This window comes from Numenius arquata, chromosome W (assembly GCF_964106895.1).
Source record: "Numenius arquata chromosome W, bNumArq3.hap1.1, whole genome shotgun sequence".
Lineage (NCBI taxonomy): Eukaryota > Metazoa > Chordata > Aves > Charadriiformes > Scolopacidae > Numenius > Numenius arquata.
In genome coordinates, this window is record NC_133615.1 from 10,864,892 (window position 1) to 10,936,980 (window position 72,089).

Sequence of the window (72,089 nt, forward strand, 5' to 3'; positions counted from 1 at the left end):
ACCAAAATGAATCTTGATGTCAGTGAGCATGGTATTGTACAAAGTTATTTAAAAGAAGATAGGCAGTTGCTTGGAGTTTTGAGGGTGATGTGGTTTCTGAATAAGCATAAGCTTTATTTTTATCTTACTTAAGCTAGTATGGAAGCAATGGAGAATTATTGCCTTCAACAATATTGCTTTTTACTTGCACCAGTGGAAAAAGAGGGCTGAGATGCCCTTGAAGTTTTAACTGGCCATATAATTTTTTTGGAAAAAACATTTTCCGTTCAAACACACGCAAGGCTAAGCATTGTCCCCAGTTTTTATCCATACATCTTCACTGGCATCTGCAGAGTTGGACAACTGTTAAGTAGCCTGAGTATTTAAAAGATACAAGTAGTCCCATTCAGAAGAGATTTTAATCAAATTCAGAAAAAAAATGCAATTTGAAGGTTATCACAGGAAAAGATTGAATACAGTGATGATTGTAGCATCTAGCATTCCTAATAAAAATGAAAAATGCTTTACGTGATGGAAATTTCTACTATATGAATACAAATTGTCATTTCTACTATAGTTTCTTTTAATCAAGGAACAACAAATTCGAGTGTTTTGAGGCCTTTTAAGCAGGTAAAATTTTGAGTACTAATCTGTTCCTATGTCATTTTTAGTTTGGGCAAGTCTTTAGTCTTATAAATGTCCACAACATTTAGTATTTCTCTGGTATAGAGATGCAATTTTAATTTGGTAATTCAGAGATTATTGAGAAATGTTATCCCAATTCAATTTACCTATAAGTATGAGTTCCCTGCTAAAAAAATTCACCAGAAAAAGTCACAGCATTCCTTTGAAGGCAGTAAAACCATACTACTTACTGGAAAAGCCTTTGACACCATTTCCCACAGCATTCTCCCAGAGAAACTAGCTGCTCATGGCTTGGATGGGCATACACTTCACTGGGTAAAAAAACTGGCTGGATGGCCAGGCCCAGAGAGGGGTGGTGAATGGAGTTAAATCCAGTTGGCAGCCAGTCACAAGTGGTGTTCCCCAGGGCTCAGTATTAGGGCCAGTTCTGTTTAATATCTTATCAGTCATCTGGACGAGTGGATTGAGTGGACCTTCAGTAAGTTTGCAGGTGACACCAAGTTAGGTGGGAGTACCGATTTGCTTGAGGGTAGGAAGACTCTACAGAGGGATCTGGACAGGTTGGATCAATGGGCCAAGGCCAATGGGATGAGGTTCAACAAGGCCAAGTGCCAGGTCCTGCACTTGGGTCACAACAACCCCCTGCAGCGCTACAGGCTTGGGGCAGAGTGGCTGGAGAGCTGCCTGGCAGAAAAGGACCTAGGGGTGTTGGTCGACTGTCGGCTGAACATGAGCCAGCAGTGTGCCCAGGTGGCCAAGAAGGCCAACGGCATCCTGGCCTGTATCAGAAATAGTGTGGCCAACAGGACTAGGGAAGTGGTTGTCCCCCTGTACTTGGCACTGGTGAGGCTGCACCTAGAGTACTGCGTTCAGTTTTGTGCCCCTCGCTACAAGAAAGACATTGAGGGGCTGGAGCAGGTCCAGAGAAGGGCAATGAAGCTGGTGAGGGGTCTAGAGAACAAGTCTTATGAGGAGAGGCTGAGGGAACTGGGAATGTTTAGCCTAGAGGAAAGGAGGCTGAGGGGAGACCTCATTGCCCTCTACAACTGCCTGCAAGGAGGTTGTAGAGAGTTTGGTGTCAGTCTCTTCTCCCAAGTAACAAGCAATAGGACAAGAGGAAATGGACCCAAGTTGCACCAGGGGAGGTTTAGATTGGATATTAGGAAAAATGTCTTCACCAAAAGGGTTGTCAAGCATTGGAACAGGCTGCACAGGGAAGTGGTGGAATCACCATCCCTGGAGGTATTTAAAAGACAGGTAGCCGTGGTGCTTAGGGACATGGTTTAGTGGTGGACTTGGCAATGTTAGGTTAACGGTTGGACTTGATCGTGAAGGTCCCTTCCAACCTAGTGCAATTGTATAAAAGTCTTCTATTTAAACTACTTCTTGAGAGTTTCACTTCTTTTAATAGGTTTTGTAATGTATTTTGTGTATATAGCAATGCACTTAAGCACATACTTAGTTCAGAACACTTGCTTGTCTTGCTTACTTGAGGAAAGCTGAGGCATTGCCTAAATAATGAATGAAAAGTCAGTAAGATTAAACAATTCTAAAGTTAGTCATGGACGTGTGAATATCTAAGCTGTTTTTTATTTGAGGTTTTTTGCCGTTATTGGTGGGTTGTTTTTTGGGGGGGGGGGGGGGGATTTTTTTGTTTGTGTTTTGTTTTTGTTGTTTTGCAAAGCTCTGTCCCTTCCCTCCCCTCTTCCTCTTAGGGCTGCTGCTCAAAGTAAGCTCGACAACTACAGTGAAGCAATAAAGGATTGTGAGAGCGCCATAGCAATAGATCCAAATTACAGCAAAGCATATGGGAGAATGGGGTAAGCTAATACAAATCTGAGTAAACGCTGAAGACCCAAGTTTAAATCACCATAGATGTTCTGAAATAAGTGGAACTATGTTGTTTTCCTTAGCTGATATTCTTGTTCTCAAAGTGTAGCAGTTTTCTGAAGGTGACCCTATCAGGCTGTCAGCTTTAAGTTTTATATACATAGTTGATATCAGCACTTTGATATCAGATTTTGTCAGTTAGCTTTTTTTTTTTTTCTTTCATTTTATCTGCAAGAACAAAGCTTTAACTTTGCAAATTTAGTTTAGGAAGTCATGCTGTGTTTTTCCACCTCCTACCTAGTTATGAGTAATAAAAATTCTGCAATTGGAACAGTGAATCTGTTAATGATGCTGTTAGTGAACAGGATCCTAAAAGCATTGAGGCTTCATGCTAGCAGGAATAGAGGCTTAATTTTTTTTGTTCAATAACTCTCGGGAAGCAGATATGTTAGCAGGACTAAGCTATGTCCCTTTTTTCAGTCATGTGTGAGAGATTAACAGTATCGCCCCTTTAGGTGGTGGGTCTGATTAAGTGCTCTCTGAAAAAAAATAAATGTCAGGAATGTTCTCCCGAATGAGAGATCTACTCGAGTGAAGGGCTATTCTTCTGAGATGTGTAGCTTTGCATTTTCAATAGTCAAATATATTGTGGGTGTGGGCTGAATGCTGCTTAAGACTTCTGAGATTATATCTATACTAGTAAATTAAAAAATACTTGGGATTGTTCTTTGGGATCAGCTGGCACAAAATCGCCCATGTCCATATTATTAAAATCTAGTTTGCAGTATGGAGTGACCACATCCAAACTCCCTATTGCTAAATTGCCTTGGCCTGTGTTTAAATTCTGAATCATGCCCCAAAATTGTATGGGATAATGCTTTGCCTGGGACAAAGCCATGCTAGGGGGCATTTATTTAAGATCAAAGATGATGGAATTCCATCACTTGAAAACTTTCTCTGATACAGTTTATTTTACTAGTACAAATGTAGCCTGACTGGCTTTTGAGATAGTTAATTCACTTTGAAATTTTAGGGACTGTTGAATTGGTTTTGTCTGATTTAACTCCCTTTAGATTGTTTCTTCATATAGCACAACCTGAGATCCCTTGACTTCAGTGAGATGGAGGGAAGCTACAGGCTGATTTAATTGAAAATTGGAGGTTATTTTAGAGTTTTCAGTGTAAGACCAGTGTGCCTTTTGATACACGTTGTAAGCGTGTATCATTCTTGGGCAATCACAAAACTGACCAAAAGAACAAACAACAAAAAAAACCACCAAAAAACCAAACCAAACCAAAAAACCCCAACACAATTGCATCAGAGAAATACCTGATTGCATTTCTCGTCTGATCAGAAACTATTTTGGCAAATTCATGGCCCAATAGAGAGAATTGTTTACGGGAGTAACTGTATTAAGGGAGACAACATTAATATTGTATGAGTTCCTCCAGGAGTGTTACTGGAATCTCCTGGAGTTTCATACTGTTATTGAGTTCATTGTCACTGAGAGTAATGACTGTGACTGATGTATCTAACACACTGAGCTCTCTTGCTCGATATAAATGATTAAGATCTGTTAGTGGGCATCAGCACAGGCTTATCAACCCAGTCTCTGTAGCTCGGCACATACTAAAGGGAGACTGGAGTACTAAATAGCTGAATGTGAGTTATACAGATCTTTCACAAAATGTGGAAAAAATCAGTTTAGTGTTGTGGTCAGCATAAATTGAAAATATAGTAGAAGATAGAATTGAAACTGCAACCAGATGGACTTCTGGAGTAGCTCAAAGATAGATGATGTTTTAAATGTAGTAGCTAATAAAATTTGGAAACAAATATTGTTTCAAACGTAGTAGGTAATCTGTCCTGTGCTCTCCTGAGCTGCTGGAGAAGAACCTTTTCAAAACATTAGGCAGGCTTCCCTGATACAAGGGTTTCTTCTAGAGTCTTACAGATATTGCTACTATCCTGTATAACCCATTTGTCAAGCTGTTGAAGTAGAAGATCCAAGAGGAGAATCTTGCACTGATCGTAAGACAAAAATGTGTTACGCTGAAACTTGTGGATCCGGTATTTGGTTTCTTGAAGCTGCGGTATCTTCACCCTACATACCCATGTACCCTTGTGAATAATCTATTGGATCAAAAGGACTGGAGGACACATTTAGAGGAATTCCTGAGCTTATGCAAAAAGTCATGGATGCTGAATCCAGCTTGTGCTCTCAAATACAGACCAAATCACTTGATGATGCACAAGAGTTTTTAATGAAGCTTGCATATATATGGAACAGACAGTGCAAGATGAGTTCTTGAGGGTTCATCTGTTCTGCAAAAGTAAGGTCTTACACTAAGCAGTAGTAGCACAATAGCAAAACTTGCTTTAACTTAGTGCTCAAGCTAAAAATTAGTTGTGAGATACTGTTTTACTTAAAAAATGTATCATTATCTTTTGATGGTCATTTATGTTCCACCCGGGATTTCTTTATTTCACATTAGGTTGGCTCTGACCTCAGTGAATAAATATGAAGCAGCAGTTACAAGTTACCAAAAAGCACTGGATCTTGATCCAGAAAATGACTCTTATAAGTCAAATTTGAAAATAGCAGAAGAGAAACTAAGAGACGTGTCCAGTCCTGTAAGTTTGCTCTGCATCGATTTATTTACAATACTTTTAACTGGGATTTTGTAGGTAAACTTATCTTCAATTGTAATTTTTTTTGTAGACTGGAAGCGGACTGAGTTTTGACATGGCAAGCTTGATAAACAATCCTGCCTTCATTAGTATGGTGAGTATATTTCAAGCTTTACACTATATTTCTTTTTTAAGACTGAAGGTTTAAGAACAACTCTTGTTAAATAACACAAGTGATTTTAATGCTGCTTATAATGGCAATGGTTTCATTATACTGAATTTCAACTTTTCTCAGTCATTTTACGCTCAAACCAAGAAGTGAAGCATAAATCTCCTATAATGCCTGTCTTATTTCCAAATGATTTTATTCTACTTATGAACAACAACATGTGTAGATTAGCTATGCTGTTTTTATAGACGGCATGAATAGCAAAACACTTGTCAGCAGCATGGTGAAAATCTTTTCTATTCTCTGCATAGCAGTTAACAATGAATACAAAGAAAATGCCTCTTAAGTGAATAGTAAATACACACTACTTTCTTTTACTTCCAGTACAATGGCAAACTGTGGTTTTGTCCCTCAGTAGTTTTTCTCCATGCATGGTTTTCTTAGCCAAATTGTATGAATTAACTTTGAAGAATAGAAATTGGAGAAAAAAAATGCAAAAAATACTTATTTCCTTTGAGAACTTGGTTAAAACTTTACTACCCCTCTGGTAGCTTCATTAGGACAGGACATTTTAACCAGTGCTTCAGTGTGGAAATGCACTGCATGCAAGAGAGATCAATACATCTGATCTGATACTGTGGTCCAAATAATAGAGATGGTAGGCAAGGAAGAAGTGAACAAGTTCTCCAATGGCATTAGTGGTTAAATAGCACTAGAACTCCATGTACCACTTCAATGGCCATGTGACTGTTATGGTTTGAGGAACCTATATCAATTTATTGTCATTTAGACAATTATTCTCTCATCCAATGATCCCTCCCCACCCGGGAAGGGGAATTGGGGGGTGGGGGATAAAGAAACTTGAGGGTTGAAATATAAACAGATTTAACAGAATAAGACTAGATAATTAACATTAATAACACTAAAGAACCAATATTGATACCAATAGAAATATAAAATATACAAGGATTATACTCAGCCAATTCTATCAGTAGGAAGCTGTGCACTCCCAGCAGGGACAGCAAATGTCAGACACTGTGAGCGCTACGGCTTTGGGAGGAAGGGGAAGGCCTCAGGGGTCTGGCACCGGGGCAAGGAGTTCTCTGGATCGCAGCCATCAAGGGAGAGAAAGAACTTCTCAGCAAACTTTCTAATTTATATTGACTGAAATAATCCTGTTGGCCAGCCTGGGTCAAATGGCCAGGCCTTGCTCCTCCTCATCCCTGCACCTGGCAAGGCTCGAAAACACCAAGGCCTTGAAACCCCACATACTATAGCTGGCTATGAAGTAAATATTTTCACAAGTTCAGACACTAGAGTCTTCCAAAAGTACAGTTTTCCCCAACATTAGGAGAGACTTTACTGAAAAGTAAAAATACTGAAAGAGAAATTAATCCTGTGTCACTCGAACCAGGACAGTGACTTATTCAGACAGTCTGTGTCTGTTTAGAGACAAAGATGTACTCTTCAATATGGAGCTAACTATAGTGAAAGGATTTTTGCATCATTTCCAGAAGACGCGTGGTCAAGTGGATAGAACACAGGACATTCAGCCAGGAATGAATGAATGATTTTCTTGTGGTGTGTTGTTTTTTTCCCCTTGTTTTGTTTTTTAAGGAAAAAAAAAATGGCTTGCTGTCTGACCTCGAGAAAGTTATTTCTCCATTTTGGGCCCCTAACCTAGATCAGACTTGTTACTGATGGAAAAGAGGAAAAATATATCCTATACTTCCCATAGAATTGACCCAAATTTGGCATTTTGTATCCAACTGTAGAATAGAAAAAACCAGTTGATTTACTTTTGAGAGATTGTATGGAAATATATCAATTCATAAAATTAATACTGTATATGTCTGGGTTTTGTAGTGCCTTTAATACGATAGTGAATGAGCAGATACTGCAATGTGCCTATTGGTCTTGTATTCATACAGACACTGATTTCTGTAGGAATTACGTTACTAACTTTAAACCATCGCTTGGTTTATTTGATAGTTTCTGTCCATATATATCCTTACATTATGGTAAACATGATATAAATTTTGAGATATCTTATGAATGAGAAATTTAAATAACCTTATGCTTACTACGAAGTAAGAAGATATGCAAGTTACCACAGAATGTATAAGTTACCACAAAACCATGGTACAAAGTAAGTCCACACTGGTTTACTCTGCAATATTTTGTGGCTGTAATTTTAACAGTTTATACCCGCTAGTAATAATAGTCACAAAACTGATTTATCCAGGCTGGGAATCAACAAAATAGAAAACCTTTGTCCTTGGAAGTCTTAAGGTGGTTTTTGGTTGTGGTTTTTTTGGTTTTTGGTTGTGGGTTTTTTGGGTTTTTTTTGGTTTTGTTTTTTTGGGTTTTTTTTAAGCTTTCTGGTACTGGGTTTTTATGTTTAATATCTTGTTGCCATATTTTTCATGTCTGAATCTGTAACCAGTATTTGTTATCTAACATGTAACAAGTTGTCTCGGCTTCATATCCTCGAAATACTTTCCTGTAATGATTCTTTTTGCTGGGGACCACACATCTCTGTGCACATAAACTTAGCTTAATTTTGTAATAAAACATAGAATACACCTCGTGGGTTTTTCTTTTTTCACATTTTACTCAGTGATACCTAAGTAGTAAATGTGTTATAATTTCAGCTATATATTGTCTATTCTAGGCAGCAAGCTTAATGCAGAATCCTCAAGTTCAACAATTGTAAGTATTAAAATGGAGTACCATTGAAACAAATGTCTTTAGGAGGTTGAATTAATAAGAAAAAAAGTGGATAGTACCGTATTCCTGAAAATGTAATTTTATTTTTGCTTACTGGAAGTAGAACTACTGCAGTTTCTTCCTCTTGCAGCTTATTTCCTCCCAGCAGTTCAACAAAGAACTACAGTTTATTGCTTACTGTAAAGGTCCTTGCATACCTCAATGCCAAGACTGTGCTAACTGTTTCAGGATGTCAGGAATGATGTCAAACGCCATTGGTGGCCCTGCTGCGGGTGTTGGTGGCCTGTCGGATCTGTCCAGCCTGATCCATGCGTAAGTGTTATGAATTGCATAGTTTTAACTGTTACATTTGTAGAAGCATCATTGTGCACCATCTGTTTAAAAGGGATATTGTCAAGCCAATTATACTGTGGCCTGTCCCCATTGTATACCTGATTATTATTAAAACTGAGAACTTGAAAATTTATTTTCCACTATCTTGTTTGTTTGCTTTCTACATTTCCATCAATTGGAAAGACTGAACTGTGTGCTCGGTTTCACTTTCTGGTTTTCATACACTGTTTACTTTCTAAATGCCAGTTATTAAAAATGTTCCTTTAAACCTTTAAAATGTTCCTTTTTAAACCTTTAGGTACTCCTGCGAGTGCTTTCAAATTGTGTTGATCAATATATTACTGGATATCCCAGACACTAGTTAGAAAAGCTACAGATTGATTTAGCACAGGTTTCAACAAGTTCTAAAGTTGACTCCCGACTGACCATGCTCTGGCATCCCTCCATTTGGACTAGGAAGGCTTCAGGGAACTTGGTATAATAAGGAGAAGAGTGGCTTTTACAAAAACCAGGACCCAAGTCTTTTATAATATAATAATGATAATCCATCTGGAAGAGTCTGCACAAAAACATGCAATTTGCTAATATAGCAAGACCTCTTAACAGGCATACAATTTTACTTTATATTAGCATTCTAGTCTGTTTCAAACAGGGCAAAAGTAATTTATAATTCACATCAGACAGGAATGTGCCCCACAAAATCAAGTGCTGTTTTTTCTCAAAAATCATGTGCTATGTCACCATAAAAATGGTGACTTTCCTTCAATATGCACTGTGGTTTAAAGGAGTCTTGATGATTTGCTAATTGGGCAAAATGCAGAAGTTACAGAGAATGCCATGCCAGGCTATTCATGAAGTAATATGTTTTACTTGCTTTTTCTATTAAACCGGGGTTATGTTTATCTTCTACGTGGAATTAATCTCACCTATTAATTTTACTCTTAAGCTGCAACAGTTATGGAGATGGATCTGTCATTACTTCAGTCATACAGGTGCAATTGTATGCTTGCTTTCCACTAATGACATCTTGTTGGCTGTAAAGTTGGCAGCTGCGTACTGTATTTAAACTAGAACTTCAACTATAAGAGTAGTTACCTAAACAACTAGAATGGATCCTTTCAAAAATAAGGGAGCAAATCACTGGAGCAGATTTGTTGCTAAATTTTAGTTTTAGCAAGTAAGATAATACTTTTTCCTCCATGCTATTAAGTAGAAGTAATAGTCCTAAAGAATGAAAATGAAGACCTGATGATAATCCTGTTTGGAGAGACTTTAACTAGATAAAGTGGTAATACTACAGCTATCCTGCTGTGTAGTCTTAATCAAGATATCTGCAGTCTTAACTTTCATATAATGCAGCTTTCAGTTATATTAGGATATCCTGTTTTCTTAAAAATGCTGCTTGTCGGTTGGTTTGGGTATTTTTTTTTTTCACTTGTTGATTTTACTTAAACCTGTTCAACACAGGGGGCAACAGTTTGCACAACAAATACAGCAGCAAAATCCAGAGCTCATAGAGCAACTGAGAAATCATGTCCGGAGCAGATCTTTCAGTGGCAGCACTGAAGAGCATTCCTGACTTAAAGGAGGCATGCGAATTGGAATGGTATATAACCCCAAAATGTATACCATAGTTAGTAGCAAAAGTACTGCTGTAACTTCTGCTTGAATAGAAGACAAAATTCTTTGTGCGTGTTTGCAAACAAGAATAAATCTATTAAACAGATCTGTTGCACATAACTTGGAACATATCATTTATGTATAGTTACTCCTCTGAAAATGAATACACTAAATATATCTGGAGATAGTTGAAGCCTGCCTGGATGTGTTTCTGTCCAGTCTGCTCTAGGTGAACCTGCTTTGGCATGGGGGGTTAGACTAGATGATCTCCAAAGGTCCCTTCTAACCCATACAATTCTGTGATTCTGTGAAATAGATTAAGTGGTTTGTTAAAATCCCTACCTAAAGGTCATTTTCAGTATGTGCGTTAGATAGATCTCCAGGGCTATTGAGTAGGGAAGAGTTTTGTAGTAGGCTGATCTTGCATAACAGCTTAATTCTAAAATCCTAGTGTAAAAGGCACATTATTCTTATGGTGAAAATTGTTATGGCTGTACTCCCTGTCAAATATGCTATTGAAACAATAGGCCCATCTGATGTGCCCTTATATAATGAGCATAAATCAGTGTTGGAGTATAGAATGTACTTAAAACTAATGCTTGAAAAGTCTGTTTCTTTAAGCCTGTGGAGGGACTGTTATTAGTAACTTGAAATACTTTTCAACTTCATTTGGAAGGAGAGAGGGAGATGATTGCATGTGAAGGAGTACCACAAATTGTAGAGAAAGAGAAGACACTAATCCTGAGTAAGAATTCACAGAAACCAAAATAGAGCTTGACTTGGGAAAGGAAGTATTATTAAGAAGTTTTAGGCTTTCCTACTGCCATGTCTACCCTCAAATCATGATGGTAGCCTTGGAGGTCAGCATTATGGCACTATTTTCCTAGGCATGGCAAACTGTATTACATTCTACGTGTATGCAGTATTTAATATAAGCTTAAAATTCTTAACTGTAATAAGCTAAAACTGATCCTATGATTATACAAATAATTAGTACTGAAAATTTATCAAAAAAAAAACTGCCTTAGAAGGATTCTCTTTCTATTCTTGTGTGGTAAATCACTGCCTTAAGCAATTAAGGATTTATTTTTATTTTTTTTTTAAGTTTAACAGCTTCTGACTTGACATCTGATGACAAGAAAATCCCTAACACGATCTTATTTCAGAGGTTGTTCCCATTCTGAATCTAATCACCAAACTAGGTGGGAGTGTTGATCTGCTTGAGGGTCAGAAGGCTCTACAGAGGGACCTGGACAGGTTGGATCAATGGGCCGAGGCCAATGGGATGAGGTTTAATAAGGCCAAGTGCCGGGTCCTGCATTTCGGTCACAACAACCCCATGCAGCGCTACAGGCTTGGGGCAGAGTGGCTGGAAAGCTGCCCAGCAGAAAAGGACCTGGGGGTGTTGGTGGACAGCCGGCTGAACATGAGCCAGCAGTGTGCCCAGGTGGCCAAGAAGGCCAACGGCATCCTGGCCTGTATCAGGAATAGCGTGGCCAGCAGGAGTAGGGCAGTGGTTGTCCCCCTGTACTCGGCCCTGGTGAGGCCTCACCTCGAGTGCTGTGTTCAGTTCTGGGCCCCTCACTACAGGAAGGACATTGAGCTGCTGGAGTGTGTCCAGAGGAGAGCCACCAAGCTGGTGAGGGGTCTAGAGAACAAGTCATATGAGGAGAGGCTGAGGGAACTGGGCATGTTCAGTTTGGAGAAGAGGAGGCTGAGGGGAGACCTCATTGCCCTCTACAACTACCTGAAAGGAGGGTGTAGAGAGGTGGGTGTTGGCCTCTTCTCCCAAGGGAATAATGGCAGGACCAGAGGAAATGGTCTGAAGTTGCGGCAGGGGAGGTTTAGATTGGATATTAGGAAGAATTACTTTACTGAGAGAGTGGTCAGGCACTGGAACAGCCTGCCCAGGGAGGTGGTGGAGTCACCATCCCTGGAGGTATTTAAGAAACGTGTAGACATGGCACTTCAGGGCATGCTCTAGTGCCTGAGATTGTTGGGTTGTGTCTGTTTGTGGGTGGGGTGGTGTGTGGTTGTGGGTGTTTGTTTTGGTTTGGTTTTGGTGTTCTGGGATTTTTTTGGGTTTTTTGTTTGGTTTTGGTGTTTTTTTCTTTTTTTTGTTTTTTTTTTGTTGGTTGGACTCGATGATCTCAAAGGTCCCATCCAACCAAAAATATTCTGTGATTCTGTAATCCATTCAAGAAAACTACTACTTTAATAGAACAGGATACCTTTTAAAAGAAAGATCAATGGAGGCTGTAGGTGGGCTACAACTACTGTACAAACATTGCTTGGAGTAGTGTGTTGTGGCAGGAGAGAATTATTGCTCCTAGTGTATCTCCTATTAAAGTTCATATTTATCCTTAGTTCTCTTTCATATTTTCAACTGCTCACTTCTAAATTTGATAAGGGGAACTAATAGATCCAGAATGGACTGGACAGCACTGCAACATCTCTCAGCACTCAATTTACCCTTACTGTGTGACAGTGTAGTGGGTTGACCTTGGCTGGACACCAGGTGCCCACTAAGCCCCTCTAGCACTCCCCCTCCTCACGACAGGGGGGAGAAAATAACATGAAAAGAACTTGTGGGTCAAGATAAAGGCAGTTTAATAAACCAAAAGCCACATGGAAGCGAAGGAAAACAAAAGATTTATTCTCTACTTCGTATCAGCAAGTGATTTCTAGCGACTTCCTGGGAAGCAGGGGCTTCAGTATGCATAGCGGTTGCTCCAGAAGACAAACACCTTAATCACAGATGCCCCCCTTCTCTTGGCTTTTATTGCTGAGCAGATGTCATATGGTATGGAATATCCCTTTAGTTAGTTTGGGTCAGCTGTCTTTGCTGTGTCCCCTCCCAAGATCTTGCCCAACCCTAGCCAACTGGCCTTATGAGGGGTGAGTATTGGAGAGACAGCCTTGATGCTGTGGGAGCACTGCCCAGCAGTAGCCACTTTTCTAGCTACCAATACAAATCACAGCACTATGAGGGCTGCTATGGGGAAAGTTACCTCCATCCCAGCCAGACCCAATACAGTGTGTTGACTAAATTTCTGAAGAGAGCAACACTTTAATGGAGAGGGAGAGGATTAGTTTTTGGCCTGACAGAGAGCCCAATCAGAAAGTATTAGCTCTGCAAATGAAATCACTTATTAAAACCTATCTAATTCTTGTTACTGAAATCCCTTCTTACCAACACAACTTCTACTACATACTTAAACCATCTTTATACCCAACATACAGATTTATACATTCTCATTAATTACCATCCCCTGTCCTTTAACAGGTAGGTAATATTCTCCCATTTCATGGGCTTCCTACACTTCTCCCAATGTTCCTAAGAACAGGCTATGACTTGGGCAGGACAGGAGAAGCAGGATGTTTGATTGTTGGGCACCAACACCATCTTGGTTTGGGTCATTGTTGCACTCGCCCAGTTCCTTGCAAAGCTCACCCTTTGTTGGTTCAGGTTCTTCCTGCTACATTACTTCCTACAACATACAACTCGCATCACAGATTATTTTTCCCCCAAGGTTAAATCTCATTGAGGCACACACTGGGTCTCCCTATCCTTCTGCATTAGCCACCAAGTACACCCAGGTCCCTGAGTGAAGACAATCCCGTGAATGGGTTGGCCTTTTACCAAAGGAGGAGCATTCCACACCACTGTCCCTAGCCACTTCCCTATGTGCACTACAGGGACCTTATCTCCTCCCACAGTATGTAGGCAGTTTGTTTAAGCAGGATGAGGATGGTTAGCAAATCTTCTGGTGTTAATGAGCCAAGTGGCTTCTGCTAAAATTGTATTCCACTGCTTCCATGCCCCATTGCCCAACACTCAACAGAGTCTTTAACAGTCCATTATATCTCTCAATCTTTCCAGAGGCTTGTGGGTGATAGGGGATGTGATACACGCACTGTTGTGGTTTGGGCAAGACTGACCACTGAGACGAATGACAGATGCTCTCCCCTACCTCTCTCTCCGAGGAGAGAGAGAGATAAAGAGATTTATGAGTTTAGAAAAAAACTAAGCTACTTTAATGAAAATATTAATAAAATAATGAAATATATACAAAACCGTATCAAGCTCCCAGGACGACGATCACATCACCGGCAGGCACGGGGAAAGTCCCAGATTGGACTCAGCGACGGATGGGAGCTGGATTCTGGATCTGTTTTTTTCAGGAATGCACAGATCAGTATCAAAGGCAGATGAACAGACAGAGCCCTCCTTGGATGCTGGCCATTGAGAAAGAGGGCTGACCCTTTGATCCCTCAGCTTCTATACTGAGCATGAGGCAGGTGGGATGGAATACCCTCTTGGTCAGTTTTGGGTCACCTCTCCTGTCCGCTCTATGCTTTTCCACTTCTGACCCTCTAATGGGGCAAATAAGAAAGTGAGCTGCCCTTGGTTGTTATAGCAATAAGTATAAGCAAGAGCCTCTCTGCACACCATTCCTTGGCATAAATCACAAATAATCAGGTCCTATCATTCTGAGACTGAACAGTTTCTGAACAATATACTGTTAATTTCAGAGTTCAGTTAGAAGAGGCTTAGCTACAAAGTAAAATTACTGAACAGAAAATGAGTTCTGTTTTACCTCAAACCAGGATACCCACTCAATGCTGTGTTTCTTGGCCCAGGAGTTTATGAGGTTATTTTGGAAATGAGTCCCGTTGTCTGACTCAATGCTTTCTGGGGTACCATGTTTCACTGAATTTTTTCACTGAATTTCACTGAATTTTTAGAGTTGGAAGGGACCATAAAGATCATCTAGTCCAACTCTCCTGCTGAAGCAGGATTGCCCAGAGCATTAGAGCATGTTGCCACAAAACTTGCCTTTCAAGGCCTAAGATGTTTTTTCCAGCAGTGGCATGGTTTACAGGGTATGTTTCTAGCCAACCAGTAGTTGTTTCCACCATGGTGAGTATATAGTGCTTGCCTTGGTGTGTTTGTGGCAGTGGTCCAATATAGTCAATTTGCTAAGCCTCGTCATATTGAAAACCCAGCCTCCTTCCTCTATTCCAGGGAGATTTTACTTGTATGGCTCGCTCGGTTGCAGCACGTTTCACATTCATGGGTGATCTGTGTGATGGCCTCTATGGTCAGGTCCACCCCCTGATCATGAGCCCATGTGTGTGTTACATCTCTCCCTAGATATCCCAATGTTTCGTGGGCCCACTGAGCTACAAATAGTCCACCTGAGCTACTTCAATTTTGACAGCCTTGTCTACCTGTTCATTGTTTCAATGCTTTTCAGTGGCATGGCTTTGGGGCATGTGAGCGTCTACATGACGTACCTTTAGAATGATGTTTTCTACCCGGGCAGCAATGTCCTGCCATAATGCAGGAGCTCAGATGGGTTTACTCCTGTGCTGTCAATTGGTCGTCTTCCACTGCTGTAGCCACCCCCTTTAGGGTATTAGCCACCATCCAGGAGTCAGTATAGAGAGAGAGTACTGGCCACTTTTCTCATTCAGCAATCTCTAGGGCTAGTTGGATGGTTTTCGCTTCTGCAGACTGACTTGACTCACATTCTCCTTCAGCGGCTTCAATGACTTGTTGTGTGGAACTCCACACAGTAGCTTTCCACTTCTGATGGTTTCCTACCGCACGACAGGATCCATCAGTAAACAAAGCATAACACCTTTCATCTTCTGATAACTCGTTATATGGTGGTGCCTCTTAGGCACGAGCCACCTCCTCAGGCAATGCTCCAAAATCTCTGCCTTTTGGCCGGTCCATGATCTCTTCCAGGATTCCTGGGCAGTTGAGTTTCCCCAGTAGAGCTCATTGTGTGATCAACACTACCCTCTTACTCCATGTAGTGCTGTTTACATGATGTGTAGTGGGGATGTTTCCTTTGAACATCCAGCGTAGCATGGACAATCGCTGTGCAAGAGGAGATATACTTCTGTACCAACAACTTCTGAAGCGGCTTGAACCCCCTCATATGCTGCTAGTCTTTCTTTTTCAGTCGGGGTGTAGAGGGCTTCTGATCCTCAGTGTCCCCTGGCTCCAAAGCCCTAATGGTTGACCTCGGGTTTCTCCTGCTGTTTTCTGCCAGAGGCTCTGGGTGAGACCATGCTGCCCAGCTGCAGTGTAGAGTACGTTTTGCACAGCTGGTCCTGTCTGGACAGGCCCAAGAACTACTGCACGAGCTATGTCCTGTGTGATCTGCTCAAAGGCTTGTTGTTGCTCAAGTCTCCGCTCAAAATAGTTCTTTCGTGTTACTCAATAGAGAGGGCTCACAAGCTGACTATAACCTGGAACATGCATTCTCCAGAACCCCACAAGGCCTAGGAAAGCTTGTGTTTCCTTCTTGTTAGCTGGTGGAGACAGTTGCTATCTTGTTGACCACATCCATAGGGACATGGCAGCGTCCATCCTGCCATTTTATTCCCAAGAACTGCATCTCCTGTGCAGGTCCCTTGACCTTGCTTCTTTTTATGGCAAAAGCAGGTTTCAGAAGAATCTGAATCACTCTTTTTCCCTTCTCAAACACTTCTGCCTTGTTGCCCCACACAATGATGTCAGCGATGTACTGTAGATGTTCAGGGGCATCACCCTTTTCCAGTGCAGTTTGGATTAATCCCTGACAAATGGTAGGGCTGTGCTTCCACCCCTGGGGCAGTCGATTCCAGGTGTGTTGGACACCTCTCCACATGAAAGCAAACTGTGGCCTGCATTCTGCTGCCAAAGGAATTGAACAAAATGCATTGGCAATGTCAATTGTAGCATACCACTTGGCTGCCTTTGACTCCAGTTTGTATTGGAGCTCTAGCATAGAATCATAGAATTGTCTAGGTTGGACAGGACCTTTAAGATCATCTAGTCCAATCATCAACCTAACTCTGACAAAAACCATCACTAAACTGTGTGAGTAAGCACTGTGTCTACCCATCTTTTAAATACCTCCAGGGATGGTGCCTCAACCACTTCCCTGGGCAGCGCATTCCAATGTGCAATAAGCCTTTCAGGGTAAAATTTTTTCTTAATATCCAATCTGAACCTCTCCTGGTGCAACTGGAGGCCCTTTCCTCTTGTCCTATCACCTGTGACTTGGGAGACGAGACCAACCCCCGCCTCTCTACAGCCTCCTTTCAAGTAGTTGTAGAGAGCGAGAAGGTCTCCCCTCAGCCTCCTTTTCTCTAGGCTAAACACCCCCAGCTCCCTCAGCCCCTCCTCATAAGACTTGTGCTCCAGACCCCTCACCAGCTCCGTTGCCCTTCTCTGGACCCGCTCCAGCACCTCAATGTTTTTTTGTGGTAAGGGGCCCAAAACTGGACACAGCCCTCGAGGTGGGGCCTCACCAGTGTTGAGTACAGGGGGACGATCACCTCCCGAGTCCTACTCACCACACTGTTCCTGATACAGGCCAGGATGCTGTTGGCCTTCTTGGCCACCTGGGCACACTGCTGGCTCATGTTCAGCCGACAGTCGACCAACACCCCCAGGTCCTTTTCTGCCAGGCAGCTCTCCAGCCACTCTGCCCCAAGCTTGTATCGCTGCATGGGGTTGTTGTGACCCAAGTGCAGGACCCGGCACTTGGCCTTGTTGAACCTCATCCCATTGGTCTCAGCCCATCGATCCAACCTGTCCAGATCCCTCTGCAAAGCCTTTCTACCCAGCATGTCTGGTACAGCAGCACTCAGTGGTGCTGTCACTTTGTTCAGGCCATGATAGTCTATTGTTAACCTCCACCCTCCGTCAGACTTTTGCACTGGCCTATTAAAAGGTGAATGAGTCTTGCTGATCACTCTCCTTGGCTCACCAGTTGAAGAATCAGCTCATGGATGGAAGCTAGGGAGTCTCGGTTTATGCGATATTGCTGCCGGTGAACTGTCCTGGTAGCAATTGGCACCTGCTGTTCTTCAGCTCACAGCAATCTCACAATGAAGGGATCTTCCAAGAGGCCAGGCAGAGTAGATGATAGCTGTTTGATCTTGTCTGTGTTCACAGTGGCTACACCAAAAGCCCATCACTACCCCTTTGGGTCCTTGAAGTACCCTCTCCTGAGGTAGTTTATGCCAAGGATACAAGGGACCTCTCGGCCGGTCACAATGTGGTGCTTTTCCCACTTGTCCCCTGTTAAGCTCACCTCAGCCTCTAATACAGACAATTGTTGGCATCCCCCTGTCACTCCAGAGATCCAGATGGGTTCTGTGCCCCTGTACCCTGATGGCACCAGCATACACTGTGCACCAGTGTCTACCAAAGCCTTATACTTTTGTGGGTCTGATGTGCCAGGCCATTGAATCCACACAGTCCAGTATATCCCTTTCCTCTTCCTGGATGAAGGCAGGGACCCTCTATTCCTGTTCCTGGTGGGAGTATTCACTGTCTGAGCCTTGCAGGGCCAAACCAGAAGTCCTCTCACCGGGATCAAAGGAGGTGATCTCAGTCCTTCTATGTCTGAGAGATCGCCGATTGCCTTCTTGTGTCTCTATAGCAATTACGCTGACAGCCTTGGGTGGCCTCTTCTTAACAGCTGACTTCCCTCTCAGTTCATTTACATGGGCTTCCAGCTTAAAGGTGGGTTCACCATCCTACTCCCTCATGTCCTCCCCCTGGTCACACAGGATGAACCAGAGTGCGCCATGCAGCATGTGCCTGGGGCTACCTTTCCTTCTGATCGGGGCAGGAGGGGACTGACTCTGTGGGGTGCCCCTGACAGCCAAGGTGCTGGCCCATAGGGATGAGGAGGGACAGAGATTTTCTTCAAAGTTTTGGAACCAAGAAGACACTCTCTCCACAGTTGGTGTATCCATATCTGGGCAATACATTGTTGCCAAGCTGTTATATGACACTGGGGCACTCTAGAATCACCTTCCTCCATGTGGCATTTTGGACCACCCTTCCTCCACACGGCCTGTATTCACAGGACACAATCTGGATCTCTGGAGACCTCAACGTTGTCTAGATCACTGTAGATGACTTCCAGTACCGCTGATTCTCTCAGGTACTGGATGCCTTCGTTCGCGGTAGTCCAGTTTCCTGGGGAGTTCACAAGATCTTCCTTGAATGGATACCTTGCCCTCACACTTGAGAGGAGCCATCTCCAGAGACTGCAAATTGCTGCCTCTTTTCCAGTTCCTCTGTCAGTTCCCTGATTTCTAATCTTTCTGCATGTCTTGAAGTTCTGACGAGGTCAGGGACTGGATAGTTTCCACTTCCTGTCTGAATTCTCTTACTCCTTCCTCCAATTTCTTTGGCAAACATGCTGGTTTTGATTGGGATAGAGTTAATTTTCTCCATAGTGGCTAGTATGAGGCTATATTTTGGATTTGTGCTGAAAACAGTGTTGATAACACAGGGCTGTTTAAGTTATTGCTGAGCAGTGCTTACACAGAGTCAAGGCCTTTTCTGCTTCTCACACCACCCCACCAGCGAGTAGGCTGAGGTGCATAAGAAGTTGGGAGGGGACACAGCTGGGACAGCTGACCCCAACTGACCAAAGGGATATTCCATACCATATGATGTCATGCTCAGCAATAAAAAGCTGGGGGAAGAAGGAGGAAGGGGGGGACATTTGGAGTTACAATGTTTTTCTTCCCAAGTAACCGTTACGTGTGATGGAGCCCTGCTTTCTTGGAGATGGCTGAACACCTGCCTGCCGATGGGAAGTAGTGAAGTAGAACTGGAATGCTGCAGTGGATGGCTATGAACTCTTCAGAAGGGACAGGCAAGGAGGTAGAGGAGGTGGGGTGGCCCTGTATGGTAGGGAGTGTTATGAATGTCTAGAACTTAATGATGGTGACAATAGGGTTGAGTGTTTATGGGTAAGAATCAGGGGGAAGGCCAACAAGGCAGATATCATGGTGGGAGTCTGTTATAGACCGCCCAACCAGGATGAAGAGGTAGATGAAATATTCTACAAGCAGCTGGGAGAAGTCTCACAATTGCTAGCCCTTGTCCTCGTGGGGGACTTCACCCTACCAGATGTCTGCTGGGAATACAATACAGCAGAGAGGAAACAGTCTAGGAGGTTCCTGGAGTGTGCTGAGGATAATTTCCTGACACAGATGGTGAGGGAACCAACTAGGGAAGGTACCCTGCTGGACCTGTTGTTTGTGAACAGAGAAGGACTTGTGGGGGATGTGACAGTTGGAGGCCATCTTGGGCATAGTGATCACAAAATGATAGAGTTTTTGATTCTTGGAGAAGCATGGCGGGGGGGGAAGCATGGTGTGTCAGCAGAACTGCCAGCTTGGACTTCTGGAGGGCAGACTTTGATCTTTTCAGGAGCTTGCTTGACAGAGTCCCTTGGGAGGAAAACCTGAAGGGCAAAGGAGTCCAGGAAGGCTGGACGTTCTTCAAGAAGGAAATCTTAAAGGCGCAGGAGCAGGCTGTCCCCATGTGCTGAAAAACAAGCCATTGGGGAAAAAGATGGGCCTGGCTGAACAGGGAGCTATGGTCACAACTCAGGGAAAAAAAAAGAGAGTTTATGGTCTTTGGAAGATAGGGCAGGCTACTCATGAGGACTACAAAGATGTTGTGAGGCTATATAAGGAGAAAATCAGAAGGGCCAAATCCCAACTAGAACTTAATCTGGCTTCTATTGTTAAGGACAATAAAAAATGTTTCTATAAATACATTAGCAATAACAGGAGGACTAATGATAATCTCCATCCTTTATTAGACAGGGGCGGAAACATTGTGGCAAAGGTTGAGGAAAAGGCTAAGGTACTTAATGCCTTCTTCGTCTCAGTCTTTAGTAGTAGGACCAGTTGCTCCCCGAGTACCTAACCCCTTGAGCTAGTAGACAGGGATGGGGAGCAGAATGAAGCCCCCATAATCCAAGGGGAAATGGTGAGTGATCTGCTACAGCACTTAGACACACACAAGTCTATGAGGCTGGATGGGATCCACCCAAGGGTACTGAGGGGGCTGGCGGAAGTGCTCACCAAGCCACTTTCCATCATTTATCAGCAGTCCTGGCTAACCAGGGAGGTCCCAGTTGACTGGAGGTTAGCAAATGTGACGCCCATCTACAAGAAGGGCCAGAAGGAGGATCTGGGGAACTACAAGCCTGTCAGTCTGACCTCGGTGCCTGGGAAGGTTATGGAACAGATCATCTTGAGTGCCATTATGCGGCACATGCAGGACAACCAGGTGATCAGGCCCAGTCAGCATGGATTCATGAAAGGCAGGTCCTGCTTGACTAACCTAATCTCCTTCTGTGATAAGGTGACCCGCTTAGTGGATGAGGGAAAGGCTGTGGATGTTGTTTATCTGGACATTAGTAAAGCCTTTGATGTGGTTTCCCACAGCATTCTCCTGGAGAAACTGGCAGCTCATGGCTTGGATGGGCATACACTTCACTGGGTAAAAAACTGGCTGGATGGCCAGGCCCAGAGAGTAGCAGTGAATGGAGTTAAATCCAGTTGGTAGCCAGTCACAAGTGGTGTCCCACAGGACTCAGTACTGGGGCTGGTTCTGTTTAATACCTTTATCAATGATAGGGGATTGAGTGTACCCTCAGTAAGTATGCAGACCAAGTTGGGTGGAAGTGTTGGTCTGCTTGAGGGTAGAAAGGGTCTACAAAGGGATCTGGACAAGTTGGATCAATGGGCCAAGGCCAATGGGATGAGGTTTAACAGGGCCATGTGCTGGGTCCTGCACTTGGGTCACAACAACCCCCTGCAGCGCTACAGGCTTGGGGCAGAGTGGCTGGAGCTGCCTGGCAGAAAAGGACCTGGGGGTGTTGGTCGGCTGAACATGAGCCAGCAGTGTGCCCAGGTGGCCAAGAAGGCCAACGGCATCCTGGCCTGTATCAGAAATAGTGTGGCCAGCAGGACTAGGGAAGTGGTTGTCCCCCTGTACTCGGCACTGGTGAGGCTGCACCTGGAATACCGTGCTCACTTTTGGGCCCCTCACTACAGGAAAGACATTGAGGTGCTGGAGCGTGTCCTGAGAAGGGAACCAAAGCTGGTGAAGGGTCTAGAGAACAGGTCTTATAAGGAGCGGCTGAGGGAGCTGGGGTTGTTTAGCCTGGAGAAAAGGAGGCTGAGGTGAGACCTTCTCGCTCTCTACAACTCCCTGAAAGGAGGTTGTAGTGAGGTGGGGGTTGGTCTCTTCTCCCAAGTAACAAGCCATAGGACAAGAGGAAATGGCCTTAAGTTATGCAAGGGGAGGTTTAGGATGAACATTAGGAAAAATTTCTTCACCAAAAGGGTTATCAAGCATTGGAACAGGCTCCCCAGGGAAGTGATTGAATCACCATCCCTGGAATTATTTAAAAGATGGGTAGACATGGTGCTTAGGGACATGGTTTAGTTGTGGTTTTGTCAGACTTAGGTTGATGCTTGGACTTGATGATCTTAAATCTCCCTTCCAACCTAGATGATTCTATGATTCTGTGATTCTATGAATTGCTTATTTTGCTTGGCTTGCATGAACAGCTATTGCTTTCCCTATTAAACTGTCTTTATCTCAACCTACGAGTTTTCTCACTTCTACCCTTCCGATTTTCTCCCCCATCCTGTTGTGAGGGAGTGAACAAGCGGCTGTGTGGTGCTTAGTTGCCAGCTGAGGTTAAACCACAACACCAAAGGACCAGCTTCTTGATCAAACCCTTCCTTTTCTTCATCCTCCCTTACTAATCGATGATATGGACCCCTTGACCTCCTTGTCTTGTTTCTTTTTCACTACTGGAGCAATCACTATAGTTGTTGTTGTTTGGGTCGCTACCTCAACCATAGTGTCCTCAGATGCAGTTTGGGCCCCTATCTCTACTATCATGTCCTCAGATGTAGTTGGCACCCCAGACTCAGTCAAGGCATTGTCAGAGGTGGTTTGGGTCCCTGCCTCAACCACGGTCCTCTGACAGTACTGAACTGTAGTGCTCGGTAGGCACAGGCCAAGCCCCAGTACAGTGCTAGAAGCTGCTGGTTTTCATTGGGGTAGGCGAGGCACCCTTTTATCAGGTGGTATGTCAGTTTGCCAGGCTTGCTTGCCAGTTCAGGTGTAAAATCCCAGGCTATGGGAGGTGATAACCACCCTAGGCACCTGCCCAAATCCTTCCACACACCCTGCCACCCGGGGACCGGCCGCCTCAGGGCACATTTCAGTATTGCCTCACCCAAAAGTTGTCTTCTCTTACACCAGATTCCACAAACCCCACAGTATGCCAACAATGTTAATTAGTAGTATTAAACAGCTCACATAAGGGAGGGTGAACAAGGACCTCGGGAGCCTGCATAATAGAACTACCCACATAAATCCCAGGTAGGAAGAGGGAGATGTATTCCCTCATCCTCTCCACAAGATAGCTCCTCCAGCACAGTAAGGCCATCAATGCCAGGGCAAAGCAGCACATAGCCATTGTTTGAATTAACATGCTCCCAAGCTCAGCAAAATAAAGAGATAAGAAGTATATCCAGCAAACTCCATGACCTGCACAGAAGCTTGCCACTTAATAACTGCTATAGCTATAGCATGCTTAATACAAAACTGCCGTTGTCTCGTGCTCCATGTTGGGTGCCAAAAAGGACTGTGGTGGGTTGACTGTGGCTGGACGCCAGGTGCCCGCCAAGCTGCTCTTATCACTCCCCTCCTTAGCGGGATTGGGGGGGGGAGAAAAGATAAAAAAGAACTCCTGGGTCAAGATAAAGGCAGTTTAATAAAGCAAAAGCAGAGGCCGTGCACAGATACAAAGGAAAACAAAAGATTGTTTCTCTCTACTTCCCATCAGCAGGTGATGTCCAGCCACTTCCCGGGAAGTAGGGCTTCAGTACATGTAGCTGTTGCTCCAGATGACAAATGCCTAAATAATGAATGCCCCCCCCCCCCTCCTTTCTCTCAGCTTTTATTGCTGAGCAGACATCATATGGTATGGAATATCCCTTTGGTCAGTTTGTGTGAGCTGTCCTGGCCATATCCCCTCCCAAGATCTTGCCCACTCCCAGCCTACTGGCCTTTGGGGGTGAGGAGGGGGGGAAATGTTGGAGAGACAGCCTTGATGCTGTGGGAGCACTGCTCAGCAGTAGCCAAAACACTGGTGTGTGTTATCAACACCTTTCTAGCTACCAATACAAAGCACAGCACTATGAGGGCTGCTATGGGGAAAGCTAACTCCATTCCAGCTAGACCCAATGCAGGCAGCAATCTTCATACAGTCATTACCTTTCACCTTCAAAAAAGAAAGAGTGTCAAGAATCTCCCGAGAGTTCCTTAAGAACTGCAAAATATGATAATATTCAAAGACTGGCTACAGAAGTTGTACTGTCAAGTACAAGCCCTATAGCTTACTGGATTTATGGGAGAACTATCCCCAAGGTTAAATGGAATGAAGCATTGATTAGTTATCTGAAAATTACTCTTTAAATAACTTTTATAGAGCAGTAACTTTCATTTTGCATACTACGCTATTGTCATGTTTAGATTTTACTCCAGTACAGATCACATGTAGTCAGAATATTTATTAAAATGTTGATGGCATTAGCTAACCCTTTAGGAATTTGCTACAACTGGCACAATACTTAACTTGTAAACATTCTGTTTCTTGTATATTAAAAGAAAGGGCTTTATAGTGTCAATAAAAAATGAAGCCAATAACTGGAGCTATCATTACATGCTTTTCCACTGAAGCCAGGAACAGAGAGATCATTTATACTAAAATCTATTTTGCCATAAATAGGCTAGATTGTTTTACAGCATCATGCAATATGTATTAATCACAGGGTAAGGAAGGAATCTTTTCCTGTGTAATAACTGCACTAAAATTTTTCATCCTGCTAGATCAAGTGGTTAACAACAATACCAGTAAATACTGCTTTAACTTAAGGTCAGTTGCAGTTTATCATTCAATTGAACAAATATGCATTTAACAACTAATTGGGTTTGTATCATTACTGTTCCATCAGCATGTGTGATAATTGTTACAGAAGAAAATGTTTTGCGCTCAAATTGTAAACTCCTGTAACCTGCTTGTATGGAAATATATTCTTCTAACTATGCCTGATCAGAAAAACAGCTAATGAAGACATTGTTTCAGTTGCACTTCTAGTTTTGTAACAAGTACAAATTAAAATCACTCGTTCATACTGAGAAAGAACTGTCTGCAACTTCAAAAGAATTCTTCATACACTGAAGGCTACTGGCAAAATGCAACTTGACTACCATTTTTGTATCTCTCCTACCTGAAGATGGTTACATCTCCTTCAACTTGTGTCAGTTTAACTTGAAAATAGGATTTAAATAAAGTTATTTACTTTTTTGTGTGGATAGTTGTGTTTTTACTGTTTTGGTTTGTTGATATATCTAGAGTGATAGGTAAATGGTATTCTTTTTTTTAAAATTGCATTGGGTTTGTGGGGGCAGTTACAGAGGTGGCTTCTGTGAGAAGCTGACAGAAGCTTCCCCTATGTCTGACAGAGCCAATGCCAGACGGCTCCAAGACAGATCTGCTGCTGGCCAAGGCCGAGCCAAGCAGTGATGGTGGAAGCACCTCTGTTATATTTAAGAAGGGGAAAAAAAACTGCTGCGAAACAGCAGCTGGAAGAGAGGAGTGAGAATATGTGAGAGACTCAATCCTGCAGATACCAAGGTCAGTGAAGAAGGAGGGGGAGGAGGTGCTCCAGGTGAGATTCCCTTGCAGCCCATGGTGAAGACCATGGTGAGGCCAGGCTGTCCCCCTGCACCCCATGGAGGTCCACAGTGGAGCAGATATACACCCTCCAGCCTGTGGAGGACCACATGCCGGAGCAGGTGGATGCGCCCGAAGGAGGCTGTGACCCCATGGAGAGCCCATGCCAGAGCAGGCTCCTGGCAGGACCTGTGACCCTGTGGAGAGAGGAGCCCAAGCTGGAGCAGGTTTTCTGGCAGGACTTCTGATCCTATGAGGGACTCATGCTGGAGTAGTCCATTCCTGAAGAGGTGCAGCCCATGGCAAGGACCCACATTGGAGAAGTTCGTGGAGGATTGTCTCCCATGGGAGGGACTCCACGCCAGAGCAGGGGAAGAGTGAGAGGAGAAAGGAGCGGCAGAGACAATGTGTGATGAACTGACCCCAACTCCCATTCCCCATCCCCCTGTGCCACTCGGGGGGAGGAGGGAGAGACATCGGGAGTGAAGGTGAGCCCAGGCAGAAGGGAGGAGTGGGGTTGAAGGTGTTTTAAGGTTTGGTTCTATGGCTCATTATCCTACTCTGATTTGATTTGCAATAAATTCAATTAATTTCCCTGAGTCGAGCCTATTTTGCCTGTGATGGTAATTGGTGAGTGATTGCTGCCTGTCCTTATCTCAACCCACGAGCCTTTTGTCATATTTTTCTCCCCCTGTCCAGTTGAGGAGGGGAGTGATAGAGCGGCTTGGTGGGCACCTGGCATCCAAGCCAAGGTCAACCCACCACATAAATGCCTGTTTATGTTGGTTGCTATGCATTTTATTAGATGTGCATGCTATAGTTTTATTATTTTTTTCTCCTGTATGAAGTCATCACCTTAATTTAATAAACTGATCATAAATTTATCCATCATTTAAAATTTTATACATAGGAAAGACTTACATAAATACTGTCAAAACTAACTAAGGTTGCCAATACGGTAGCTGAGAAATATGACAAACCACTGAGTAGAGTCTTTAACACTAGTTAACTAGGAAAGCCAGTCACCATTTTCTGTATTAAATGGCTACCTTTAGGTGACAGATATTTAAGCCAAAAATATTTCCATTTTTTGTCAAAAAAAAGTTAGGGAAAAGTACATTTCAGTGCTTAACCAAGTTCTGAATTCCTTCCTGCATATGCTTTGGAGAACTTTATCTAGGGCAGCCATGCATAGTTTTTCTCATTTTCCTAAAAATCTACCTAAATGCTTCTAGCATGGGAGGAATAATTTGCACCACCTCAGTTTAACAATAAAAAAAAATGCTCAAGTTCTGCTATTTTAGTTTTCAGTTCTCTACTAATTCAGAAGTAACATACCCATTCACAGCATGCCCTGTATTGCAGGGATGCACATTCTGCACAAGACTGCAGCTAATTGGGACAGATTTGACATATTACTCTTTCACAATGACTAAGCCACAGCCAGCACATTCTTTGGCTGATACTCTACTTTCTAGTTACTAGCATCTTGACAGTGCCAGTTGTACTCACTCTCTCATCTCATGCCTTTATCAGGCTCTAGTTCTTATGGCTATGCGTGTAACCATGCAAATACACTGCCACTCCGGGTACCCAGAAATATTTCTTTTAGGTATTTGGATTCCAGGAACTTGGTTCGTAAAAGGCCAGTTCCTTCAAACTGAAGCAGTTTTGTCAGAAACAGAGTTTAAAAACTGTTAAAATATTTTAAAAATAATTAAAATAACAAAAAAAGTGCTACTATTTCATATTAATCTTCTCCCCCCCCAAGGTGATGTTAATGCAATATAATTTGCTAGAGCTACACTTTTTTCAAAGGCTTTATTTTCAGTAGATAAAATGCATACACATCTTTTTAAAAGATTTTGAAACATTCAAAAAATGCTCAGAGAAATTAAATAAGTATCGTTATGTTTACAGATATATGGGGGTTTGGTTTTGTTTGTATACATTTTAGTATGATTCAGCTGCAAAAGTATTGAAAGTTCATCCAAAAAAAGAAAGCCCAACAGAAATACAGAATTTTTTCATCAGCTTTCTTGTTTGACTTCTGAAGAAACTACACAGACCTGTACAATATCATCATACTCATACGTTCTCTTCAAAAATGTGCCTGTAAGTCTTAAGCCAGAGACACTCTAGAAAGGGAAAAGATTTATAAGTGTTATTAGAAAGAATTACAAAGCTTATAAAACAGCAATTTTATAAGAAAACTATGCTATAAAGAATTACTTGCAATCCCTGCACTGAAGACAATAATGTAAGTGCAAGATGGAGGGATGAACTTGGGTGCAGGTTTCCAAGTTGCCTTCCTGAAACTCCACACCAGTGGAGGGTATTCGTATTGCACATTTCTAAAACCGGATCCATAGTCCTTTCACTGCTAGAGGAAATTGGAAAGCAAGAATAAACCTGTGGGCTTTTTTTAAGCATTCAAGGACTGCAGACATGTAACAGCTTGTTTACTTTATTGTTCAGGTTATTATTAATCAAGCATTTATAATTAATTTATATAATTATAAAAAGGCAAGCAGGATTTACTGTGATGTGCAATAATTCAAGTGCATATAGCTTTGTCCGACACAAGCATTCTGTCATGAGTTTAACTATACTGTCTAGCATAATATTGCTCGCATTTTGGATAGACTACAAGATTTTCGTGAGAAGTAACTGCAGACCGGATACATGCTTTAGTCCCTGGCTTCAACTTCTATTTAGAATTACTTTATTTAAATATCACTCTTGCAACCCTTTTATAAAGGACTACCATGGATCATAGTGTAAACACAAATCAAGTCAAAACATGGATAACTATGTACAAAACACTACGTCAACAATGTTTAGCAGGCATTCTAGGAGTGGTGCAGAACTAGCAGTAAAATCAGACTGGATACAAATGGCATCATGTATTCTCATAAAATTACTTGTAGTTTAAAAAAAAAATTCTATATAAGCACTAATTTTGTTTAAGAACTAAGATGATTTGTAATTTAAGTATGGGGTGCAATCTTAAATGATACTGCAGCCAGTTCCATGGAATTCCACTACAGATTTTTGGCAATTTCCTAGTTCAAATAGTATAAACAGATCATTATAGAAGGTTTTTTTGTTTGTTTGTTTTTTAAACCATTGTAATCCAAAAGATGTGTTTCAAGTAACAGACCAGTAGTTTCATGTTGCTACAATTCATAGTAAAGACTAGATTTGAGTTGTTTCAGGAGAAAGTATTGAAAAATGAAACCAACAGCCACAACTTACACACTCAGGAAAAAGCACAAGAATCACATGACATCATTACCTGCAATTTGTTATTTTACATGTAATGTCAAAAGATTCTTCCAAATTTACAGTGTCTGGTATTGTCTCCAGAGAAAGTCTTATGTCACCATAACTAGGAGCCTGAGAAGGTACAAGAATGCACATTTCTCAGATGCTGGATAGCAAAGTTGAAATTTTTACTACTTAAGTTTTCATTTACTGCAACAAGCTTAAAATAAGAGCAATTTGAAGAAAGAAGATTGACTCTTCATGCTTTTGATTTGTACCCAAATCACAGCAGTGCTCCATCCACTACTGAGTACCAACTTCTTGATAGGTTTAACAATCCATTAGACAAGGATGATCTGTGCAGTTTATTTATAGGAAACAATACATACTTTATTGCTAAGTTTTTCAGATAGTTCATGTCCTTAAAGTTTGAATACCCATATATGGTTCCTGAGAAGATCAGCTTTGTTCTAAGACCTCTCTATTAGATAACAGATATACTATGGACAACATAAGTATAGTTTTCCTGCATAAGCCCACCACTATTCTACATCCTTAGAAAAAGCATAGTTCCTAAGAAATTGAGATTGTTCATTCTCCTTGCCATTTCAGTCTTCCAAGCCTCTGCCAAAATAATTAATTGTCACCAGTTAGAAAGGCACATGATATGAACACTTGTCAACTATCCAATTCTGTCAAGAGCTGAACACATTTCATATGGTCTACTAACAAACCTATGATAAATACCCTAGTTACTATCAACCAGGGCTGATTCAAGACAGTAACCTGCAGATAAAAAGCTTTGGATTTTCAATCCCCACAAATGATAGATTGTAAGGAAAAAAAACCAAGGGAAAAACTTGTCCTCCCTGACAAGACTTAGTCGTGACTTAGTTGTGACAAGACTTAGTTGGGGCCAGTCTTGTTTAATATCGTTATTGATGATCTGGATGAGGGGATTGAGTGCACCCTCAGTAAGTTTACAGATGACACCAAACTAGGTGGGAGTGTTGATCTGCTTGAGGGTCGGCAGGCTCTACAGAGGGACCTGGACAGGTTGGATCAATGGGCCGAGGCCAATGGGATGAGGTTTAATAAGGCCAAGTGCCCGGTTCTGCATTTCGGTCACAACAACTCCAGGCAACGCTACAGGCTTGGGGAAGAGTGGCTGGAAAGCTGCCCAGCAGAAAAGGACCTGGGGGCGTTGGTGGACAGCCGGCTGAACATGAGCCAGCAGTGTGCCCAGGTGGCCAAGAAGGCCAACGGCATCCTGGCCTGTATCAGGAACAGTGTGGCCAGCAGTAGGGCAGTGATGGTGCCTCTGTACTGGGCACTGGTGAGGCCTCACCTCGAGTGCTGTGTTCAGTTCTGGGCCCCTCACTACAGGAAGGATCATTGAGCTGCTGGAGCGTGTCCAGAGGAGAGCCACCAAGCTGGTGAGGGGTCTAGAGAACAAGTCATATGAGGAGAGGCTGAGGGAACTGGGCATGTTCAGTTTGGAGAAGAGGAGGCTGAGGGGAGACCTCATTGCCCTCTACAACTACCTGAAAGGAGGGTGTAGAGAGGTGGGTGTTGGCCTCTTCTCCCAAGGGAATAATGACAGGACCAGAGGAAATGGTCTGAAGCTGCAGCAGAATTACTTTCCTGAGAAAGTGGTCAGGCACTGGAACAGCCTGCCCAGGGAGGTGGTGGAGTCGCCATCCCTGGAGGTATTTAAGAAACGTGTAGACATGGCACTTCAGGGCATGCTCTAGTGCCTGAGATTGTTGGGTTGTGTCTGTTTGTGGGTGGGGTGGTGTGTGGTTGTGGGTGTTTGTTTTGTTTTAGTTTTGGTGTTTGGTGTTCTGGGGGTTTTGGGGTTTTTTTTGTTTGTTTGTTTTTGGTGTTTTTTCTTTTTTTTTTTTTTTGTTGTTGTTGGTTGGACTTGATGATCTCAAAGGTCCCATCCAACCAAAAATATTCTGTGATTCTGTGATTCTGTGACACATGTTCCAGTTCTGCTGATAGAATGATGCTGTAGTAAAAGTTACATTTACAACTCAATTAAAAGATATTCCTAAAGAGATCCAGAAATCCAGTGACTGACAGGTTGGGAACAGGTTTTAGTCATATACAGTTCATTACAGACTGGACAGATGATATTTTAGAAAGCATATTAAATTGGACATTAGAGTGAGCAAAGGGATGTCAAACTGATGGAGAATTCAGACCAGTAGAGCAATCTAAGTTTGGAACCTTTCAAGAAAGAGAACTAATTATCCACCACTGGAAAAGGGCACACATTTTCAGCTGTATTAGGTGACAGGAAGGAATCTACTGTAAAATTATACCCAATTCCCTAAAAAACAGGTAATTTGCCATAACATTAGACTCCTCTATTAAGATATATATATATTAAAAAAAAACAATAAAAGCACTATTTTATGGAATAAACTTTGCAACAGTTGACAAAATCAAGACAGGATCAGAGTAGATGAGAATCATAGAATCATAGAATCATCTAGGTTGGAAGGGACCTTCAAGATCATCTAGTCCAACCATCAACCTAACTCTGACAAAAAAAAAAACATCACTAAGCCATGTCCCCCAGCACCATGTCAACCCGTCTTTTGAACACCTCCAGGGATGGTGCCTCAACCACTTCCCTGGGCAGCCCATTCCAAGACTTAATAACACTTTCAGGGTAAAAATTCTTCCTAATATCCAACCTGAACCTCCCCTGGCGCAACTTGAGGCTGTTTCCTCTAGTCCTGTCGCCTGTGACTTGGGAGAAGAGACCAACCCCCGCCTCTCTACAGCCTCCTTTCAGGGAGTTGTAGAGCGAGAAGGTCCCCCCTCAGCCTCCTTTTCTCCAGGCTGAACACCCCCAGCTCCCTCAGCCTCTCCTCACAAGACTTGTTCTCCAGACTCCTCACCAGCTCCGTTGCCCTTCTCTGGACCTGCTACAGCACCTCAATGTCCTTCTTGTAGTGAGGGGCCCAAAACTGGACACAGTACTCAAAGTGGGGCCTCACCAGTGCTGAGTACAGGGGGACGATCACCTCCCGAGTCCTACTCACCACACTGTTCCTGATACAGGCCAGGATGCTGTTGGCCTTCTTGGCCACCTGGGCACACTGCTGGCTCGTGTTCAGCCGACAGTCGACCAACACCCCCAGGTCCTTTTCTGCCAGGCAGCTCCAGCCACTCTGCCCCAAGCCTGTAGCGCTGCAGGGGGTTGTTGTGACCCAAGTGCAGGACCCGGCACTTGGCCTTGTTGAACCTCATCCCGTTGGTCTCAGCCCATCGATCCAACCTGTCCAGATCCCTCTGCAAAGCCTTTCTACCCTCCAGCAGGTCGACACTCCCACCCAACTTGGTGCCGTCTGCAAACTTACTGAGGGTGCACTCCATCCCCTCGTCTAGATCACTGATAAAGATGTTGAAGAGAACTGGCCCCAGTACCGAGCCCTGGGGGACACCACTCGTGACCAGCTGCCAACTGGATTTAAATCCATTCACCACCACTCTCTGGGCCCGGCCCTCCAGCCAGTTTTTAACCCAGCGGAGAGTACTCCCATTCAAGCCAGTTTCTCCAAGGAGGATACTGACAAGCAGCCAGTTTCTCCAGGAGGATACTGTGGGAGACTGTATTAAAGGCCTTACTAAAGTCCAGGTAAACAACATCCACAGCCTTTCCCTCATCCACCAAGCGGGTCACTTTGTCATAGAAGGAGATCAGGTTTGTCAAGCAGGACCTGCCCCTAAAGAGGGGCCTAAAACAGCACATACCTGTTGGCCTTAACAAGATAACTGCAAGATTTGATGGCTAGAGGCAAAGGCCTTACAATAACACCAAAAGGAGGATTGTAGTCTTCATTTGCAAATGAGAGAATTGCTCAGAGTATGGAAATCAACTAGACAATTTCTTGGTTGTACTGCTCAAGAATAACGTTCTTCAAAGCTACACAGAGAGCTAATCAGAAGGAAGCCCACCACCCAGGAAAAGGTGGTCTCTGTATTATGGGCGGGTACAAAGCCAACTGTTTTAGGAGAAGCAGCTAGGAGGATAAAAACACTCCTACATCCATGTTTAGCAAAAAAAATGTTTTAAGGCAAGCATGGCAAAGTCAAGGAGACTTTTACAAAATGGAATGGCATGCACTGCCATAGGTAATCCTCCCTAATTCACTGAGGCTACATCTACATCAACAAGTGATGCAGGAGACTGTGAACAGCAAATCCATTAGTGGATGCCCATGAGCACCCTTGGTATACTGTGAACATGCATCATCTGATTTAATGCCATCCAAAAAGAACATAGTATGTGCATTCCAAGACCACTCCACAAAACAAACCAAATTATGGTTGATCGTGAAGAGCTGTCTCTGAAGAATAGCCATGAGCAGGTTGAAAGCTTATGGATTAGAAAAAGAGACCGAGCCAACAAAGGGACCCTTGTGGTTGATGTTTACTACAAGCTGCCCGATCAAGGGGAGCCTATTGATGAAACCTTCTTATTCCAGCTACAGGAGGCATTGCGCTTACAAGCTCTTGTCCTGCTGGGGGACTTCAATCACCCCGACATCTGCTGGAAAAGTAGCACGGCGAGCTGCTGACAATCCAGGAGACACCTGAAGTGCATCAAGGATAACTTTTTAAGCCAGGTCATAGACAGCCCTACCAGAGGGAATGTGATACTGGACCTGTTGGTCACCAACCCAAATGAGCTAATTGGCGACGTCAATATTGGAGAAAGCCTGGGCTGCAGTGACCATGAACTGGTGGAGTTCCCAGTCCTGAGGTACATGGGTCAGGGGAAGAGTAAAGTCAGGACCCTGAATTTTAGGAAAGCAAACTTCCAGCTCTTCAAGGAGTTAGTCAATAAGACCCCCTGGGAAACTGCCCTCAGGGACAAGGGAGCAGAACAGAGCTGGCAGATCTTTAAGGATTCTTTCCTTAGAGCACAAGAGCTCTTGATCCCCAGGTGTAAGAAATCAGGAAAGGAAGGCAAGAGACCAGCATGGCTGAGTCAAGACCTGCTGGTCAAACTAAAGGACAAGAAGAAAATGCACAGGCAGTGGAAGTAGGGACAAGTATCCTGGGAAGAGTATAGGGGTGCTGCCCGGGTGTGTAGGGATGGGGTCAAGAAGGCCAAGGTGCAGCTGGAGCTGAACTTGGCAAGGGACGCAAAGAATAATAAGAAGGGCTTCTACAGGTATGTCAGCCAGAAAAGGAAGGTCAAAGAAAGCATAACCTCTCAACGAACAAGACTGGCAAATCGATGACAATGGATGAGGAGAAGGCTGAAGTACTCAACAATTTTTTGCCTTAGGTCTTCATTGCCAACCTCTTTCCCCACATCTCTCAAGTGGATGGACTGCAAGGCAGGGACTGGGGGAGCAAAGTCCCTCCCACTGTAAAAGAAGATCAGGTTCGTGACCACCTGTAGAACCTGAACATACAGAAGTCTATGGGATCTGAAGAGATGCATCACAGAGTCTTGAGGGAATTGGCTGATGTAGTTGCCAAGCCACTCTCCATGATATTTGAGAAGTCATGGCAGTCAGGTGAAGTCCCTGGTGACTGGGAAAAGGGAAACGTTACACCCATTTTTAAAAAGGTGTCCTGGTTTGAGGTAAAACAGAACCAATTTTCTGTTCAGTAATTTTACATTTCAGTTAAGTCTCTTCTAACTAACTGAACTCTCTGAAATTGATAGCATATTTTTCAGACACTGTTGTCTTCTAGCAGAGATAAGGCCTGATGTTTGTAGTCAATACCAAGGAATGGTGTGCAGAGAGGCTCTTGCTTATACTTATTGCTATAACAACCAAGGTCAGCTAACTCTGTTATTTGCCCCATTAGAGGGTTGGAAGTGGAAAAGCGTAGAGGGGTGTCCCGGTTTGAAGTAAAACCGAACCAATTTTCTGTTCTGTAACTTTACATCCTAGCTCGGCCTCCTCTAACTCTCTGAAATTAACGGCATATTGTGGAGAAAACTGCTCGTTCTCAGAATGATCAGCCCAATGTTTGTGCTCCATGCCAAGGGATGGTGTGCAGGGAGGCCCTTGCTTATACTTATTGCTATAACAACCAAGGGCAGCCCATTTCGTTATTTGCCCCCTTAGAGGGTCGGAAACGGAAAAAACGTAGAGGGGTCACGTCGATGGGGAGGAGTGGACAGGACAGGTGACCCAAACCTGACCAACTGGGGTATTCCATCCCATCTGCCCCACGCTCAGTATAAAGGCTGAGGGATCAAAGGGTCAGCCCCTTCCTGCGATGGCCGACGTCCAGAGAGGACTCTGTCTGTTCATCTGCCTTTGATCCCGATCCGTGTGTTCCTGACTCCAGAGCTGAAATCCAGTTCCCATCCGTCACTGAGTCCAGTCTGGGACTTCCCCAGTGCCTGCCGGTGATGTGACTGTCATCCTGGGAACTTGATACGGTTTTGTATATATTGTATCTATTTCATTATTTTTCTTCTTTATTTTTATTTTAATATGAATTCTTCATTAAAGTAGTTTAGTTCATTCTAAACTTCTGAATCTCCTTCTCTCTTTCTCCTCCTCTCTCCTCTTTTAGGGGGGGGAAGGGGGGGGGAAGGGCCATCTGCCGGTCCGGTTTTGGTAAATTCAGCCGAAACCTCGACAAGGGGTCACACCTGTGGGGAGGAGCGGACAGGACAGGTGACCCAAAACTGACCAACAGGGTATTCCATCCCATCTGCATCATGCTCAGTATAAAAGCTGAGGGATCAAAGGGTCAGCCCTCTTTCTTCAATGGCTGGCATCTGAGGAGGACTCTGTCTGTTTGTCTGCTTTTGATCCCGATCTGTGCATTCCTGACTCCAGATCCGGAATCCAGTTCCCATCTGTCGCTGAGTCCAGTCTGGGACTTCCCCAGTGCCTGCTGGTGATGTGATTGTCATCCTGGGAGCTTGATACAGTTTTGTATATATTGTATCTATTTCATTATTTCCTTTTTATTATTTTATTAATCTTTTCATTAAAGTTGTTTAGTTCCTTCTAATCTCATATATCTCTTTATCTCTCTCCCTCCTCTCCTTGGAGCTTTTGAGAGGTCAGGGAGAGCATCTGTCATTCGTCTGCCCAGCCAATCTGGCCCAAACTACGACAGTAAGGAAAAGGGATGCTCTCAGATGCTGAGAACCAATTGTATCAGCTTCACAGCATGGGGAAGGCTGATATATAAGAATGGCGCACTTAAGAAAAACAATCCCTCCCATGGACAACAAATAAACCTAATTCCAGTAGATTATTCATATTTTAGTGTAAACATTTGGGGGCTCATCTTTCTCAGAGGAAGAGGGTCTTTGCTCATAAGCTAGTGGAGCTCATTGACAGATCTTTAAACTAGACTTGATGCGGGAGGGGGGGTATTATCAGTCTTACCTGTGACAAGCCAAGTGACAACATGCCAAGGTTAGAGGGATGGGGTGCTATCAAGGACCCTCAGCCTATTGTTCCGAGATGTGCTGGGTACACTGCAGTACACTCGAAGTCTTATGGGGATGAGCCAGGTGCTCCTGAGGTAATAGGAGCCAACAGGGAAATACAGGCAAAACACCTCAAAGGGATGCCACCTGGAGACTGGCACACAGGAATTGCAGCCGCTCCAACCAGTAAGTCAGCTTCAACTGAGAACCAACTTAAATGCCTCTATGCAAATGCACGTAGCATGGGGAACAAGCCAGAGGAGTTAGAGACGTGCGCACGCCTCCAGAGCTATGATCATACTGGCATCACAGAGACGTGGTGGGATGGCTTCTATGACTGGAGTGTTGGAATGGAAGAATACAGGCTCTTTAGGAAGGACAGGCTGGGGAGATGAGGAGGGGATGTTGCCCTCTATGTCAATGACCAGCTGGAGTGCATGGAGCTCCACCTGGGGATGGATGAAGAGCCAACAGAGAGCTTATGGGTCAAGATTAAAGGGAACACAGGGGCAGGTGATGTTACAGTAGGGGTCTGCTACGGACCACCTGACCAGGGCGACATGGCAGATGAGGCCCTCTATAGACAGATAGGAGCAGCATCGCATTCACAGACCCTGGTCCTCATGGGGGCCTTCAACCACCCCGATATCTGTTGGAGGGACAACACAGCGGGGCATAAGAATTCCAGGAAGTTCTTGGAATGTGTCAATGACAACTTTCTTCTTCAAATGGTAGAGGAGCCAATGAGGAAAGGAGCCATGCTGGACCTCGTCCTTACCAACAAGGAGGGCCTGGTGGGGAATGTCAATCTCAAGGGTAGCCTTGGCTGCAGTGATCATGAGATGGTAGAATTCAAGATCCTCAGGGCAGTGAGGAGGGTGTGCAGCAAGCTTGCTACCCTGGACTTCAGGAGAGAAGACTTTGGCCGCTTCAGGGACCTGATTGGTGGTGTAACATGGGAAAAAGTACTGGAGGGGCGAGGGGCCCAAGAAAGCTAGTTAATATTCAAGGATCACCTCCTCCAAGCTCAGGAGAGGTGCATCCCAACAAAGAAGAAGTCATGCAAAAAATCCAGGAGGCCTGCATGGATAAACAAGGAGCTCCTGGATAAGCTCAAAAACAAAAAGGAGGCCTACAGAGGGTGGAAACAAGGACAGGTAGACTGGGAGGATTATAGAGAAACTGTCTGAGCAGCCAGGGATCAGGCTAAGAAAGCTAAAGCCCAGACAGAATTAAATCTGGCCAGGGACATCAAGGACAACAAGAAAAACTTCTGTAAGTATGTCAGGGATAATGGGAAGACTAGGGAAGATGTGGGCCCTCTCCAGAAGGAATCAGGAGACCTGGTCACCCAGGATATGGAAAAGGCTGAGGTATTGAATGACTTTTTCACCTCGGTCTTCACTGGCAAGGGCTCTAACCACACCGCCCAAGTTGCAGAAGGTAAAGGCAGGGACTGGGAGAATGAAGAACCACCCACTGTAGGAGAAGACCAGGTTCGAGACCATCTAAGGAACCTGACGGTGCACAAGTCCATGGGACCTAATGGGTTTCATCCGTGAGTCCTGAGGGAACTGGTGGATGAAGTTGCCAAGCCACTATACATCATATTTGAGAAGTCGTGGCAGTCTGGTAAAGTTCCCACTGACTGGAAAAGGGGAAACAACCCCCATTTTTAAAAAGGGAAAAAAGGGTGACCAGGGAACTACAGGTCGGTCGGTCAGTCTTACCTCTGTGCCCACTAAGACCATGCAGCAGATCCACCTGGAAACTCTGCTAAGGCACATGGAAAATAAGGAGGTGATTGATAACAGCCAACATGGCTTCAGTAGGAGGAAATCGTGCCTGACAAATTTGGTGGCCTTCTACAACGGTGTTACAGCATTGGTGGATAAGGGGAGAACAACAGACATCATCTATCTGGACTTGAACAAAGCATTTGACACTGTCCCACATGACATTCTTGTCTCTAAATTGCAGAGATATGGATTTGACAGATGGATAAGGAACTGGCTAGGTGGCCGCACTCAAAGTGCTGTGGTCAACAGCTCAATGTCCAAGTGGCAAACAGTGACGAGTGGTGTTCCTCAGGGGTTGGTACTAGGACTGGTACTATTATCATCTTTGTTGGCAACATGGATGTTGGGATTGAGTGCACCCTCAGCAAGTTTGCCAATGACACCAAGCTGTGTGGTGTGGTCGATACGCTGGAGGGAAGGGATGTCATCCAGAGGGACCTGGACAGGCTTGAGAAGTTGGCCTGTGTAAACCTCATGAAGGTCAACAAGGCCAAGTGCAGGGTCCTGTATGCAGGTCGGGGCAATCCCAGGCACAAATACAGGCTGGGCAGAGAATGGCTGGAGAGCAGCCCTGAGGAGAAGGACTTGGGTTTGTTGACTGATGAGAAGCTCAACATGAGCCGGCAATGTGCACTGGCAGCCCAGAAAGCCAACCGCATCCTGGGCTGCATCAAAAGAAGTGTGGCCAGCAGGTCGCGGGAGGTGATTCTACCCCTCTACTCTGCTCTGGTGAGACCCCACCTGGAGTACTGTGTCCAGCTTTGGAGTCCTCAGCACAGGAAGGACATGGACCTGTTGGAATGGGTCCAGTGAAGGGCCACAAAGATGATCAGAGGGCTGGAGCCCCTCTCCTATGAGGACAGGCTGAGAGAGCTGGGGTTGTTCAGCCTGGAGAAGAGAAGGCTCCGGGGAGACCTTATAACAGCCTTCCAGTACCTAAAGGGGGCCTGTAAGAAAGATGGAGAATAACTTTTTAAAAGGGCATGTAGTGACAAGATGAGGGGTAATGGCTTCAAACTGGAAGAGGATAGATTTAGATTAGATATTAGGAAGAAATTCTTTACTGTGAGGGTGGTGAGGCACTGGAACAGGTTGCCTAAAAAAGTTGTGGATGCCCCTTCCCTGGAAGTGTTTAAGTCCAGGCTGGATGGGGCTTTGAGCAACCTGGTCTAGTGGAGGTGTCCCTGCCCATGTCAAGGGAGTTGGAACAAGATGATTTTTTTTTAAGGTCCCTTCCAACCTAAACTATTCCATGATTCTATGATTTGTGTTGGGTTGATCTTGTCTGGATGCCAGGTGTCCATCAAGACACTCTGTCACTCCCCCTCCTGAACTGAATAGGGGAGAGAAAATATTATGAAAGGCTCATGGGTCAAGCTAAAGACAGGGAGATCACTCAGCAATTACCGTCACAAGCAAAACAGACTCGACTTGGGGAAATTAATTTCACAGAATCATCTGGTCTGAATCTACCCTCTTTTAGTTTAAAGCCATTACCCCTTGTCCTATCGCAACAGGCCCTGATAAAAAGTTTGTCTCCATCTTTCCTGTAGGCCCCCTTTAAGTACTGAAAAGCCGCAATAAGGTCTCCCTGGAGCCTTCTCTTCTCCAGGCTGAACAACTTCAACTCTCTCAGCCCATCCTCATAGGAGAGGTGCTCCATCCCTCTGATCTTTTTTGTGGCCCTCCTCTGGACCCACTCCAATAGGTCCATGTCTTTAAATATTAAATGTCTCAGAATTTACATGATATTAATTCACAGCAGAGAAAAAGAATCTTTATGGAAAATTCTCTGTAGAAGTCTGAACAAGACAGATGTTTGCATCCGGAATCCTCATTTATAAACCAGAAATTATTATCCGTTATTTCTCCCTTCCGTTTTCTCTGTTAATACTATCAGGAAGGGAAAGGAATATACCTTTTGCACCTCCATAGACATAATCTTGCATGATGAACCGCAGGTGTGACTATGATGGAGATAAATAGAACAATAAATTTAGAGACTCTACTTTTCTACATGCAGATTCATAGCACATATATCTGCTTAGTTAAAAACAAACAGGATAGCAACATATTTTTACTTAGCTTAACAAAAGTTATTTTTCAAATTACCAAAATTCCAATTATTTTCTTCTCCTCTCTCCTTGCCACTTTGTTCTTTTTTTCTCCTGTCTATTATTCACTGCAGCATAAAGCACCTACAACTTCACTGTATCTTTTAAACTGTTTAAATTAAGCTATTTCAGAATACTAATGAAGGTTTTCAACCAACTGAATAGCAATGTAATAGTTGCTCATATTTCAGGGGTTATGGAATAAGTTTAATACTTGTAATTGAAGTTCTCAAAGTACTTTGCAAGTATCATTCTGAACTTCTTACAACAAATACAAAATATGCTCACTATTACAAAGCAAGTGACAACGATGGAAACAAATGTCCTAACTTCCTATGTTATGAACTACTTCTAATGAGATACTGTGGAAGTTAATACCCTACAACAGACCCGTACAATATATACATCCACAGGGAATGTCTACAAATAAAAATAATGTTCTATATAGCTTGTAAGAGTTTCCACCGAGTCACCTTCAATTAAAATTCTTCCTGTAAATACCTAAAGGGGAAGGGGATAATAATATCAGGCTCATCTGTGACAAGCTGTGGAGTAACACATCAGGGTTAGAGGGACGGGGTGCTAGTAAGGGCCTTCAGCCTGTTGCCCTGAAGCATGCTGGGGACACTGCATCACAGTCAAAGTCTTATGGAGAAGAGCCAGAGGCTCCTGAGGTAGTTGAAGTCAACAGAGAAATACCTGCAAGACACCTCAAGGGGTGTTCCTCTAAAAACGAGGCACAGCCAACAGCCCAGCTGAAGTGCTTCTACACGAATGCATGCAGCATGGGCAACAAACAGGAGGAGTTGGAGGCTACCAGGCTGCTGGAAAGCTATGATATAGTGGCCATCACTGAAACCTGGTGGGATGAATCCTATGACTGGAGTGTGGCTATTGAGGGCTACAAGCTGTTCAGAAGGGACAGGCGAGGAAGGAGGGGCAAAGGTGTTGCCCTCTATGTTAAGGAAGGGATAGAGAGTGAGGAGATGTCCCTAAAACTCTCCCTGGGGGCGAATGAAGGGAAAGTTGAGAGCTTGTGGGTGAGGATTAAGGGGCAGGCCAATATGAGGGACACTGTTGTGGGTGTTTATTACATGCCACCTGATCAGGATGGGGAAGCTGATGAGACCTTCTACAGACAGCTGAAAGTAGCCTTGCAATCACAGGCTTTGGTTCTCATGTGGGACTTCAACCACCCTGATATCTGCTGGAAAGGCTACACAGCCAGGCATGTACAGTCCAGGAGGTTCCTCCAGTGTATTGATGATAAATTTTTGACTCAAGTGGTGGAGGAGCCAACAAGGAGAGGTGTACTACTGGACCTAGTGCTGACAAACAAAGAGGGTCTGGTAGAGGACATTAAGGTTGGGGGCAGCCTTGGTTGCAGTGACCATAGAAAGACAGAGTTCAGGATCGTGGGTAGTATGCGCAAACCAATAAGTAGGACTGAAACCTTGGATTTCAGGAGGGCTAAGTTTGACCTCTTCAAGAAACTGCTTGGAGAAATCCCATGGGTTAGAGCTCTGGAAGGTAGGGGGGCTCAAGAGAGCTGGACGATATTCAAACATCGCTTTCTCCAAGCTCAGGATTGGTGCATCCCTAAAAGCAAGAAAACAGGCAAGGGAAGCAGGAGACCTGCGTGGTTGAGCAGGGAGCTTCTGAAAAAACTCAAGTGGAAGAAGGAAGTTTACACTGAGTGGAAGAAGGGACTGACCACTTGGGAAGATGACAGGAATGCCATTAGAGTATGCAGGGATGAAATGAGGAAAGCCAAGGCCTCCTTGGAATTAAAATTGGCAAGGGATGTCAAAGTCAACAAGAAGGGTTTTTTCAACTATATTGGAGGCAAAAGGAAAATGAGAGAAAATGTGGGCCAGCTGTTGAATGAGATGGGTGCCCTGGTGACAGAGGATGCAGAGAAGGCAGAGTTACTGAACGCCTTCTTTGCTTCAGTCTTTACTGCTCAGGCCAGCTCTCAGGAGCCACAGACTTTGGAGATAACACAGAAAGTCTGGATGAAGGAAGACTTCCCCTTGGTTGAGGAAGATCAAGTTAGGAAACAGTTAAGTAAACTGGATACCCACAAGTCCATAGGTCCTGATGGGATGCACCCGCGAGTGCTGAGGGAGCTGGCAGAAGTCATTACTGGGCTGCTCTCCAACATCTTTGAAAGGTCCTGGAGAACAGGAGAGGTGCCCGAGGACTGGAGGAAACCAATATCACTCCAGTCTTCAAAAAGGGTAAGAAGGAGGACCTGGGAAACTACAGGCCAGTCAGCCTGACCTCTATCCCTGGAAAGATGATGGAACGGCTCGTTCTGGGCATCATCTCAAAGCATATGGAGGAAAAGAAAGCTATCAGAAGTAGTCAACACGGATTCACCAAGGGGAAATCATGTCTGACTAACTTGATAGCCTTCTATGATGGCATGACTGGTTGGATAGATGACGGGAGGGCGGTGGATGTTGTCTACCTTGACTTCAGCAAGGCTTTTGACACAGTCTCCCACAGCATCCTCATAGGTAAGCTTAGGAAGTGTGGATTAGAGGAATGGACAGTGAGGTGGACTGAAAACTGGCTGAAAGACAGAGCTCAGAGGGTTGTGATTAGGGGCACAGAATCTAGTTGGAGGTCTGTAACAAGTGGTGTTCCCCAGGGGTCAGTACTGGGTCCAGTCCTGTTCCATATATTCATCAATGACTTGATGAAGGGACAGAGTGTACCATCAGCAAGTTTGCTGATGACACAAAACTGGGAGGAGCGGCTGACACACCAGAAGGCTGTGCCCCCATACAGCAAGACCTGGACAGGCTGGAGAGTTGGGCAGAGAGGCACCTGATGAACTTCAACAAGGGCAAATGTAGGGTGCTGCACCTGGGGAGGATTAACCCCCTGCACCAGTACAGGTTGGGGGCTGACTTGCTGGAAAGCACCTCTGTGGAAAAACACCTGGGAGTCCTGGTGGACAACAGGATGACCATGAGCCAGCAATGTGCCCTTGTGGCCAAGAAGGCCAGTGGTCTTCTGCGGTGCATTAAAAAGAGCGCGGCCAGCAGGTCAAGGGAGGTTATCCTCCCCCTCTACTCTGCCCTGGTGAGGCCCCATCTGGAGTACTGTGTCCAGTTCTGGGCTCCCTGGTTCAAGAAGGACAGGGAACTGCTGGAGAGGGTACAGCAGAGGGCTACAAAGATGATTAGGGTCCTGGAGCATCTCTCTTATGAGGAGAGGCTGAGGGACTTGGGTCTTTTTAGTCTGGAGAAGAGAAGGCTGAGGGGGGATCTGATCAACACCTATAAATACTTAAAGGGTGGGTGTCAAGAGGATGGGGCCAGTCTTTTTTCAGTGGTGCCCAGGGACAGGACAAGAGGAAATGGGCACAAACTTGAATATAAGAAGTTCCACCTAAACATGAGGAGGAACTTCTTTACTTTGAGAGTGGTAGAGTACTGGAAGAGGCTGCCCAGAGAAGTGGTGGAGTCTCCGTCTCTGGAGACATTCCAAACCCACCTGGACACGTTCCTGTGCAACCTGCTCTGGGTGACCCTGCTCTGGCAGGGGGGTTGGACTAGATGATCTCAAGAGGTCCCTTCCAACCCCATATCATTCTGTGATTCTGTGAAGACAGATGCCTGAGTATATCCAAGAAATATTTAATGTGTATATAAGGTCATTTAGTTTTGAAGTACTATGTATAACTGCCACAAACCTAAACATTAAATAAATTTAACAGAGGGGTCATATTTACACTGGAGAAAAATAAATTTGAATTTCCCCAGTCTGGTAAATTATTTTCTGCTTTCTGAACATTTAATCTCCCTTACAGTAAGTACTCTATCAGCCTAAATATACATGCAATAACTGCAAGTATTTGAGTTTATGGAAAAGCAGAAAATATGCAGAATTTTCAGTCAATTACATTAAGGTCCTGATGTGTCTGCCTTAGATAGCATCTCTTTTCCCATTAATCAAATAAATATATATTTTTAAACTAACTAATATAAATCTACCACCTAATTTTTTCCCTTTAGAACAGATGATCTTTCAAAGAAACTGTGTACTTAAGCTCTTTGAATTTAATCTAACCACCTAACGTGAAGTAATAAAAACCCAGTGCACCAAAACAAACCTAAATACACACAGCTCTCACTTACCTCAGCATTGCAGAATTTGGTTTTTACATCTAGTGGTTTAAGAACCTGAATAAAATGAAAAAAAGAGAGACTGACAATTGGTTTCTCGGACAACTTCAGCATAAACTGTTTATAAGTGCTAGGATCTTTACTAATTTTTTATTTTTCTTTTTTATCTTAAGCAGAACAGATACATGATGGAATATATGATAGAATCAACTCAGTTAAAACCTCACAATTCATAGTATATGCTAGCTGCTTCTTATTTGCACGCTTCACTGCTTTGCTACTGAGCAGTTTTCTCAGACTGATAACAAATACTTTTCCACCTAAGCACTGGCCTCTTATGAAACCAGACAAATCCAGTGTGCTGAGTAGATCTAGGTCTTTAAAATAACATTACATCCATCTTGTACCCTCAAGTGGTCTGCACTTGCTTTCAAGACAGAAAAAGAACCATGTAATATTTACAAGTCCTTCAGTGTTTTGCAGCAAACAAAAGCTGCTGAAGGCTTCTCTAAAAATAAATGTGTCCTGGGTCTGGCGGGGATAGGGTTAATTCTCCCCAGGACCTAGCAGGGACACAGGTATTCCATCCCATGTGAGCCATGCCCAGGGGGTAACAGGAGCTAGCCGGGGAAGGGGAGGGGCAGGAAGTCGGGGGGGGGGGGAAGAGGAAGTCATCCCCCGGGGGAGCAGAGGGGTCGGGGGGCGTCCCGGGTGCGATCGGCAGGCGGTGGTATCGTACTCGTGGCTGTGTATTCCTCTGTCGGTGTTATTATTGTTGTTGTTTCTTGCTCCCCTTGCTGTTCTGTTAAATTGCCTTTGTCTCAACCCACGAGTTTTTGCCTTTTTCTTCCGATTCTCCCCTCCCGGCCGCGCTGGCGGGGGGGGGGGGGGGGGCCGATCTGAGCGAGCGGCTGCTGCCTGGTGCTTTATTGCCGTCTGAGGCTAAACCACGACAGTCCTTTTTGGCGCCCAACGTGGGGCAACTCGGAGGGTTGAGATAAAGACAGATCTGACCAGAGCGTGCTGAAAGAAATTTGTTATCGGTATTTATTGTATTATTTACTGGGAACAATGTTGCTTCGTTTGTTTTCATGGCTGTGTTATGTAAACTCTTACATGCTCTATGTACTCCCTGTTGTAATGGATAACTGAGTAAGATTTGTTGCTGATCAAATCTTAGGATTATCCATTTCTGTTGTACATAGTGTAAGAAAGTCCTGACTTAAACAAACTGCAATGCTATCAAAATGTGTCCATGTAAGCGAATGTTTATCTTTGTATTAACCAAATGTATGTAAGAGATGGCACAAGCTAATTATGCCACCACCACCTGCAAAACTCCCCTGAAGCTGGATTGTAATTTATTGTGGCAGTCTTGAGAACTCCCTAACAAGAAGAGACGTCCACTATATTATATTACTAAACCGTATGGGAATGTCCTGTTTTTACAAGATAAGCTTAACCCCAATGTTATCCCTGTTTTAACTTTGTAACTAATCAATCGTGCAGAAGGGGAAGGGTGTAAACTAATTTACAACCAACATTGCCTTGAAACCGCTGTGAAGCAAGACAGACCAGATGGAGTAAAGATAACGGAAGAAGCAGAGGGGCGTACTGAAGATGTCGAACCCGACCTCTGTGAGGATAAAAAGAGATGTTCAGTTTGCTTGAATTTGCGAGCCTTTGGTGGAGCTGTGACTCCCCGGCCGCCCAGCGCTGTTTTTGCTTTCCTACCTTAATAAATATTTAGTGAATCTATTTCGGACTTAGTCTTTTTTTATTTTAAACTATAACACCCGTGATGATGTTTACCACTTCTGGGAGAGGGCTCAGGATTATAATTTTGCTGTCCTGTGCGATATCAACTTATGATAGCATCACTGTTCAGATGGTTATGTTGGGTTGTTTATTTGGCACTGTTTTCCTGCCCATACCTCGGGGAATTTATTAATAAACACACTGAGTCTATGGGGGAAGCAGGGGGGGATACTTTTCCCAGCTCTTTCACCTCCCTTTTCTCTTTCGTGCTGGATATGCCAGTTTTTGAGAATTTTGAATACTCTTGGGACACGCAGACCAGCTTGGTCCTATTGCTAGGTCTCCTGAATGTGTTCCAGGTCTTGTTTAGGGTTAAGCAACTATTTAAGACTACCACCCTGAGATCTGCCCCAAGGCTGGAGAGTCATGGATGGCATGGCATGTGGGAGAACATGGGCAGGTATCTAGAGAGTTTTTCACCTCCAATGGTCTGGGATTTCACCACCGAACAATTACAGAACCCTGATAAAGTGATAGAATATTTGAAAGGAAAATGCTGTGGCTATTCCAGAGAGGCACAACTCACTGCATTGTGCTGGGCCCTGGCCAGTATCTACCAAGCATTGCTCAATGTTGCGCAGCATCCTCAGGAGGAAGAGATGGAAACCAGGCCGACAGGCAGTGTGGCTGCTCTGGCCCCTGCGGCAGGCACGGTGGCTGCTCCGGCCCTTGCGGCAGGCACGGTGGCTGCTCCGGCCCCTGCGGCAGGCACGGTGGCTGCTCCGGCCCTTGCGGCAGGCGCGGTGGCTGCTCCAGCCCCAGTGGCAGGCACTGCAACTGAACCAGAAAACCAACCTGTGCCCATATCAGTTGCCCCTATCCAGAAGAAGAAATACACCAAGAAATCAGTTCGCTCAGCGAAGGATGACGATGATCCAGGGTTGTCACAAGAACAAGAGGAAGAGGCAGAACCAGAGATAATCACTCGATCCCTGTCCCTGAGTGAGCTGCGGGACATGCGAAAAGATTTCAGCCGACTTCCAGGTGAGCACATTGTCACCTGGCTGCTCCGGTGCTGGGACAACGGAGCTGGTAGCTTGGAATTGGAGGGTAGGGAAGCCAGGCAGCTGGGATCTCTGTCTAGAGAGGGGGGCATTGACAAGGCAATTGGGAAAAGGACACAAGCTCTCAGCCTCTGGAGGCGACTCCTGTCAGGCGTGAGGGAAAGGTATCCCTTCAGTGAAGATGTTGTATGTCATCCAAGCAAGTGGACCATCATGGAAAGAGGTATTCAGTACCTGAGAGAATTAGCCGTGCGGGAGATGATTTATTATGACCTGGACAATGCCCAGTTTCCCACAGATCCTGATGAGATCCAATGCACAAGGCCCATGTGGCGGAAGTTTGTACGGAGCGCACCATCATCATATGCCAACTCATTAGCAGTGATGGAATGGAAAGGCGAAGAGGGACCAACAGTGGATGAGGTGGCTGCCCGACTTTGGCAGTATGAAGAAAATCTCTCTTCTCCCCTCGTCTCAGCTGTGGAGAAACTGTCCCGGAAGGTCCAGCAACTTGAAGAGAATATGTCCTCCCCACCTGTACGAGCCAGTATCTCAGCTGTTAGGAACAGACGTTTTTCCACTCAAGATAGAGAATACAGGGAGTACACCCCACGAAGCACCCTGTGGTTCTGCTTGCGTGACCATGGAGAGGACATGAGGAAGTGGGATGGACAACCTACTTCAATCCTACAGGCACGGGTACAGGAATTGCAAGGAAGAACAACCACAAAAGCGGATCTCCCCAGGAAAAGTGCTGCCCCGGTTTCCAATGTGCAGTTCCCCAGAGAGAATAGAAGGCCTGAGCCTACTTCTGATCCCCTTGAAGGAACTTCCAAGCCATTTCTGCAAGAGGTGAGTGACAGATACTATGACCAGTATTAGGGGGGCCCTGCCTCCAGCCAGGTGGGGGAAAGGGACAACCGGGTTTATTGGACAGTGTGGATTCGATGGCCTGGCACATCAGAGCCACAGGAGTATAGAGCTTTAGTGGACACAGGTGCACAGTGTACCCTAATACCATCAAGCTATAGAGGGACAGAACCCATTTGTATTTCTGGAGTGACAGGGGGATCCCAAGAATTGACTGTACTGGAGGCTGAAGTGAGCCTAACAGGGAATGAGTGGCAAAAGCATCCCATTGTGACTGGTCCAGACGCTCCATGCATCCTTGGTATGGATTATCTCAGGAGAGGGTATTTTAAGGACCCAAAAGGGTACCGGTGGGCTTTTGGCATAGCTGCCTTGGAGGCGGAATAAGTTAAACAGTTGTCTACCTTGCCTGGTCTCTCAGAGGACCCTTCTGTTGTGGGGTTGTTGAGGGTCAAAGAACAACAGGTGCCGATCACTACCATAACAGTTCATCAGCGGCAGTATCGAACTAACCGAGACTCTCTGATCCCCATCCACAAGCTGATTCGTCAACTAGAGATTCAAGGAGTGATCAGCAAGACTCGCTCACCCTTTAACAGTCCCATATAGCCAGTGCAGAAATCTAATGGAGAGTGGAGGCTAACTGTGGACTATCGTGGCCTTAATGAAGTTACTCCACTGCTGAGTGCTGCCGTGCCGGACATGTTAGAACTTCAATACGAACTGGAGTCCAAGGCGGCCAAATGGTATGCCACAATTGATATCGCTAATGCATTTTTCTCAATCCCTCTGGCAGCAGAGTGCAGATCACAGTTCGCTTTCACTTGGAGAGGTGTCCAGTACACCTGGAACCGACTGCCCCAGGGATGGAAACATAGCCCCACCATTTGCCATGGACTGATCCAGACTGCACTGGAGCAGGATGAAGCTCTGGAACATCTGCAGTACATTGACGACATCATTGTATGGGGCAACACAGCAGAAGAAGTTTTTGAGAAGGGGAATAAAATAATTCAAATCCTTCTGAAAGCCGGTTTTGCCATAAGACGAATTAAGGTCAAGGGACCTGCACAGGAGATCCAGTTTTTAGGAGTAAAATGGCAAGATGGACGCCGTCAGATCCCAATGGATGTGATCAATAAAATCGCAGCTATGTCTCCACCAACTAGTAAAAAGGAAGCACAAGCTTTCCTGGGCATTGTGGGTTTTTGGAGGATGCATATCCCAGATTACAGTCTGATTGTGAGCCCTCTGTATCAAGTAACCCGGAAGAAGAACGATTTTAAATGGGGTCCTGAGCAGCGACAAGCTTTTGAACAAATTAAACAGGAAATAGTCCATGCAGTAGCTCTGGGGCCAGTCTGGGCAGGACAAAATGTTAAAAATGTTCTCTACACCGCAGCTGGGGAGAACGGCCCTACTTGGAGCCTCTGGCAGAAAGCACCAGGGGAGACATGCGGTCGACCCCTAGGGTTTTGGAGTCGGGCATACAGAGGATCTGAAGCCCTCTATACTCCAACAGAAAAGGAGATACTGGCAGCATATGAAGGGGTTCGAGATGCTTCGGAAGTGGTTGGTACGGAAGCACAGCTCCTCTTGGCACCTCGGCTGCCGGTGCTGGGTTGGATGTTCAAAGAAAGGGTCCCTGCTACACATCATGCAACGGATGCTACATGGAGCAAGTGGATTGCATTGATCACGCAGCGAACTCGAATGGGAAACCCCAGTCGCCCAGGAATTCTAGAGGTGATTATGGACTGGCCAGAAGGCAAGGATTTTGGAATGTCACCGGAGGAGGAGGTGATGCGTGCAGAAGAGGCTCCACCATATAATGAACTACCAGAAAATGAGAAGAGATATGCCCTGTTCACTGATGGGTCCTGCCGGATTGTGGGAAAGCATAGAAAGTGGAAGGCTGCCGTGTGGAGTCCTACAAGACGAGTTGCAGAAGCCACTGAAGGACAAGGTGAATCAAGCCAGTTTGCAGAGGTGAAAGCCATCCAGCTGGCTCTGGACATTGCCGAGCGGGAAAAATGGCCAGTACTTTATCTCTACACTGATTCATGGATGGTGGCAAATGCCTTGTGGGGGTGGTTACGGCAGTGGAAGCAGAGCAATTGGCAGGGCAGAGGCAAACCCATCTGGGCTGCTGAATTGTGGCAGGATATTGCTGCTCGGGTAGAGAATCTGGTTGTGAAAGTATGTCATGTAGATGCCCATGTACCCAAGAGCCGGGCCACTGAGGAACATCAGAACAACCAGCAGGTGGATCGGGCTGCTAAGATTGAAGTGGCTGAGGTGGATCTGGACCGGCAACATAAGGGTGAATTATTCATAGCTCGATGGGCCCATGACTCCTCAGGCCATCAAGGAAGAGACGGTACATATAGATGGGCTCGTGACCGAGGGGTGGATTTGACCATGGACACTATTGCACAGGTCATCCACGAATGTGAGACGTGCTGCAATCAAGCAAGCCAAGCGATTAAAGCCTCTTTGGTATGGAGGACGATGGCTGAAATACAAATATGGGGAGGCCTGGCAGATCGATTATATTACACTCCCACAAACCCGTCAAGGCAAGCACCATGTGCTCATGATGGTGGAAGCAACCACTGGATGGCTGGAAACATACCCTGTGCCCCATGCCACCGCCCGGAACACCATCCTGGGCCTTGAAAAACAAGTCCTGTGGCAACATGGCACCCCAGAGAGAATTGAGTCGGACAACAGGGCTCATTTCCGAAACAGCCTCATTGACACCTGGGCCGAAGAGCATGGCATTGAATGGGTCTATCACATCCCTTATCACGCACCAGCCTCTGGGAAGATAGAACGGTACAATGGACTGTTAAAAACTGCACTGAGAGCAATGGGTGGTGGGACTTTAAAACATTGGGATACACATTTAGCAAAGGCTACCTGGCTAGTTAACACCAGGGGGTCTACCAACCGAGCTGGCCCTGCCCAATCAAAACCTCCACGTACTGTGGAGGGAGCTAAAGTCCCCGTAGTGCACATGAAGAATATGTTAGGGAAGACAGTCTGGGTTAGTCCTGCCTCAGGCAAAGGCAAACCCATCCGTGGGATTGCCTTTGCTCAAGGACCTGGGTGCACTCGGTGGGTGATGTGGAAGGATGGGGAAGTTCGATGTGTGCCACACGGGGACCTGATTTTGGGCGAGAATAGCCAGTGAATGAAACTGTATGATGTTAATTGCTAAATGACCCTGCCACTGTACATCTCATTTCTGTAACTGCTATTGGTTGTACTATAGTAAGAATCACCCAAACTAATGACAAATGGACTCTGATGAAAAACCAAGTAAAGTGCAGCAGCGAAGGGACCAGAACTGACCTCAGCAGCTGGCGCCCAGCAACTTCATTGAGATCGACATCTTCAACCCATGGACCATGGACATGAGCTGCACCGGATACGTCAGCCACAAGCCCCAAGAATACAGCATGCGACAGTCCAGCTCCACACACGCCATCTTGCATGCCCTGAGGGACTGTTCTAACAGATGGAGCTCGAAGTCATGGACTAAATGAACTCAACGGACATTTTAGGGTGATGGCGCACAGACTAAGGACATTACGCCTGTATGGAGATACACATATGTGTGTATATATATATGTATGTCAGGGGAAACTGATAGTATTTAATTGGAAACTGTAAGATCTGGGCATGGCATGAAATGGTATGGAATAAGGGGTGGATGATGTCCTGGGTCTGGCGGGGATAGGGTTAATTCTCCCCAGGACCTAGCAGGGACACAGGTATTCCATCCCATGGGAGCCATGCCCAGGGGGTAACAGGAGCTAGCCGGGGAAGGGGAGGGGCAGGAAGTCATCCCCCAGGGGAGCGGAGCGGTCGGGGGGGGGGGCGTCCCAGGTGCGATCGGCAAGCGGTGGTATCGTACTCGTGGCTGTGTATTCCTCTGTCGGTGTTATTATTGTTGTTGTTTCTTGCTCCCCTTGCTGTTCTGTTAAATTGCCTTTGTCTCAACCCACGAGTTTTTTGCCTTTTTCCTCCGATTCTCCCCTCCCGGCCGCGCTGGCGGGGGGAGGGCCCGATCTGAGCGAGAGGCTGCCACGTGGTCCTTTGTTGCCGTCTGAGGCTAAACCACGACAAAATGAAATAGAGAACTGGTTTAAAACCAATTGTAACACCAGTTCAATTTAAATGACTCTAGAAAACATAATGGAAAACGTTCAGAATCTGTCAAACAGAAAATGGGTTTTATGTTACAAAGTAGCTAGTGGCACCTCGATCACTAGCAGCCATCAATTCCCATTGTAATCACTGTTCAGTTGTCTGTAACGTTTCTTTTTGTTTGTTCATTCTCAGATTTTCTACCTGGGGTCTCCATGTCAAATTTAAAAAATAACAACCAAAATTACTCGGTGAAGCATTTTTCCCATAATGAATCAGAGAGTATGTACAGAATGGTGTTAAAGTGTACATATACTTTTTGAGAAGCTCTAATGCTTCCTTTTTTGAAGGAAAAGCTTCAAATTTGACAGATAACTGGCCTTAGCTATTTTGACATTCAAGTTGCCTGTGTTGGATTAATTTAAAAAACATATAGAAATTACAATATGTATGTAGACCCCTGAAAAATGTGTCCAAATAAGTGTCCGTATCAAATGTAAAGGAGGCAAAGCATCAATCCTGAATGAGGCTCTGGCAAGAACAAAGATAGGGAGGGGGAAGATGAGAACTGGAAGCCTGCAGATGCATACATCAGAGATCAGAGAAAGCCTAGAGGAGACAAAGGAACAGAATACTGAACATCTGGGGGACAAAGAATGGAGAAATTGAAAGTGAACCAGTTTCACAAGGAGAGCAAGACAAAACACACAAAGATGAAAATCAACTTCAATAAAAATGAAGAAACACTGCAGAGTTCAGAGGAGAGAATAACACAAAAATTGGTAGGGGTCATTCCCTATGACTGTCTATATACATCTTGCCTAATCAATATGTGAGAAATGAGCTGGATTTTGCTTCAGCTACTTGGTATATTTCTATTTGTGTGCTCGGTTATAGCATCTAACTAATCCTTACAAGTACCCTGGAATGGCCCAGAGACTCTGGTTTACAAGAAGCCATTTAGGTAAAGAGAACCGAATTGATGGTAGACTGATAAGCGAACAAAGGACGGTGGAAGGTGATAAGTGGATAAAGGCCACCTGGGGGGTGACTGAAGAAAAGAAGGATATGGACACTAGGTCAAGAAGATGACCACCAGGATGTTTGTAACTACTAACATTAGACAGTAGATATTAGCAGAGACTGTGAAACAATGTATTGTTAATTAAAGGTTTGTGTCTTTAGGCGGTCGGGAAGAATGTGAGCTCCAACTTCTCAGCCAATGAGAAGAGAGACAGGTATTCAGGCGGCCGGGAAAGAAAGGTATAAAATATCTAAAAAACTAAAGATGTGTGTGCCTCTACTTTGAGATGCACCCGATTCAGCGCTGCTTCGTACAATAAACCTTTGCTCCAGTGACTTCGTCCTCTTTAAAATTTTAAGTGTGAGCCGGTGTTTCTCACAAATACCTGCCATTTCAAGGCCCACAAGTACTAACAGCACTCAGGTGTTCTTTGTCTGTAGCACACGGCAATTTAGCCTTGTAAAGACTGACATACTTTTGTCTGAAGTATCTAGATTGAATATAGGGCTAAAAGAGCAAAATTAAATCACCTGCAACTTGCAAAAGATATAGGTCTAAATGATATAATACTCCTGTATTGCCAGAAACTATGATAATATCTAAAAATGTATTCAATAAAGCATGTTGCCTAAACCTCCTTTCTATGGAAAAGGGCCCACAACCATCCAAGTCTCAGCATATTTCTCTAAAAAATAAACATTCACTAAATAAGCATACACATACTTTAAGTTCCAATTAAAAAAAGGTTACACACACTAAAACAAAATCAGAATTTTACAATCTAAACTCAAAGGTTAGATGTGTCAAAGTCAGAATGAACAATACTTGTACTGTTAAAAAATAATCATAAAGCTGGCTGCTATAAAAAAATTTTTTTTTAAAAGGGTTTATTTTTCTTCCCCAATAAATGAATAAAAATTATAAGAGATAGTATTTATTACTTCTGAAATGTTTAACTGCATGGCAATTAGAAACCACCAGTTCACATGAAGTTTGAAGCTATACTTTTTACTGGTTCAATTTTAAAAGCAAAATATATTTTTAGTATGTAAAAGTGCTTTTAAAGTATCAACTCTTTGGGTTTTCCAGATTTACCTACTTATTACAAGTAGAGTAGAATACTTCATGCAACATCTGAAATTTGAAGAACTTTCTAAATTGCATATTCTCTTCTGTCTGCATAGTGTAACTTACTGCACAAACCAAGCTGAAATAAACAATGTTTTTTAAAATAATTTTTAATTACTTTAAATTTTGTGCCTATATCAAAGCAGAAACAGAATAGCATGCATGTGCTTTGTTTAAGCTTGATTAAGCTCTGCCGTAATTTTAAAAAAGCAGAGAAAAATTTAAAACCTTACATCTATGTTCCTATTTCCTTTACTTCGTGATGGATTACATCATCAATACAACAGTCAGGTTTAAGTTCCGCCACTGTAGCACTAGAAGCTGAAAGGTTCAGGCACTGAGAACTTGTCTGAAGATCAGCCAGGAGACAGAAAAATAAAACAATGGTTAGAACTATAGCTGCTTAAAGCAATCTAAAGAAAAATAACTTATATTGAAAAGTACTAGGTTTCACTGAGCATTCTGTAGCCTACGCACTTTTATACATATAATACAACGAAGATATGTTAAAATGACAAGATACTTGCCAAAGCTAAAGACAATTCTAAAATATATATAAACAGTCCAATCGTTTAACACGCAGCTTATAAAAAACTCCATTTACTTTTTACATTGAGTTCCACAATGATTTCTAGAATTTCAATTCTCAACATATTATTTGTTCAGCAGAAAATGCAAAAAAAAATAATGCACTAGAACTCATTTGAAATATAAGCAAAATAGAAGTCAACACATGCTTTACAGAGACTTGCTTTGATAACCTCACTGAAAGTGTGAGTAAGAGAATATAACTGCAATTTTTCAGCTGTGGAAGTTTTGCTAAACCAATTCTCCACAGAAGCGTTACAAGCTTTTTTTTTTTTTTTTAAATACAATCCTAATTTTTTATTTTAATCTTTAAAGATTTCTATCATCATTTCTATGTTAATTTCTTTGTTTCCAATTTCCACAATTTCCAGGGACATTTTCTGGATTGGAAAAAGTGACAGATATTTCTTAAAGTCTATATATTGGCATTAAACATATCAGATATTGTCAGAAAACCTACTCAACATATTTTATTTTTTATAAATCCAGTAAGTAGATTTATCTTCACATAATTCACCAGTATGTCCTTCACAACTCGATTACTATCATTATGTACACTAATGTAACTGGAAAACACCTCTCCCAGAAATATATTTCTATGTAAAAAAAAAAGTGTAGTAACAATTATTTTTAAAAAAAATACATAACATTTCACTAAAACCCCTTTAAGTTTTAATTAATATATATACATTTATATATAAATGTAATGGATTTGCATGGCAAGGTTTGGAGGGGGCTACAGAGATGGCTTTTGTGAGCAGATGCCAGAAGCTTCCCCTATGTCTGACAGAGCCAATGCCAGACGGCTCCAAGACAGACCTGCTGCTGGCCAAGGCCAAGCCAAGCAGTGACGGTAGAAGCGCCTCTGTTATAACATATTTAAGAAGGGGAAAAAAACCTGCTGTGCAATGACAGCCAGAAGAGAGTAGTGAGACTATGTGGGAGAAACAACTCTGCAGGCACCAAGGTCAGTGAAGAAGGAGGGGGAGGAGATGCTCCAGGTGCCAGAGCAGAGATTCCCTTGCAGCCCATGGTGAAGACCATGGTGAGGCCAGGCTGTCCCCCTGCACCCCATGGAGGTCCACAGTGGAGCAGATATACACCCTCCAGCCTGTGGAGGACCACATGCCGGAGCAGGTGGATGCGCCCGAAGGAGGCTGTGACCCCATGGAGAGCCCATGCCAGAGCAGGCTCCTGGCAGGACCTGTGACCCTGTAGGGGACCCATGCTGGAGCAGCCTGTTCCTGAAGGACTGCACCCCATAGAAAGGACCCACGCTGAAACAGTTCTTGAAGAATTGTAGTGCGTAGGAAGGACCCATGTTGGAGAAGTTCATAAAGAACTGTCTCCCATGGGAGGGACTCCATGCTGGGACAGGGGAAGAGTGTGAGGAGGAAGGAGCAGCAGAGACAACACGTGATGAACTGATTGCAACCCATATTCCGTGCCCTCTGTGCCACTCGGGGGGAGGAGGTAGAGAAATCAGGAGTGAAGTTGAGGCTGGGAATAAGGGGGGGGGGGGGGAAGGTGTTTTAAGATTTGTTTTTATTTCTCATTATCCTACTCTGATTTGATTGGTAATAAATTAAATTAAATTAATTTCCCCAAGTCGAGTCTATTTTGCCCATGATGGTAATTGGCGAGTGATCTCCCTGTCCTTATGTTGACCCACAAGTCTTTTGTTATAATTTTCTCTCCCCCGTCCAGTTAAGGAGAGGGAGTGATAGAGTGGCTTGGCAGGTACCTGGTGGCCAGCCAAGGTCAACCCACCACAATATTTTAAGCTGTTCAGCAACCTTGCCAATACCAATTACTAGCTCCAGTTCTTATAATGCTACATAGAGGCAGTCTGTGAAGGCCCTAGAATAGACTTACATAGAAGTTGCAGTAAACCCTATTCAGAGCACACAAGTCAATATAGTGCTTAAATGAGAGGCAGCAACAGGTTCTATTATGGGAATCCCATTTGCTGTGATTAGAGAGCTGCATCAGACATAGTGGCCAAATGTTTTTCTCTCTCTCTTTTTATATCCAGAAGGCAACAGAGTTCTTCCCAAGAATTAAATGTGAGAATAGCTTTAAGAGTTTGCCAGATCAAAGCCTAAAAGTACCTTGGCAATTTCATACCCATACTTCTAAATGTCATCCTTCTAAGAGAAACCATTTCAAAAGAGAACAAACCAACCAGATTTTTTTTCTAGATAAAAATCTGAGAAAAATAAGAAGATAGCTTACAGTACCCACAAAAACCACCGTAGTAAATGCTGTTAGTATAAGCTGTGGTTTATAGTAGTGCATTATGTTAGAAATTCACCCATAGGTGCAAATTTATTTCAACTTCCAGTCCTTATTACATTCAGAGTTAGGCTACAGACAAAGAACATCAGGCAGCACACATTTATACGTTATGTCACATTATAAATCAAGCCACAAATTATTTTAAAAATGATTGCACATCTCATTGCATAACAATGATGTTCAAAAAGAAAGAAAAGTAATAAACACATTACTGTTAAATGAATCCTAAACCTTGCATGCTACAGTTATAATAATTCATTCTTACCCAAAATTTTGAGGCAAAGTCAGCATTTCTCCTAGCATTAAAGTTTCTGCTCCTTTTACAGTAGAAGGATCATCTTTCATGAGCTGGTTAAATAGGTTACCTGTAGAAACATCAAATTGCTAGTATCTAAATATTTGCCAAGTCTGAAGCTTTGTCTGCATTTAAGTTACAACACTTAAGCACTTATTGAGTTGTAATTTATTTTAGACATACTTAATTTACAACTAACTTATTTAGGGATAATATACATATCTATATGCCTGCCTATAAATTACAACTTACTTCCAGGCATTTGTGTCCAATAAATCATTCACTATACATGCTGAAGGGCCCAGTCCCAAAGGCCTTGCTCAAATTAACATGAAACTTTAAGGGAAATTCTGCCCAAGTAAAGCATATTACATAACAGAACTAATCAGTCCCACTTACTTTCTTCCCCCATTTGCTTTGCATTTCCACACAATCCTCTTTTCTTGGATCTTTCCTTTGCCTATTCCTTTTACTTGACTTCTAGACTGCAACTATTACTGAGGGACAACCCAGGAACTTCCAATTCATGCCTCTATACATCAAGCATAACACAATTCAAAAGCAGTGATTCTTGCAAAATCATTTTCCACAGAACATTCATGTGTTGGTTCTAATTGCCAGGAAGTTTTCTCCAGATAAAGATAGTAACGCCAAACTTGTTTTCTACAATTACACATTTCTCTTTTTTACAACTGCCTTTCATCTTACAATATCTGCATGCTCCCTACTCCACAATAGCATCTCCAGGGATATTGTGTATTAATTACTCAGTCATGTGTTTGCAATATAATCACCAAGTTCTCAGAGCTGTAGGTCAAGAGTTGTAGAGTGCACCTTGGTATTTGCCTATAGCCATTATCAAACATAATTATATTGCAGCGATGATTGATCAGGATGCAATTGTATGCTATAAGCAGAAGCAGAAGCACACTTTATTCACATACACAAAGCTATATATATAGAGCTAGTTTCTGAGCTGTTTTGCCAAACGGTGAGCACTCTCATTCTCATGGAATGCGACTGTTTTCAGCCACATCTCTCTACACACACTCCTCCAGGTGGTTTTCCAGCCTGACCTTCACAGACACACACGATGTTTTTTTTTTCTTCTGTCCGGCCAGCTCGAAACAATCTTATTCTTAAAGCAATATAGTCTTATTTCTGATCAAGTTTTGCTTGATCTGCGACATGCTCAGAAGGGCTCCAAAATCAGTCTTGATCGATCTTCCAGATGTTCTGCATGGCCCCAACATTATATTGCTGTTTCAGATTACCATCTATGGAAGACTGTAAAATGCCTCTAACATCTCAGTATCTCAGACACTCGCATTGCTTAAACCTGGTAATACATACATAATAATCAGTTAGTAGAAAAGACATACCCGGCAAATCTATTTCTTCACAAGTCACTGGAATATTAGTGAATAAAGCAGGTTTGGTTAGCCTCATCACTGAGTGGGGGGAAAAAGGTTAATGAAACAAGTTTTTTGTGGGTGTGGTAGGTTGACCTTGGCTGGATGCCAGGTGCCCACTAAGATGCTCTGTCATTCCCGTCCTCAACAAGACACTGGGGAGGGGTAGAAAATAAGATGGAAAAAAACCCTCATGGGTCAAGATAAAGGCTGTTTAATAAAGCAAAAGCAAAGGCCACACAATGGAGCAAAGGAAAACAAAAGATTTATTCTCTAAGTCCCATCAGCAGGTGATGTTTAGCCACTTCCTGGGAAGCTGGGCCTCAGTATACATAGCGGTTGCTTCGGAAGACAAATGTCATAATAATGAATGTCCCCCCTCTTTCTCCTTTCTCTCAGCTTCATTGCTGAGCAGACGTCATATATTATGGAAAATGCCTTTGGTCAGTTTGGGTCAGCTGTCCTGGCTATGTCCCCTCCCAAGATCTTCCCCAACCCCGGTCTATGACCTTGCTACAGCAGTAGCCAAAACACTGGTGTTATCAACACCTTTCTAGCTACCAATACAAAGCACAGCACTATGACGGCTGCTATGGGGAAAATTAACTCCATCTCAGCCAGACCCAGTACAGTGAAACCTCGAGAGGGTAACATCCTTTTGGATCACCTAGCCATTTTCAGTGTAACAAATCCCCTGCTACTATGAGATCCAAGAGCACTGGTAATGCCATTACTCCCTCTTGCTTTCTTCCCCTGGCACATTAGCATCTACTGCTTTCAATCTTATATCTGTTACAGTGTTAAGTGCTTTGTGGACTTCAGGAGAAATGTACTAATTTTATCTTTTTGTGGACTCTTCTAGGCTAAAAGCATGTTCTGGGATCCTGGTTGCTCTAGAATGGGACACTATGACTAATATGGAACCTTTCAGTCATACACTCCAGGATATAAGGAATTGAATTATCACCCTAATCTCCAAAACATATGCAAGATAGAGATGCAAGTCTAAAATCCTAGATTATTTATACAACTGCTTTTTCTTTTAGTCACAAACTTTAAAAATCAAACCAGCAAAACAATCAGAAAAAAACTCAGGACTCTACCTACAAAAAATATTTTATTGATACTGACAAATTAAAAATCATTGAGATCTTGCAATTAAAAAACCCCTCTACTTCAAGAAAGCTGTATTTTCAAAGTCTATTTTAACTCAGAATACTCAAAATTACATTATTTTTATTTGTATTACACATTTAAGATGTTGCTTATTAAAAGAATTCTTCCCTATTCATATAAAACAATGTCCCTAATCTTGCACATAGCTTCACATGAAAGCACTGGCATTAAACTTAAAGTTGAGTATTTGTATACTTATGTGTTGATCTGAATATGTAAAAATCACTGATGCGTTTTTCTTCTAAACTTAACAAACATAAACCCATATATTTTCTGAAAACTAAAACTAAAAAAAATAAAGGGATTTCTCTTGAATGCAACAAGTTAATCAACATTCTTGAGCTGGCCCATGCATTGTGCTTTTATCTTTACTGTACTTTTGTACATCTTATATGTGATCTTATACATCTGGTCGGCATTCACTATTTCCAACTGTAAAATATTCAATTATTTTGATACACGTTTGGGTGTAGTGGGCTGTATTGGTTCACAAGAACTTACACTACCATACACCAGACCTATGCAAGTTAGCATAGGCACAAACAAATCTCAGTTTTCACATTAAAAAGACAATACATTCTCTTTGTTATGGTGAAAAGTTGAAAAACACCCCAAATGTCAATATAAGACTGCTTTAACATTCAAAGTTTAGAAATACATGTCAATGATCCAAATTGAGAAATATCCTTAATTTTAAGATACAAAGAGATATGTAATGCCTATAATAAAATATAATTATTCCAACATAAGGATGTCATCAAAAGAAAAATGTAAGTAAAAGTCCAAGGGGATTTTAGTTTTCAGAGGGATATCTGTTATGTTTATGTTCACTTTTAATCTAACTGTTTAATCTAACAATCTGCAAATACCATTCACTTACTTTCCACCTTTTCCAGATGCCACAGACCTTGATCTCCAGCTACAGAAAAATTACCTGGAGAGGAGTTCGGAAGGGGTCCCTAAAAGAAATACATACCCATGTGGTCATATAGATCCCCGTTTATTTGCTCTACTGACCCTCCAAATATCATACTGAGCAGGGGCAGCATGACAGAACGAGAGGGAATGGCTTCAAGCTCCAACAGGGTAGGTTTAGACTGAACATTAGGAAAGAATTTTTCACAGAAAGAGTGGTCGGGCATTGGAATAGGCTGCCCAGGGAGGTGGTTGAGTCACCATCCCTGGATGTGTTTAAGAGATGTTTAGATGTGGTGTTGGGGGATATGATATAGGGAAGAACTTTGTAGTGTAGGGTAGATGGTTGGACTCGATGATCCCAAGGGTCTCTTCCAACCTGGACGATTCTATGATTCTATGATTCTATGACCTTGAAACAGTTTATTCTTTCAGGTGACAAAAAGTCACACTGAACTCAGCCTTTTATCACCATAAAGCACATCCAGATCCTCAGAGACCATTACCTCCCATAATGACAACAAATAGAGGTTTAGAGATAGAAGTCTGATTTCTTAATTCCCTGATCTGTGTTTGTTAGTGCTTTCTTGTTCCCCAGTATAATTAGAGGCTCCCATATTGGTCATAGACAAAAGACCAGAAACACTGGGGGGGGGGGGGAAGGGAGGAATAATAATCTTATTACCCAAGTAATAAACCAGCAAATGCTGAAGTTGTTCATTATTCTTCAGCACACAACTTCAACTGAAATTTTCATTAATATTTCTGGGAAAATATAGATAATATTATTAAGACAGCATATCAATGCAACAGAAAGTAAGTCTGTATTTCATGCGAGGACTATGCATGAAAAAAACCAACCCCAAACCAAAACCAAACACCACCACACACACTGCCTTTCAGGAAAAAAATCAGATCTTGAAAGTCTCAGTGTCAAAAATAACTACATATCATTATAGTGATTATAACAACTCACTTAAAAATATTTTTCCATCTCCTGTGGCATATGAAGAAATCACGGACTCGCAGATCGTGCAGTAAGCGAATCAACTTTATTGCTACACAGAGAAACTTATATACACTAAGACACAAACCCACTCCCCTCGTAATGCCCAATCATGGACTTACAAAAATATTTTCTACCTTCTACTGATCTTGTCACAATAACAGGTAGTCTGCTACCAGGACAAGTTTCGGTTCCCAGACTGTGTTGTGTTTTTGTCAGGATGAGCTTCAGGATGTGAAACTTATGTTTCTCATCCTCCCCTGCTCTCAAGGTCGCTACTGGCACACACTGTTGCTCCAGATGCACGTAAATCTTAGCTGTGTGAGTGACCTTTAACTGAACCCACAATTTCCTTCTAATTTCAAACAAAGGATATACAGTAAGGACATACTTCGCTTGACTGAAAGTATAACTTTCATTATCTGACACAGTTTGCCATAATAGTCTAGAATTTTTATTTTTTCCTTTAGACCACTGAGATAGAGAAAAGCTACAAAATGCAGTACTAAACCAAACAGAAACTTACTAATCTTAATAGAACCATTCATAAGTTTCATGGCAAAAAAAATGTCCTGGTTTGAGTGACACAGGGCTAACTTCTCTTCTAATGCTTGAGAGAACTGCACTCTTCGAAGACTCTAGTGTCTGAATTTGTGAAAATATTTACTTCATAGCCAGCTATGCTATGTGCTATTGTTGGGTGCCAATTTTTTTAAAATACCATGTTGGGTACCAAATTCATTAAAATACCACATTGGGTGCCAAATTTGTTATGGTTTGAAAAACTCATAAAAATTTATTGTCATTTAGACAATCATTCTATCACTCGATGACTCCTCCCCACCTGAGAAGGGGAATTGGGGAAAACAACAAAACATGAGGGCTGAAATATAAATAGATTTAATAGGATAAGAACAAATAATTAACAATAATACCAAAGAACTAGTATTGATCACAACAATAATATAAGATATACAAGAATTATACTCAGCCAATTCTATCAGTAGGAAGCTGTGCACTCCCAGCAATGGACAACAAATGTCAGACACTGCGAGCACAACAGCTTTGGGAGGAAGGGAAGGCCTCAGGGGTTCGGCACCAGGGCAAGAAGTTCTCTGGACTGCCATCATCAAGGGAAAGAGAGAACTACGCAGCAAACTTTTCTAATTTATATTGAATGTGATGCGGAGGAATGGCTGAGTGAAAAGGGGCACGACTTGATTGCAATGAGCAACCCAGTCTTTGATAGGGATGAAAGCCCGGAGGAGGCTGTGAACTCTCCTTGAGAAACAGAAGTATGAAGAAGTAGCTACATGATAAGTAAGTGATAAGCGGTACTGCCTCCGGGAGACAGAGAAACATCTGCTGCGCGTGGACAAGAGGTCTGCACTAATTGTGTGAGCACTCTAGGCGCGTGAACAGAGACTGTAAGCCAATCGTATAGCTGTTGCTAGCGCGTGCTCTGCTTGTCTGTCTTTATATATTCTGTGAGAACTTGAATAAAGTGAGAACGATCATACTCATATTGAGACTCATCGTTACTCCGGGTCCGTCTCCCACTCCGACATCTGGTAGCAGAGGATGCACAGAGATCCATAGCTCAGCGGGACTGAGTTCTCCGAGTCTGCGGTAAGCAGCTAGAGGAGGGGAGTGGGAAACCACGGCTGGGAGAAGTGCTGCTCGGGCGCAAAGGCAGGAGCAGACAACGGTGCGAGGTGGCCTCTCGCCTCCCAGGCGCAGTGATGCAAGTAGAAGCTGCGGCCACTGTACTCGCTGGAATCCTCTCTAAGAGAGGGAATGAAGTACCGGCGAAACTGTTGATAAAGTTAATTAAATTAGGACAGCGATGGGGTCATTTTTCTGACACACTTATGCTGTTTTCTGTTTCGGAATGGCGAGATTTTGGAGGGACGATGTGGCAAAAAACAATCGAGGGGGATGAAAAAGAGGAGAAAGAGATAAAAGCCGTCCGTGGGTTGTGGCATACTGTGCTAGAGACTTTAGAAGCGATGAAAGCGGAGCGGGAAGTAGCCTGTGCAGCTGCTCAAATGTTAGGTCCAGGAGCGGCCGCCTTAAAACCTGAAAGTAAGCCTGGACCTATTGCGCGGTTCTTTGGGCTGCCCGCGGTAAAGGGAATGACCGGGACTGTGTGTAAAACTGTTGCTGAAATTCGAGCTAATGAGGACTCTGACCCTCCTGAGAAAAGTAAAGACTTGCCGCTGAACCCCTTGCAAAACTCGGGAAAAGCGGAAGTGACTGATGCGAAACCAGAACAGAAAAGTAATGCAAATGCGGAAGTGCCTCCTCAGAAAACTCCAGCAGAGGAGGGGCCTGAAACGTCTACTGATCTCATCGATTTGGGAGGAGCAGCGTGTCGGCCTCCGCCCACAGCACCGCCTCCAGCAACTCCGCCTCCCTTGTATCCACCGCTACCCCCCTCCAGTGACTCCTCTGGTCTGCCAACTCCACCCCCGGACAAGAGTCGTAAACTGTCCACAGACAAAGTGCTACAGACAGTTTTAAGGCGCCTCGAGGAGTTAGATTTACGTGTGGTGAGGAAGAATGATAACATGCCTCCATGGCTAGTGAATCCCTCAACGCCTCCGAGAACTGCACGCTGGAATGGCATTATTAGAGACGCTATATTAGAAGGACAATGGGGAGCAGCCACTAGTCTGGGTGGAACTCCACCTCTCGCGTGTCCCGTCATACATGTAAACAATACTGGCAAATGGGAACCACATGATTGGAAAATTTTACAACAAGCTCGCACCACCATCTCAACTTATGGAGTAAAATCTGAGGCTACCCAACAAATTGTCAGCTGGATTTTTTCTGCTGATCTGATGTGTCCATATGATTGTCGTAACCTAATGAGACTGTTGCTTACTCCAACACAATATTTGTTGTGGGAATCCTCCTGGCAACAACGAGCCATGAATAAAGCAGCTCGAAGACAAGGGGAGGGAGACCCCCTCCGTGGAGTCACGGCAGAGATGTTCACAGGGCACGGAAAATTTAGTGACTTGCAAGTACAGTTGACGTTTCCAGCAAATCTATTACAGCGATCAGCGCAACTTGCCCTAGAGGCGTTTCTCGGCCTCCCAGGATCTACTATTCCGTCATTTGGTACCATGATGCAAGGAACTACAGAAAAATATAGTAACTTTGTTGACCGACTGTGGGAAGCAATCATGAATCACCCTGATTTAGATGACAGCGGTAAACAACAGATGTTCAAAGTATTGGCTTTTGATAATGCCAATAAGACCACCAAGCAAATTTAGCCAGTCTACCAAAAGGAGCAGGCGTTGAAGAAATGTTATTGAGAGTAGAAAGGGCTGAAGCTCAAAAACAAAGCACCACGGTCCATCATAGACTCCAAAATTCGACCAAAAAAACCGAGCTCGCGACTCAATTGCGCACACTGACTGACGTCCAAACCCTGCTTGGAGACATTCAATGGGTGCGGAACTGTGTTGGCATCTCCAATACCGACATTGCACCCTTAACAGAGTTATTGAGAAGCAATCATCCAGCCAACGGCGTTACTCTGACAGCAACGCAGCAAGCAGCACTACAACAAATTGCACAAAAACTGCAATCGACGTGGTCATCTTGACGCATTTTAATGTTGCCAGTGTCTCTGATAATATGTAATGGGAAAGATTCACCATATGCAGTCATTTGTCAATGGCAAAACAAAAAGGGGGAACTTGCTACTCCCTTCTCCTTCTTTGGTGATGCCACTGACAAATGCGAAGGGAAGGTAACAAAAGAGAATGTGTTCAATGTCTTAGAATGGGTGTTCTTAAGTGTACAACCAAAAACGAGCATTCAAACGCGAACTGAAGCAGTAGGTGAATTGATATGAAAAGGAAGATCACGAATCATAGAAATCAGTGGTAAAGAACCAGAGGATATTAGCATACCTGTTAACGCTGTAGATTTAGAATGGTGGCTGCGCAATGACGCTGCCATGCAAGAGGCCTTGTTAGGCTACAGTGGGAGAGTGCATTCACAACAGCCACAAGGGAAATTATGGCAAGTTCTAAAAAGAAATCAGTGGCTAGAAAGACCCAAGGTACGGAGAGACCCATTGTCAGATGGTATCACTGTGTATACAGATGCAGGCAAACGCTTGCGGCGTGCAGCCTGTGTTTGGCAGGAAAAGGGTCAATGGTGTCAGCATATCATAGAGGGACAACCTCGAGATTCCCTTCAAACATTGGAACTAACCGCAGTAGTATGGGCCTTGAACAATTGGCTAAGCACTCCCTTGAATGTAGTAACAGACTCATTATATGTGGCTGGAATAGTGCCACGCCTGGAAGACGCTCTACTTAGAGAGACAGCTAATCCTAGGCTGGGGATTTTGTTTATTCGGTTGCGATCTGTACTTGACCAAAGAACAGCTGCCTGTTGTGTTATCCATATTCGTAGTCATCAGCTAGACCTTGGATTAGGCCAGGGCAATCAACTTGCTGACAGCCTGGTTAGTCCAGTGTGTCATGTGCCTCCTATGGATAAATTTCAACAAGCTAGGCAGAGTCATGAGAATTTTCACCAAAATGCAAAAGGGCTAAAAAGACAATTTAATTTAACAGAAAATGAGGCTCGAGGCATTATCCAAGCCTGCCCGAAATGTGGGAGCCATGGCCCAGGAATAGGGTTAGGAGTGAACCCAAAAGGATTAAAGGCGTTAGAGTTGTGGCAGATGGATGTCACACATATCCCAGAGTTTGGTCGCTTGAAGTATGTACATGTGACCATTGATACATTTTCAAAAATGATCTGGGCAACCGCATTGCCCAGAGAAAAGGCACATCATGTATGTAAACGCTTGCTTGCTTTGCTGTATTAGGAGTGCCTGAATGCATTAAAACTGATAATGGGCCTGCTTATGTTAGTCAAAAGGTTAGAAAGTTCTTGTTAAGATGGGGAGTTGATCACACAACAGGGATCCCACATACGCCTACGGGACAAGGATTAGTGGAACGCACTCATCAAGTATTGAAGGACTATCTAGGTAAACAAAAGGGAGTAGAGACAGATGCCCAGCAAAGGCTACATCGTGTGCTCTTTACGTTGAACTTTCTCTGTCTCATGGGTGATCGAGAGGAACCGCCAGTGATGATTCACCATCAAAACCTTAAGTTCAATAGTACAACAATACTCCCGCAACTCAAAGTGATGTATAAAGATCCAGTCTCTGGAATTTGGATGGGGCCTGTTCCTGTTATATTTAATGGTTGAGGTTATATGTGTGTCTCCACAGATTGCGGTCCAGTGTGGGTGCCCAGTCGAGCTGTAAAACCTGCTCTGACTCGACATGATCCGCCTGACAACCAAGATGTTCAAGATCCTGACCCTGGGGATATTGATCCCGGCGGTAATGACCCTCCACAAGATTGAACCTAGGGAAAACATGTGGGTCACCTGGGCGAATAAGACAGGACAACAAGCCTTTTGTCTATCGCTTGCCTCTGCTACAGAGCCTTTTCGGACATGCTTGATAGGAGTGCCTGGTTTTAAGGTAGAAGACTTTAGCAAGGATAGTAAGCAGAACTGCACTAATTCCCAGAGCGTTAGTAATTGTAGTGCCACGCTCCTTAATAGCCTGAATGTTACGCTGCCTTGGGACCCTCAAGAATTAGAACTGTTAGGATCAATGAGAATTGGAAATGTCTCCCAGAACTGGACTCAAACCTGCATATTTTTTGGAGGACCTGCCTTTACTGGCGTAAATTATTATCGAACATTTAATTGGATGGGATGGACAAACGTCACTCCGAAAGCAAACTACTATGACTATAGATATAAAGGCGCATTTTGTGGCACAAATGACACATCAAAACAAGGACTGGGAGCCCTTGGGGTTGGAACGAAAGGGGAACAGCAAATTTGGAACAATGGCACCCCAAAAGCCTTGCCGCCAAACGTGTTTTTGATATGTGGTGACAGGGCATGGCAGGGAATACCGAAAAATGCGATAGGTGGTCCATGTTATCTTGGCAAATTAACGTTGTTAGCCCCAAATCAAAACTGTTGGAAAAATGTGACCAAGGGAGAAAATGCCGCACGTACGAAACGGGCGGTCACGGGTCTCCCACCAAATTGCAATGATGAAGTTACCTTACTCAATCCCACTGAGAGGATGTTTTTATCCCTGTTTGTACCTGGGGCAGCAGCAGGCAGAGCTTTGAAGGAGATAGGACGGTTAGCTTGTTGGGCTGAAAAACAAGCTAAAGTCACCACTGAGGTAATAGAAACTCTGTTAGGAGATCAAAATAGCTTACGCCACGCAATTTTGCAGAATAGAGCGGCAATTGGCTTTTTGCTATTAGCTCAAGGTCATGGATTTTGAAGGCATATGCTGTATGAATTTGTCTGATCACAGCGAATCAATTCATAAACAGTTGCAGTGGTTAAAAGAGCATGCAAACAAAATTCATCAAAACCATGGGTTTTTAGATGGGTGGCTGACTAACTTGTTTGGGAATATGCCACAATGGTTAGTAGGCTTGCTTGTTGAAGGCTTGCGCATTATAATAACTCTTGTGATTATAGGTCTATGCTTGTGTTTAGTGCTTAGTTGTATTAAGAGAGCTATGTTAAAAGTAGTAAACCAAGCCTGGATTGCTCAAAAACAAGAAGGGGGAATTGTGGAGGAATGGCTGAGTGAAAAAGGGCATGACTTGATTACAATGAGCAACCCAGTCTTTGATAGGGATGAAAGCCCGGAGGAGGCTGTGAACTCTCCTTGAGAAACAGAAGTATGAAGAAGTAGCTACATGATAAGTAAGTGATAAGCGGTACTGCCTCCGGGAGACAGAGAAACATCTGCTGCGCGTGGACAAGAGGTCTGCACTAATTGTGTGAGCGCTCTAGGCGCGTGAACAGAGACTGTAAGCCAATCGTATAATTGTTGCTAGCGCGTGCTCTGCTTGTCTGTCTTTATATACTCTGTGTGAACCTGAATAAAGGGAGAACGACCATACTCATATTGAGACTCATCGTTACTCCGGGTCCGTCTCCCACTCCGACATTCAACCACCCTGATATCTGCTGGAAAGGCTACACAGCCAGGCATGTACAGTCCAGGAGGTTCCTCCAGTGTATTGATGATAACTTCTTGACTCAGCTGATGGAGGAACCAACGAGGAGAGAAGCACTACTGGACCTAGTGCTGACAAAGAAAGAAGGACTGGTGCAGGACATTAAGGTTGGGGGCAACCTTGGTTGCAGTGACCATGGAAAGACAGAGTTCAGGATCATGGGCAGTACGCACAAACCAATAAGTAGGACTGAAACCTTAGATTTCAGGAGGGCTAACTTTGACCTTTTCAAGAAACTGCTTGGAGAAACCCCATGGGTTAGAGCTCTGGAAGGTAGGGGGACTCATGAGAGCTGGACGATATTCAAACATCGCTTTCTCCAAGCTCAGGATCGGTGCATCCCTAAGAGCAAGAAAACAGGCAAGGGAAGCAGGAGACCTGCGTGGTTGAGCAGGGAGCTTCTGAAAAAACTCAAGTGGAAGAAGGAAGTTTACACTGAGTGGAAGAAGGGACTGACCGCTTGGGAAGATGACAGGAATGCCATTAGAGTATGCAGGGATGAAATGAGGAAAGCCAAGGCCTCCTTGGAATTAAAATTGGCAAGGGATGTCAAAGTCAACAAGAAGGGTTTTTTCAACTATATTGGAGGCAAAAGGACAACTAGAGAAAATGTGGGCCAGCTGTTAAATGAGACGGGTGCCCTGGTGACAGAGGATGCAGAGAAGGCGGAGTTACTGAACGCCTTCTTTGCTTCAGTCTTTACTGCTCAGGCCAGCCCTCAGGAGGAACAGAACTTAGAAGAATCAGAGAAAGACTTGACAAAGGCAGCCTTTCCTGTGGTGGAGGAAGACCAAGTTAAGAAGCAGTTAAGTGAACTGCATATCCGCAAGTCCATGGGTCCTGATGGGATGCACCCGCAAGTGCTGAGGGACCTGGCAGAAGTCATTGCTGAGCCACTCTCCATCATCTTCGAAAGGTCCTGGAGAACAGGCGAGGTGCCTGAGGACTGGAGGAAAGCCAATGTCATCCCAGTCTTCATAAAGGGCAAGAAGGAGGACCTGGGAAACTACAGGCCGGTCAGCCTCACCTCCATCCCTGGAAAGATGATGGAACGACTCATTCTGGGCATCATCTCAAAGCATACAGAGGAAAAGAAAGCTATCGGAAGTAGTCAACACGGATTCACCAAGGGGAAATCATGTCTGACTAACCTGATAGCCTTCTATGATGGCATGACTGGTTGGATAGATGACGGGAGGGCGGTGGATGTTGCCTACCTTGACTTCGTCAACGCTTTTAACACAGTCTCCCACAGCATCCTCATAGGTAAGCTTAGGAAGTGTGGATTAGAGGAATGGACAGTGAGGTGGATTGAAAACTGGCTGAAAGACAGAGCTCAGAGGGTTGTGATTAGGGGCACAGAATCTAGTTGGAGGTCTGTAACAAGTGGAGTCCCCCAGGGGTCAGTATTGGGTCCAGTCCTCTTCAGTATATTCCTCAATGACCTGGATGAGGGGATGGAGTGTACCCTCAGCAAGTTTGCTGACGATACGAAACTGGGAGGGGTCGTTGACATGATGGAGGGCTGTGCCCCCATACAGCAAGACCTGGACAGGCTGAAGAGTTGGGCAGAGAGGAACCTGATGTACTTCAACAAAGGCAAGTGTAGGGTGCTGCACCTGGGGAGGATTAACCCCCTGCACCAGTACAGGTTGGGGGCTGACCTGCTGGAGAGCACCTCTGAGGAGAAAGACCTAGGAGTCCTGGTGGACAATAGGATGACCATGAGCCAGCAATGTGCCCTTGTGGCCAAGAAGGCCAATGGCATCCTGGGGTGCATTAAAAAGAGCATGGCCAGCAGGTCGAGGGAGGTCATCCTCCCCCTCTACTCTGCCCTGGTGAGGCCCCATCTGGAGTACTGTGTCCAGTTCTGGGCTCCCTGGTTCAAGAAGGACAGGGAACTGCTGGAGAGGGTACAGCAGAGGGCTACAAAGATGATTAGGGGCCTGGAGCATCTCTCTTCTGAGGAGAGGCTGAGGGACTTGGGTCTTTTTAGTCTAGAGAAGAGAAGGCTGAGGGGGGGATCTGATCAATGCTTATAAATACTTAAAGGGAGGGTGTCAAGAGGATGGGGGCGGTCTTTTTTCAGTGGTGCCCAGGGACAGGACAAGAGGAAACGGGCACAAACTTGAATATAAGAAGTTCCACCTAAACATGAGGAGGAACTTCTTTACTTTGAGGGTGGCAGAGCACTGGAATAGGCTGCCCAGGGAGGTGGTGGAGTCTCCTTCTCCGGAGACATTCAAAACCCGCCTGGACAAGTTCCTGTGCAACCTGCTCTAGGTGGACCTGCTCTGGCAGGGGGGTTGGACTAGATGATCTCCAGAGGTCCCTTCCAACCCCATAGCATTCTGTGATTCTCCTCAGCTGGAATCCCAGACACCTTTAAATAGGTGTCTGAATTGTGACTCCTGCAGCCATGGATCAAGCATGCTAAAAACCTCTTTCATTACACAGACAATTCATATGAATACTAAAGAGCTGACAATAAAGATATGAATAACCTGGGTACATTCTCTTGGATCACTGTTGCCTTAATTTTAAGCTACAAATTATTTACAAGAGCTGCTTTTAGAAGACCTGTAGGTTATCAACAGCCTGACAGACTAAGAGAACGCATGCATCTGGAAAATGGAAGATTTCTTAAAAAGATGGGAAGGAATGAATTTTCTCATGGGCCATACTACTCTCCTTCGAGAGATTCCTCTAAATACAATAAAAACTCTCTGAATAAACATCAGCTGTAGGTGGTAGGAAACATGTTTTGTGATTTTTGAGGTGTGACAGAGCTTCAGTTCAGGACATAAAAAAGGATCTCAAAGAGGACAACAGTTACAGAAATCCCCAGGTGGTCTGTTTGCTATCACTAATTTGTTGAACCTCACTAATGGATGCTTTCCCAATTTTAGTTTTGTTTGTGATTACTACTGCCATATCTGATATGTCAAGATGGACAAAGTGTTTTCAAAGACTTATTTTGGTACCAGGAAGAACT

At 43.9% G+C, this 72,089-nt stretch overlaps 1 protein-coding gene and 1 pseudogene across 1 annotated transcript in view; one reads left to right on the forward strand and one right to left on the reverse strand.

The window, feature by feature from the left end:
• Positions 1-9,896, forward strand: part of LOC141476659 (small glutamine-rich tetratricopeptide repeat-containing protein beta-like) — a 21,447-nt gene extending 11,551 nt beyond the window's left edge. Inside the window, exons 5-10 of the mRNA XM_074165455.1 lie at positions 2,340-2,444; positions 4,950-5,088; positions 5,177-5,239; positions 7,929-7,966; positions 8,213-8,296; positions 9,785-9,896. Of these exons, the coding sequence (XP_074021556.1) occupies positions 2,340-2,444; positions 4,950-5,088; positions 5,177-5,239; positions 7,929-7,966; positions 8,213-8,296; positions 9,785-9,896 (541 nt within the window). The remainder of the gene's footprint in view (positions 1-2,339; positions 2,445-4,949; positions 5,089-5,176; positions 5,240-7,928; positions 7,967-8,212; positions 8,297-9,784) is intronic.
• Positions 9,897-27,557: 17,661 nt separating this feature from the next.
• LOC141476762 (trafficking protein particle complex subunit 13-like) lies at positions 27,558-58,916 on the reverse strand (annotated as a pseudogene).
• Between the last annotated feature and the right edge of the window lie 13,173 nt (positions 58,917-72,089).